This window comes from Diabrotica virgifera, chromosome 9 (genome assembly GCF_917563875.1).
Source record: "Diabrotica virgifera virgifera chromosome 9, PGI_DIABVI_V3a".
NCBI lineage: Eukaryota > Metazoa > Arthropoda > Insecta > Coleoptera > Chrysomelidae > Diabrotica > Diabrotica virgifera.
The window spans coordinates 207,636,472-207,708,560 of NC_065451.1; the positions used below are offsets into that span (position 1 = coordinate 207,636,472).

A 72,089-nucleotide genomic window follows, 5' to 3' on the forward strand; every position below is an offset into this window, starting at 1 on the left:
TATTTTTTTTTATTACTTTTTTTTTATTACTTTTTTTTTACTACTTTTTTTTATTACTTTTTTTTTATTACTTTTTTTTATTACTTTTTTTTTATTACTTTTTTTTTATTACTTTTTTTTATTACTTTTTTTTTATTATTTTTTTTTTATTACTTTTTTTTATTACTTTTTTTTATTACTTTTTTTTTAGTACTTTTTTTTTTATTACTTTTTTTTTATTACTTTTTTTTTATTACTTTTTTTTATTACTTTTTTTTTATCACTTTTTTTTTATTACTTTTTTTTTATCACTTTTTTTTAGTACTTTTTTTTTATTACTTTTTTTTATTACTTTTTTTTTTATTACTTTTTTTTTATTACTTTTTTTTATTACTTTTTTTTTTATTACTTTTTTTTATTACTTTTTTTTATTACTTTTTTTTATTACTTTTTTTTATTACTTTTTTTTTTGTTACTTTTTTTTTATTACTTTTTTTATTACCTTTTTTTATTACTTTTTTTTTATTACTTTTTTTTTATTACTTTTTTTATTACTTTTTTTTATTACTTTTTTTTTATTACTTTTTTTTTATTACTTTTTTTTATTACTTTTTTTTATTACTTTTTTTTATTATTTTTTTGTTGTTAAATCACTCTAAATTTGATCCGAAAATTTTGAAATTTGGCAGGTAGATTACTTGCTAATACTTTATCAATATATTTAATAAAATGTAACTATATCTCAACAAACACTGCACAGAATAAATTAAATAATGTAAAAAATAGTACAAAAAATGGGTTTTTTGTTGTTAAATCACTCTAAATTTGATCCGAAAATTTTGAACTTTGGCAGGTAGATTCCTTGCTAATACTTTATCAATATATTTCCTAAAATGTAACTATATCTCAATAAACACTGCACGGAATAAATTAAATAATGTAAAAAATAGTACAAAAAATGGGTTTTTTGTTGTTAAGTCACTCTAAATTTGATCCGAAAATTTTGAAATTTGGCAGGTAGATTCCTTGCTAATACTTTATCAATATATTTCCTAAAATGTAACTATATCTCAATAAACACTGCACAGAATAAATTAAATAATGTAAAAAATAGTACAAAAAATGGGTTTTTTGTTGTTAAATCACTCTAAATTTGATCCGAAAATTTTGAAATTTGGCAGGTAGATTCCTTGATAATACTTGCTTTTTTTATTACTTTTTTTCTATTACTTTTTTTTTATTCCTTTTTTTTTATTACTTTTCTTTTATTACTTTTTTTTTATTAATTTTTTTTTATTACTTTTTTTTATTACTCTTTTTTTATTACTTTTTTTTTACTTTTTTTTATTACTTTTTTTTTATTACTTTTTTTTATTACTTTTTTTTTATTACTTTTTTTTTATTACTTTTTTTATTACTTTTTTTTATTACTTTTTTTTTATTACTTTTTTTTTATTACTTTTTTTTATTACTTTTTTTTTATTATTTTTTTTTATTACTTTTTTTTTATTACTTTTTTTTATTACTTTTTTTTTATTACTTTTTTTTATTACTTTTTTTTTATTACTTTTTTTTTGGTACTTTTTTTTTTATTACTTTTTTTTTATTACTTTTTTTTTATTACTTTTTTTTATTACTCTTTTTTTATTACTTTTTTTTTACTTTTTCTTATTACTTTTTTTTTATTACTTTTTTTTATTACTTTTTTTTTATTACTTTTTTTTATTATTTTTTTTTTATTACTTTTTTTTATTACTTTTTTTTATTACTTTTTTTTTAGCACTTTTTTTTTTATTACTTTTTTTTTATTACTTTTTTTTTATTACTTTTTTTTATTACTTTTTTTTTATCACTTTTTTTTTATTACTTTTTTTTTATCACTTTTTTTAGTACTTTTTTTTTTATTACTTTTTTTTTATTACTTTTTTTTTTTTACTTTTTTTTTATTACTTTTTTTTATTACTTTTTTTTTTATTACTTTTTTTTATTACTTTTTTTTATTACTTTTTTTTATTACTTTTTTTTATTACTTTTTTTTTGTTACTTTTTTTTTATTACTTTTTTTATTACCTTTTTTTATTACTTTTTTTTTATTACTTTTTTTTTATTACTTTTTATATTACTTTTTTTTATTACTTTTTTTTTTATTACTTTTTTTTATTACTTTTTTTTATTACTTTTTTTTATTACTTTTTTTTATTATTTTTTTGTTGTTAAATCACTCTAAATTTGATCCGAAAATTCTGAAATTTGGCAGGTAGATTACTTGGTAATACTTTATCAATATATTTAATAAAATGTAACTATATCTCAACAAACACTGCACAGAATAAATTAAATAATGTAAAAAATAGTACAAACCATGGGTTTTTTGTTGTTAAATCACTCTAAATTTGATCCGAAAATTTTGAAATTTGTCAGGTAGATTCCTTGCTAATACTTTATCAATATATTTCCTAAAATGTAACTATATCTCAATAAACACTGCACAAAATAAATTAAAAAATGTAAAAAATAGTACAAAAAATGGGTTTTTTGTTGTTAAATCACTCTAAATTTGATCCGAAAATTTTGAAATTTGGCTGGTAGATTCCTTGCTAATACTGTATCAATATATTTCCTAAAATGTAACTATATCTCAATAAACACTGCACAGAATAAATTAAATAATGTAAAAAATAGTACAAAAAATGGGTTTTTTGTTGTTAAATCAATCTAAATTTGATCCGAAAATTTTGAAATTTGGCAGGTAGATTCCTTGCTAATACTTTATCAATATATTTCCTAAAATGTAACTATATCTCAATAAACACTGCACAGAATAAATTAAATATTGTAAAAAATAGTACAAAAAATGGGTTTTTTGTTGTTAAATCATTCTAAATTTGATCCGAAAATTTTGAAATTTGGCAGGTAGATTCCTTGATAATACTTGCTTTTTTTTATTACTTTTTTTCTATTACTTTTTTTTATTCCTTTTTTTTTATTACTTTTCTTTTATTACTTTTTTTTTATTAATTTTTTTTTATTACTTTTTTTTATTACTCTTTTTTTATTACTTTTTTTTATTACTTTTTTTTATTACTTTTTTTTTATTACTTTTTTTTATTACTTTTTTTTATTACTTTTTTTTTTATTATTTTTTTTTTATTACTTTTTTTATTACTTTTTTTTATTACTTTTTTTTGTTACTTTTTTTTATTACTTTTTTTTATTACTTTTTTTTTATTATTTTTTTTTATTACTTTTTTTTTATTACTTTTTTTTTATTACTTTTTTTTATTACTTTTTTTTTATTACTTTTTTTTATTACTTTTTTTTTATTACTTTTTTTTTATTACTTTTTTTTATTACTTTTTTTTTATTATTTTTTTTTTTATTACTTTTTTTTATTACTTTTTTTTATTACTTTTTTTTTAGTACTTTTTTTTTTATTACTTTTTTTTTATTACTTTTTTTTTATTACTTTTTTTTATTACTTTTTTTTTATCACTTTTTTTTTATTACTTTTTTTTTATCACTTTTTTTTAGTACTTTTTTTTTATTACTTTTTTTTATTACTTTTTTTTTTATTACTTTTTTTTTATTACTTTTTTTTATTACTTTTTTTTTTATTACTTTTTCTTATTACTTTTTTTTATTACTTTTTTTTATTACTTTTTTTTTGTTACTTTTTTTTATTACTTTTTTTATTACCTTTTTTTATTACTTTTTTTTATTACTTTTTTTTTATTACTTTTTTTATTACTTTTTTTTATTACTTTTTTTTTATTACTTTTTTTTTATTACTTTTTTTTATTACTTTTTTTTATTACTTTTTTTTATTATTTTTTTGTTGTTAAATCACTCTAAATTTGATCCGAAAATTTTGAAATTTGGCAGGTAGATTACTTGCTAATACTTTATCAATATATTTAATAAAATGTAACTATATCTCAACAAACACTGCACAGAATAAATTAAATAATGTAAAAAATAGTACAAAAAATGGGTTTTTTGTTGTTAAATCACTCTAAATTTGATCCGAAAATTTTGAACTTTGGCAGGTAGATTCCTTGCTAATACTTTATCAATATATTTCCTAAAACGTAACTATATCTCAATAAACACTGCACGGAATAAATTAAATAATGTAAAAAATAGTACAAAAAATGGGTTTTTTGTTGTTAAGTCACTCTAAATTTGATCCGAAAATTTTGAAATTTGGCAGGTAGATTCCTTGCTAATACTTTATCAATATATTTCCTAAAATGTAACTATATCTCAATAAACACTGCACAGAATAAATTAAATAATGTAAAAAATAGTACAAAAAATGGGTTTTTTGTTGTTAAATCACTCTAAATTTGATCCGAAAATTTTGAAATTTGGCAGGTAGATTCCTTGATAATACTTGCTTTTTTTTATTACTTTTTTTCTATTACTTTTTTTTTATTCCTTTTTTTTTATTACTTTTCTTTTATTACTTTTTTTTTATTAATTTTTTTTTATTACTTTTTTTTATTACTCTTTTTTTATTACTTTTTTTTTACTTTTTTTTATTACTTTTTTTTTATTACTTTTTTTTATTACTTTTTTTTTATTACTTTTTTTTTATTACTTTTTTTATTACTTTTTTTTATTACTTTTTTTTTATTACTTTTTTTTTATTACTTTTTTTTATTACTTTTTTTTTATTATTTTTTTTTATTACTTTTTTTTTATTACTTTTTTTTTATTACTTTTTTTTATTACTTTTTTTTTATTACTTTTTTTTATTACTTTTTTTTTATTACTTTTTTTTTGGTACTTTTTTTTTATTACTTTTTTTTTATTACTTTTTTTTTATTACTTTTTTTTATTACTTTTTTTTTATCACTTTTTTTTTATTACTTTTTTTTATCACTTTTTTTTAGTACTTTTTTTTTATTACTTTTTTTTTATTACTTTTTTTTTTATTACTTTTTTTTTATTACTTTTTTTTATTACTTTTTTTTTATTACTTTTTTTTATTACTTTTTTTTATTACTTTTTTTTATTACTTTTTTTTATTACTTTTTTTTTGTTACTTTTTTTTATTACTTTTTTTATTACCTTTTTTTATTACTTTTTTTTTATTACTTTTTTTTTATTACTTTTTTTTTATTACTTTTTTTATTACTTGTTTTTATTACTTTTTTTTTATTACTTTTTTTTTATTACTTTTTTTTATTACTTTTTGTATTACTTTTTTTTATTATTTTTTTGTTGTTAAATCACTCTAAATTTGATCCGAAAATTTTGAAATTTGGCAGGTAGATTACTTGCTAATACTTTATCAATATATTTAATAAAATGTAACTATATCTCAACAAACACTGCACAGAATAAATTAAATAATGTAAAAAATAGTACAAAAAATGGGTTTTTTGTTGTTAAATCACTCTAAATTTGATCCGAAAATTTTGAAATTTGGCAGGTAGATTCCTTGCTAATACTTTATCAATATATTTCCTAAAATGTAACTATATCTCAATAAACACTGCACAGAATAAATTAAATAATGTAAAAAATAGTACAAAAAATGGGTTTTTTGTTGTTAAATCACTCTAAATTTGATCCGAAAATTTTGAAATTTGGCAGGTAGATTCCTTGCTAATACTTTATCAATATATTTCCTAAAATGTAACTATATCTCAATAAACACTGCACAGAATAAATTAAATAATGTAAAAAATAGTACAAACCATGGGTTTTTTGTTGTTAAATCACTCTAAATTTGATCCGAAAATTTTGAAATTTGTCAGGTAGATTCCTTGCTAATACTTTATCAATATATTTCCTAAAATGTAACTATATCTCAATAAACACTGCACAAAATAAATTAAAAAATGTAAAAAATAGTACAAAAAATGGGTTTTTTGTTGTTAAATCACTCTAAATTTGATCCGAAAATTTTGAAATTTGGCTGGTAGATTCCTTGCTAATACTGTATCAATATATTTCCTAAAATGTAACTATATCTCAATAAACACTGCACAGAATAAATTAAATAATGTAAAAAATAGTACAAAAAATGGGTTTTTTGTTGTTAAATCACTCTAAATTTGATCCGAAAAGTTTGAAATTTGGCAGGTAGATTCCTTGCTAATACTTTATCAATATATTTCCTAAAGTGTAACTATATCTCAATAAACACTGCACAGAATAAATTAAATAATGTAAAAAATAGTACAAAAAATGGGTTTTTTGTTGTTAAATCACTCTAAATTTGATCCGAAAATTTTGAAATTTGGCAGGTAGATTACTTGCTAATACTTTATCAATATATTTAATAAAATGTAACTATATCTCAACAAACACTGCACAGAATAAATTAAATAATGTAAAAAATAGTACAAACCATGGGTTTTTTGTTGTTAAATCACTCTAAATTTGATCCGAAAATTTTGAAATTTGTCAGGTAGATTCCTTGCTTATACTTTATCAATATATTTCCTAAAATGTAACTATATCTCAATAAACACTGCACAAAATAAATTAAAAAATGTAAAAAATAGTACAAAAAATGGGTTTTTTGTTGTTAAATCACTCTAAATTTGATCCGAAAATTTTGAAATTTGGCTGGTAGATTCCTTGCTAATACTGTATCAATATATTTCCTAAAATGTAACTATATCTCAATAAACACTGCACAGAATAAATTAAATAATGTAAAAAATAGTACAAAAAATGGGTTTTTTGTTGTTAAATCAATTTAAATTTGATCCGAAAATTTTGAAATTTGGCAGGTAGATTCCTTGCTAATACTTTATCAATATATTTCCTAAAATGTAACTATATCTCAATAAACACTGCACAGAATAAATTAAATAATGTAAAAAATAGTACAAAAAATGGGTTTTTTGTTGTTAAATCACTCTAAATTTGATCCGAAAATTTTGAAATTTGGCAGGTAGATTCCTTGATAATACTTGCTTTTTTTTATTACTTTTTTTCTATTACTTTTTTGTTATTCCTTTTTTTTTATTACTTTTCTTTTATTACTTTTTTTTTATTAATTTTTTTTTATTACTTTTTTTTATTACTCTTTTTTTATTACTTTTTTTTATTACTTTTTTTTATTACTTTTTTTTTATTACTTTTTTTTATTACTTTTTTTTATTACTTTTTTTTTATTATTTTTTTTTTATTACTTTTTTTATTACTTTTTTTTATTACTTTTTTTTGTTACTTTTTTTTTATTACTTTTTTTTATTACTTTTTTTTTATTATTATTTTTTATTACTTTTTTTTTATTACTTTTTTTTTATTACTTTTTTTTATTACTTTTTTTTTATTACTTTTTTTTATTACTTTTTTTTTATTACTTTTTTTTTATTACTTTTTTTATTACTTTTTTTTTATTATTTTTTTTTATTACTTTTTTTTATTACTTTTTTTTATTACTTTTTTTTTAGTACTTTTTTTTTTATTACTTTTTTTTTATTACTTTTTTTTTATTACTTTTTTTTATTACTTTTTTTTTATCACTTTTTTTTTATTACTTTTTTTTATCACTTTTTTTTAGTACTTTTTTTTTATTACTTTTTTTTATTACTTTTTTTTATTACTTTTTTTTATTACTTTTTTTTATTACTTTTTTTTTGTTACTTTTTTTTTATTACTTTTTTTATTACCTTTTTTTATTACTTTTTTTTTATTACTTTTTTTTTATTACTTTTTTTATTACTTTTTTTTATTACTTTTTTTTTTATTACTTTTTTTTTATTACTTTTTTTTATTACTTTTTTTTATTACTTTTTTTTATTATTTTTTTGTTGTTAAATCACTCTAAATTTGATCCGAAAATTTTGAAATTTGGCAGGTAGATTACTTGCTAATACTTTATCAATATATTTAATAAAATGTAACTATATCTCAACAAACACTGCACAGAATAAATTAAATAATGTAAAAAATAGTACAAAAAATGGGTTTTTTGTTGTTAAATCACTCTAAATTTGATCCGAAAATTTTGAACTTTGGCAGGTAGATTCCTTGCTAATACTTTATCAATATATTTCCTAAAATGTAACTATATCTCAATAAACACTGCACGGAATAAATTAAATAATGTAAAAAATAGTACAAAAAATGGGTTTTTTGTTGTTAAGTCACTCTAAATTTGATCCGAAAATTTTGAAATTTGGCAGGTAGATTCCTTGCTAATACTTTATCAATATATTTCCTAAAATGTAACTATATCTCAATAAACACTGCACAGAATAAATTAAATAATGTAAAAAATAGTACAAAAAATGGGTTTTTTGTTGTTAAATCACTCTAAATTTGATCCGAAAATTTTGAAATTTGGCAGGTAGATTCCTTGCTAATACTTTATCAATATATTTCCTAAAATGTAACTATATCTCAATAAACACTGCACAGAATAAATTAAATAATGTAAAAAATAGTACAAACCATGGGTTTTTTGTTGTTAAATCACTCTAAATTTGATCCGAAAATTTTGAAATTTGTCAGGTAGATTCCTTGCTAATACTTTATCAATATATTTCCTAAAATGTAACTATATCTCAATAAACACTGCACAAAATAAATTAAAAAATGTAAAAAATAGTACAAAAAATGGGTTTTTTGTTGTTAAATCACTCTAAATTTGATCCGAAAATTTTGAAATTTGGCTGGTAGATTCCTTGCTAATACTGTATCAATATATTTCCTAAAATGTAACTATATCTCAATAAACACTGCACAGAATAAATTAAATAATGTAAAAAATAGTACAAAAAATGGGTTTTTTGTTGTTAAATCACTCTAAATTTGATCCGAAAAGTTTGAAATTTGGCAGGTAGATTCCTTGCTAATACTTTATCAATATATTTCCTAAAGTGTAACTATATCTCAATAAACACTGCACAGAATAAATTAAATAATGTAAAAAATAGTACAAAAAATGGGTTTTTTGTTGTTAAATCACTCTAAATTTGATCCGAAAATTTTGAAATTTGGCAGGTAGATTACTTGCTAATACTTTATCAATATATTTAATAAAATGTAACTATATCTCAACAAACACTGCACAGAATAAATTAAATAATGTAAAAAATAGTACAAACCATGGGTTTTTTGTTGTTAAATCACTCTAAATTTGATCCGAAAATTTTGAAATTTGTCAGGTAGATTCCTTGCTTATACTTTATCAATATATTTCCTAAAATGTAACTATATCTCAATAAACACTGCACAAAATAAATTAAAAAATGTAAAAAATAGTACAAAAAATGGGTTTTTTGTTGTTAAATCACTCTAAATTTGATCCGAAAATTTTGAAATTTGGCTGGTAGATTCCTTGCTAATACTGTATCAATATATTTCCTAAAATGTAACTATATCTCAATAAACACTGCACAGAATAAATTAAATAATGTAAAAAATAGTACAAAAAATGGGTTTTTTGTTGTTAAATCAATTTAAATTTGATTAGAAAATTTTGAAATTTGGCAGGTAGACTCCTTGGTAATACCTTATTAATATATTTCCTAAAATGTAACTATATCTCAATAAACACTGCACAGAATAAATTAAATAATGTAAAAAATAGTACAAAAAATGGGTTTTTTGTTGTTAAATCACTCTAAATTTGATCCGAAAATTTTGAAATTTGGCAGGTAGATTCCTTGATAATACTTGCTTTTTTTTATTACTTTTTTTCTATTACTTTTTTTTTATTCCTTTTTTTTTATTACTTTTCTTTTATTACTTTTTTTTTATTAATTTTTTTTTATTACTTTTTTTTATTACTCTTTTTTTATTACTTTTTTTTATTACTTTTTTTTATTACTTTTTTTTATTACTTTTTTTTATTACTTTTTTTTATTACTTTTTTTTTATTATTTTTTTTTATTACTTTTTTTATTACTTTTTTTTATTACTTTTTTTTGTTACTTTTTTTTTATTACTTTTTTTTATTACTTTTTTTTATTATTTTTTTTAATTACTTTTTTTTTATTACTTTTTTTTTATTACTTTTTTTTATTACTTTTTTTTTATTACTTTTTTTTATTACTTTTTTTTTATTACTTTTTTTTTATTACTTTTTTTATTACTTTTTTTTTATTATTTTTTTTTATTACTTTTTTTTATTACTTTTTTTTATTACTTTTTTTTAGTACTTTTTTTTTTATTACTTTTTTTTTATTACTTTTTTTTTATTACTTTTTTTTATTACTTTTTTTTTATCACTTTTTTTTTATTACTTTTTTTTATCACTTTTTTTTAGTACTTTTTTTTTATTACTTTTTTTTATTACTTTTTTTTATTACTTTTTTTTATTACTTTTTTTTATTACTTTTTTTTTGTTACTTTTTTTTTATTACTTTTTTTATTACCTTTTTTTATTACTTTTTTTTTATTACTTTTTTTTTATTACTTTTTTTATTACTTTTTTTTATTACTTTTTTTTTTATTACTTTTTTTTTATTACTTTTTTTTATTACTTTTTTTTATTACTTTTTTTTATTATTTTTTTGTTGTTAAATCACTCTAAATTTGATCCGAAAATTTTGAAATTTGGCAGGTAGATTACTTGCTAATACTTTATCAATATATTTAATAAAATGTAACTATATCTCAACAAACACTGCACAGAATAAATTAAATAATGTAAAAAATAGTACAAAAAATGGGTTTTTTGTTGTTAAATCACTCTAAATTTGATCCGAAAATTTTGAACTTTGGCAGGTAGATTCCTTGCTAATACTTTATCAATATATTTCCTAAAATGTAACTATATCTCAATAAACACTGCACGGAATAAATTAAATAATGTAAAAAATAGTACAAAAAATGGGTTTTTTGTTGTTAAGTCACTCTAAATTTGATCCGAAAATTTTGAAATTTGGCAGGTAGATTCCTTGCTAATACTTTATCAATATATTTCCTAAAATGTAACTATATCTCAATAAACACTGCACAGAATAAATTAAATAATGTAAAAAATAGTACAAAAAATGGGTTTTTTGTTGTTAAATCACTCTAAATTTGATCCGAAAATTTTGAAATTTGGCAGGTAGATTCCTTGATAATACTTGCTTTTTTTTATTACTTTTTTTCTATTACTTTTTTTTTATTCCTTTTTTTTTATTACTTTTCTTTTATTACTTTTTTTTTATTAATTTTTTTTTATTACTTTTTTTTATTACTCTTTTTTTATTACTTTTTTTTTACTTTTTTTTATTACTTTTTTTTTATTACTTTTTTTTATTACTTTTTTTTTATTACTTTTTTTTTATTACTTTTTTTATTACTTTTTTTTATTACTTTTTTTTTATTACTTTTTTTTTATTACTTTTTTTTATTACTTTTTTTTTATTATTTTTTTTTATTACTTTTTTTTTATTACTTTTTTTTTATTACTTTTTTTTATTACTTTTTTTTTATTACTTTTTTTTATTACTTTTTTTTTATTACTTTTTTTTTGGTACTTTTTTTTTTATTACTTTTTTTTTATTACTTTTTTTTTATTACTTTTTTTTATTACTTTTTTTTAGTACTTTTTTTTTATTACTTTTTTTTTAATACTTTTTTTTTTATTACTTTTTTTTTATTACTTTTTTTTATTACTTTTTTTTTATTACTTTTTTTTATTACTTTTTTTTATTACTTTTTTTTATTACTTTTTTTTATTACTTTTTTTTTGTTACTTTTTTTTATTACTTTTTTTATTACCTTTTTTTATTACCTTTTTTTATTACTTTTTTTTATTACTTTTTTTTTATTACTTTTTTTTTATTAATTTTTTTTATTACTTTTTTTATTACTTGTTTTTATTACTTTTTTTTTATTACTTTTTTTTTATTACTTTTTTTTATTACTTTTTGTATTACTTTTTTTTATTATTTTTTTGTTGTTAAATCACTCTAAATTTGATCCGAAAATTTTGAAATTTGGCAGGTAGATTACTTGCTAATACTTTATCAATATATTTAATAAAATGTAACTATATCTCAACAAACACTGCACAGAATAAATTAAATAATGTAAAAAATAGTACAAAAAATGGGTTTTTTGTTGTTAAATCACTCTAAATTTGATCCGAAAATTTTGAAATTTGGCAGGTAGATTCCTTGCTAATACTTTATCAATATATTTCCTAAAATGTAACTATATCTCAATAAACACTGCACAGAATAAATTAAATAATGTAAAAAATAGTACAAAAAATGGGTTTTTTGTTGTTAAATCACTCTAAATTTGATCCGAAAATTTTGAAATTTGGCAGGTAGATTCCTTGCTAATACTTTATCAATATATTTCCTAAAATGTAACTATATCTCAATAAACACTGCACAGAATAAATTAAATAATGTAAAAAATAGTACAAACCATGGGTTTTTTGTTGTTAAATCACTCTAAATTTGATCCGAAAATTTTGAAATTTGTCAGGTAGATTCCTTGCTAATACTTTATCAATATATTTCCTAAAATGTAACTATATCTCAATAAACACTGCACAGAATAAATTAAATAATGTAAAAAATAGTACAAAAAATGGGTTTTTTGTTGTTAAATCACTCTAAATTTGATCCGAAAATTTTGAAATTTGGCTGGTAGATTCCTTGCTAATACTTTATCAATATATTACCTAAAATTTAACTATATCTCAATAAATACTGCACATAATAAATTAAATAATGTAAAAAATAGTACAAAAAATGGGTTTTTTGTTGTTAAATCACTCTAAATTTGATCCGAAAATTTTGAAATTTGGCAGGTAGATTCCTTGCTAACACTTTATCAATATATTTCCTAAAATGTAACCATATCTCAATAAACACTGCACAGAATAAATTAAATAATGTAAAAAATAGTACAAAAAATGGGTTTTTTGTTGTTAAATCACTCTAAATTTGATCCGAAAATTTTGAAATTTGGCTGGTAGATTCCTTGCTAATACTTTATCAATATATTACCTAAAATTTAACTATATCTGAATAAATACTGCACATAATAAATTAAATAATGTAAAAAATAGTACAAAAAATGGGTTTTTTGTTGTTAAATCAATCTAAATTTGATCCGAAAATTTTGAAATTTGGCAGGTAGATTCCTTGCTAATACTTTATCAATATATTTCCTAAAATGTAACTATATCTCAATAAACACTGCACAGAATAAATTAAATAATGTAAAAAATAGTACAAAAAATGGGTTTTTTGTTGTTAAATCACTCTAAATTTGATCCGAAAAGTTTGAAATTTGGCAGGTAGATTCCTTGCTAATACTTTATCAATATATTTCCTAAAGTGTAACTATATATCAATAAACACTGCACAGAATGAATTAAATAATGTAAAAAATAGTACAAAAAATGGGTTTTTTGTTGTTAAATCACTCTAAATTTGATCCGAAAATTTTGAAATTTGGCTGGTAGATTCCTTGCTAATACTTTATCAATATATTACCTAAAATTTAACTATATCTCAATAAATACTGCACATAATAAATTAAATAATGTAAAAAATAGTACAAAAAATGGGTTTTTTGTTGTTAAATCACTCTAAATTTGATCCGAAAATTTTGAAATTTGGCAGGTAGATTCCTTGCTAACACTTTATCAATATATTTCCTAAAATTTAACTATATCTCAATAAACACTGCACAGAATAAATTAAATAATGTAAAAAATAGTACAAAAAATGGGTTTTTTGTTGTTAAATCACTCTAAATTTGATCCGAAAATTTTGAAATTTGGCAGGTAGATTCCTTGATAATACTTGCTTTTTTTATTACTTTTTTTCTATTACTTTTTTTTATTCCTTTTTTTTTATTACTTTTCTTTTATTACTTTTTTTTATTACTTTTTTTTTATTACTTTTTTTATTACTTTATTTATTACTTTTTTTTTATTACTTTTTTTTTATTACTTTTTTTATTACTTTTTTTTATTACTTTTTTTTATTACTTTTTTTTTATTACTTTTTTTTATTACTTTTTTTTATTACTTTTTTTTTATTACTTTTTTTTTATTACTTTTTTTTTATTACTTTTTTTTATTACTTTTTTTTATTACTTTTTTTTATTACTTTTTTTTTAGTACTTTTTTTTTATTACTTTTTTTTTATTACTTTTTTTTATTACTTTTTTTTATTACTTTTTTTTATCACTTTTTTTTTATTACTTTTTTTTTATCACTTTTTTTTAGTACTTTTTTTTTTATTACTTTTTTTTTATTACTTTTTTTTTTATTACTTTTTTTTTATTACTTTTTTTTATTACTTTTTTTTTTTATTACTTTTTTTTATTACTTTTTTTTATTACTTTTTTTTATTACTTTTTTTTTGTTACTTTTTTTTTATCACTTTTTTTTAGTACTTTTTTTTTTATTACTTTTTTTTTATTACTTTTTTTTTATTACTTTTTTTTTATTACTTTTTTTTATTACTTTTTTTTTATTACTTTTTTTTATTACTTTTTTTTATTACTTTTTTTTATTACTTTTTTTTATTACTTTTTTTTTGTTACTTTTTTTTTATTACTTTTTTTATTACTTTTTTTTATTACTTTTTTTTTATTACTTTTTTTTTATTACTTTTTTTTATTACTTTTTTTATTACTTTTTTTTATTATTTTTTTGTTGTTAAATCACTCTAAATTTGATCCGAAAATTTTGAAATTTGGCAGGTAGATTACTTGCTAATACATTATCAATATATTTAATAAAATGTAACTATATCTCAACAAACACTGCACAGAATAAATTAAATAATGTAAAAAATAGTACAAAAAATGGGTTTTTTGTTGTTAAATCACTCTAAATTTGATCCGAAAATTTTGAAATTTGGCAGGTATATTCCTTGCTAATACTTTATCAATATATTTCCTAAAATGTAACTATATCTCAATAAACAGTGCACAGAATAAATTAAATAATGTAAAAAATAGTACAAAAAATGGGTTTTTTGTTGTTAAATCACTCTAAATTTGATCCGAAAATTTTGAACTTTGGCAGGTAGATTCCTTGCTAATACTTTATCAATATATTTCCTAAAATGTAACTATATCTCAATAAACACTGCACGGAATAAATTAAATAATGTAAAAAATAGTACAAAAAATGGGTTTTTTGTTGTTAAGTCACTCTAAATTTGATCCGAAAATTTTGAAATTTGGCAGGTAGATTCCTTGCTAATACTTTATCAATATATTTCCTAAAATGTAACTATATCTCAATAAACACTGCACAGAATAAATTAAATAATGTAAAAAGTAGTACAAAAAATGGGTTTTTTGTTGTTAAATCACTCTAAATTTGATCCGAAAATTTTGAAATTTGGCAGGTAGATTCCTTGATAATACTTGCTTTTTTTTATTACTTTTTTTCTATTACTTTTTTTTTATTCCTTTTTTTTTATTACTTTTCTTTTATTACTTTTTTTTTATTAATTTTTTTTTATTACTTTTTTTTATTACTCTTTTTTTATTACTTTTTTTTTACTTTTTTTTATTACTTTTTTTTTATTACTTTTTTTTATTACTTTTTTTTTATTACTTTTTTTTTATTACTTTTTTTATTACTTTTTTTTATTACTTTTTTTTTATTACTTTTTTTTATTACTTTTTTTTTATCACTTTTTTTTTATTACTTTTTTTTATTACTTTTTTTTTGTTACTTTTTTTTATTACTTTTTTTATTACCTTTTTTTATTACTTTTTTTTTATTACTTTTTTTTATTACTTTTTTTTTATTACTTTTTTTTTATTACTTTTTTTATTACTTGTTTTTATTACTTTTTTTTTATTACTTTTTTTTTATTACTTTTTTTTATTACTTTTTGTATTACTTTTTTTTATTATTTTTTTGTTGTTAAATCACTCTAAATTTGATCCGAAAATTTTGAAATTTGGCAGGTAGATTACTTGCTAATACTTTATCAATATATTTAATAAAATGTAACTATATCTCAACAAACACTGCACAGAATAAATTAAATAATGTAAAAAATAGTACAAAAAATGGGTTTTTTGTTGTTAAATCACTCTAAATTTGATCCGAAAATTTTGAAATTTGGCAGGTAGATTCCTTGCTAATACTTTATCAATATATTTCCTAAAATGTAACTATATCTCAATAAACACTGCACAGAATAAATTAAATAATGTAAAAAATAGTACAAAAAATGGGTTTTTTGTTGTTAAATCACTCTAAATTTGATCCGAAAATTTTGAAATTTGGCAGGTAGATTCCTTGCTAATACTTTATCAATATATTTCCTAAAATGTAACTATATCTCAATAAACACTGCACAGAATAAATTAAATAATGTAAAAAATAGTACAAACCATGGGTTTTTTGTTGTTAAATCACTCTAAATTTGATCCGAAAATTTTGAAATTTGTCAAGTGGATTCCTTGCTAATACTTTATCAATATATTTCCTAAAATGTAACTATATCTCAATAAACACTGCACAAAATAAATTAAAAAATGTAAAAAATAGTACAAAAAATGGGTTTTTTGTTGTTAAATCACTCTAAATTTGATCCGAAAATTTTGAAATTTGGCTGGTAGATTCCTTGCTAATACTGTATCAATATATTTCCTAAAATGTAACTATATCTCAATAAACACTGCACAGAATAAATTAAATAATGTAAAAAATAGTACAAAAAATGGGTTTTTTGTTGTTAAATCAATCTAAATTTGATCCGAAAATTTTGAAATTTGGCAGGTAGATTCCTTGCTAATACTTTATCAATATATTTCCTAAAATGTAACTATATCTCAATAAACACTGCACAGAATAAATTAAATAATGTAAAAAATAGTACAAAAAATGGGTTTTTTGTTGTTAAATCACTCTAAATTTGATCCGAAAATTTTGAAATTTGGCAGGTAGATTCCTTGATAATACTTGCTTTTTTTTATTACTTTTTTTCTATTACTTTTTTTTTATTCCTTTTTTTTTATTACTTTTCTTTTATTACTTTTTTTTTATTAATTTTTTTTTATTACTTTTTTTTATTACTCTTTTTTTATTACTTTTTTTTATTACTTTTTTTTTATTACTTTTTTTTATTACTTTTTTTTATTACTTTTTTTTTATTATTTTTTTTTTATTACTTTTTTTATTACTTTTTTTTATTACTTTTTTTTGTTACTTTTTTTTTATTACTTTTTTTTATTACTTTTTTTTTATTATTTTTTTTTATTACTTTTTTTTTATTACTTTTTTTTTATTACTTTTTTTTATTACTTTTTTTTTATTACTTTTTTTTATTACTTTTTTTTTATTACTTTTTTTTTATTACTTTTTTTTATTACTTTTTTTTTATTATTTTTTTTTTATTACTTTTTTTTATTACTTTTTTTTTAGTACTTTTTTTTTATTACTTTTTTTTTATTACTTTTTTTTTATTACTTTTTTTTATTACTTTTTTTTTATCACTTTTTTTTTATTACTTTTTTTTTATCACTTTTTTTTAGTACTTTTTTTTTATTACTTTTTTTTATTACTTTTTTTTTATTACTTTTTTTTTATTACTTTTTTTTATTACTTTTTTTTTTATTACTTTTTTTTATTACTTTTTTTTATTACTTTTTTTTATTACTTTTTTTTATTACTTTTTTTTTGTTACTTTTTTTTTTTTACTTTTTTTATTACCTTTTTTTATTACTTTTTTTTTATTACTTTTTTTTTATTACTTTTTTTATTACTTTTTTTTATTACTTTTTTTTTATTACTTTTTTTTTATTACTTTTTTTTATTACTTTTTTTTATTACTTTTTTTTATTATTTTTTTGTTGTTAAATCACTCTAAATTTGATCCGAAAATTTTGAAATTTGGCAGGTAGATTACTTGCTAATACTTTATCAATATATTTAATAAAATGTAACTATATCTCAACAAACACCGCACAGAATAAATTAAATAATGTAAAAAATAGTACAAAAAATGGGTTTTTTGTTGTTAAATCACTCTAAATTTGATCCGAAAATTTTGAACTTTGGCAGGTAGATTCCTTGCTAATACTTTATCAATATATTTCCTAAAATGTAACTATATCTCAATAAACACTGCACGGAATAAATTAAATAATGTAAAAAATAGTACAAAAAATGGGTTTTTTGTTGTTAAGACACTCTAAATTTGATCCGAAAATTTTGAAATTTGGCAGGTAGATTCCTTGCTAATACTTTATCAATATATTTCCTAAAATGTAACTATATCTCAATAAACACTGCACAGAATAAATTAAATAATGTAAAAAATAGTACAAAAAATGGGTTTTTTGTTGTTAAATCACTCTAAATTTGATCCGAAAATTTTGAAATTTGGCAGGTAGATTCCTTGATAATACTTGCTTTTTTTTATTACTTTTTTTCTATTACTTTTTTTTTATTCCTTTTTTTTTATTACTTTTCTTTTATTACTTTTTTTTTATTAATTTTTTTTTATTACTTTTTTTTATTACTCTTTTTTTATTACTTTTTTTTTACTTTTTTTTATTACTTTTTTTTTATTACTTTTTTTTATTACTTTTTTTTTATTACTTTTTTTATTACTTTTTTTTATTACTTTTTTTTTATTACTTTTTTTTTATTACTTTTTTTTATTACTTTTTTTTTTATTATTTTTTTTTATTACTTTTTTTTTATTACTTTTTTTTTATTACTTTTTTTATTACTTTTTTTTTATTACTTTTTTTTATTACTTTTTTTTTATTACTTTTTTTTTGGTACTTTTTTTTTTATTACTTTTTTTTTATTACTTTTTTTTTATTACTTTTTTTTATTACTTTTTTTATTACTTTTTTTTATTACTTTTTTTTTATTACTTTTTTTTTATTACTTTTTTTTATTACTTTTTTTTTATTATTTTTTTTTATTACTTTTTTTTTATTACTTTTTTTTATTACTTTTTTTTTTATTACTTTTTTTTATTACTTTTTTTTATTACTTTTTTTTATTACTTTTTTTTTTGTTACTTTTTTTTTATTACTTTTTTTATTACTTTTTTTTATTACTTTTTTTTTTATTACTTTTTTTTTATTACTTTTTTTTTTACTTTTTTTATTACTTTTTTTTATTATTTTTTTGTTGTTAAATCACTCTAAATTTGATCCGAAAATTTTGAAATTTGGCAGGTAGATTACTTGCTAATACATTATCAATATATTTAATAAAATGTAACTATATCTCAACAAACACTGCACAGAATAAATTAAATAATGTAAAAAATAGTACAAAAAATGGGTTTTTTGTTGTTAAATCACTCTAAATTTGATCCGAAAATTTTGAAATTTGGCAGGTATATTCCTTGCTAATACTTTATCAATATATTTCCTAAAATGTAACTATATCTCAATAAACAGTGCACAGAATAAATTAAATAATGTAAAAAATAGTACAAAAAATGGGTTTTTTGTTGTTAAATCACTCTAAATTTGATCCGAAAATTTTGAACTTTGGCAGGTAGATTCCTTGCTAATACTTTATCAATATATTTCCTAAAATGTAACTATATCTCAATAAACACTGCACGGAATAAATTAAATAATGTAAAAAATAGTACAAAAAATGGGTTTTTTGTTGTTAAGTCACTCTAAATTTGATCCGAAAATTTTGAAATTTGGCAGGTAGATTCCTTGCTAATACTTTATCAATATATTTCCTAAAATGTAACTATATCTCAATAAACACTGCACAGAATAAATTAAATAATGTAAAAAATAGTACAAAAAATGGGTTTTTTGTTGTTAAATCACTCTAAATTTGATCCGAAAATTTTGAAATTTGGCAGGTAGATTCCTTGATAATACTTGCTTTTTTTTATTACTTTTTTTCTATTACTTTTTTTTTATTCCTTTTTTTTTATTACTTTTCTTTTATTACTTTTTTTTTATTAATTTTTTTTTATTACTTTTTTTTATTACTCTTTTTTTATTACTTTTTTTTTACTTTTTTTTATTACTTTTTTTTTATTACTTTTTTTTATTAATTTTTTTTTATTACTTTTTTTTTATTACTTTTTTTATTACTTTTTTTTTATTACTTTTTTTTTATTACTTTTTTTTATTACTTTTTTTTTTATTACTTTTTTTTATTACTTTTTTTTATTACTTTTTTTTATTACTTTTTTTTATTACTTTTTTTTTGTTACTTTTTTTTTATTACTTTTTTTATTACCTTTTTTTATTACTTTTTTTTTATTACTTTTTTTTTATTACTTTTTTTATTACTTGTTTTTATTACTTTTTTTTTATTACTTTTTTTTTATTACTTTTTTTTATTACTTTTTGTATTACTTTTTTTTATTATTTTTTTGTTGTTAAATCACTCTAAATTTGATCCGAAAATTTTGAAATTTGGCAGGTAGATTACTTGCTAATACTTTATCAATATATTTAATAAAATATAACTATATCTCAACAAACACTGCACAGAATAAATTAAATAATGTAAAAAATAGTACAAAAAATGGGTTTTTTGTTGTTAAATCACTCTAAATTTGATCCGAAAATTTTGAAATTTGGCAGGTAGATTCCTTGCTAATACTTTATCAATATATTTCCTAAAATGTAACTATATCTCAATAAACACTGCACAGAATAAATTAAATAATGTAAAAAATAGTACAAAAAATGGGTTTTTTGTTGTTAAATCACTCTAAATTTGATCCGAAAATTTTGAAATTTGGCAGGTAGATTCCTTGCTAATACTTTATCAATATATTTCCTAAAATGTAACTATATCTCAATAAACACTGCACAGAATAAATTAAATAATGTAAAAAATAGTACAAACCATGGGTTTTTTGTTGTTAAATCACTCTAAATTTGATCCGAAAATTTTGAAATTTGTCAGGTAGATTCCTTGCTAATACTTTATCAATATATTTCCTAAAATGTAACTATATCTCAATAAACACTGCACAAAATAAATTAAAAAATGTAAAAAATAGTACAAAAAATGGGTTTTTTGTTGTTAAATCACTCTAAATTTGATCCGAAAATTTTGAAATTTGGCTGGTAGATTCCTTGCTAATACTGTATCAATATATTTCCTAAAATGTAACTATATCTCAATAAACACTGCACAGAATAAATTAAATAATGTAAAAAATAGTACAAAAAATGGGTTTTTTGTTGTTAAATCAATCTAAATTTGATCCGAAAATTTTGAAATTTGGCAGGTAGATTCCTTGCTAATACTTTATCAATATATTTCCTAAAATGTAACTATATCTCAATAAACACTGCACAGAATAAATTAAATAATGAAAAAAATAGTACAAAAAATGGGTTTTTTGTTGTTAAATCACTCTAAATTTGATCCGAAAAGTTTGAAATTTGGCAGGTAGATTCCTTGCTAATACTTTATCAATATATTTCCTAAAGTGTAACTATATCTCAATAAACACTGCACAGAATAAATTAAATAATGTAAAAAATAGTACAAAAAATGGGTTTTTTGTTGTTAAATCACTCTAAATTTGATCCGAAAATTTTGAAATTTGGCTGGTAGATTCCTTGCTAATACTTTATCAATATATTACCTAAAATTTAACTATATCTCAATAAATACTGCACATAATAAATTAAATAATGTAAAAAATAGTACAAAAAATGGGTTTTTTGTTGTTAAATCACTCTAAATTTGATCCGAAAATTTTGAAATTTGGCAGGTAGATTACTTGCTAATACATTATCAATATATTTAATAAAATGTAACTATATCTCAACAAACACTGCACAGAATAAATTAAATAATGTAAAAAATAGTACAAAAAATGGGTTTTTTGTTGTTAAATCACTCTAAATTTGATCCGAAAATTTTGAAATTTGGCAGGTATATTCCTTGCTAATACTTTATCAATATATTTCCTAAAATGTAACTATATCTCAATAAACAGTGCACAGAATAAATTAAATAATGTAAAAAATAGTACAAAAAATGGGTTTTTTGTTGTTAAATCACTCTAAATTTGATCCGAAAATTTTGAACTTTGGCAGGTAGATTCCTTGCTAATACTTTATCAATATATTTCCTAAAATGTAACTATATCTCAATAAACACTGCACGGAATAAATTAAATAATGTAAAAAATAGTACAAAAAATGGGTTTTTTGTTGTTAAGTCACTCTAAATTTGATCCGAAAATTTTGAAATTTGGCAGGTAGATTCCTTGCTAATACTTTATCAATATATTTCCTAAAATGTAACTATATCTCAATAAACACTGCACAGAATAAATTAAATAATGTAAAAAATAGTACAAAAAATGGGTTTTTTGTTGTTAAATCACTCTAAATTTGATCCGAAAATTTTGAAATTTGGCAGGTAGATTCCTTGATAATACTTGCTTTTTTTTATTACTTTTTTTCTATTACTTTTTTTTTATTCCTTTTTTTTTATTACTTTTCTTTTATTACTTTTTTTTTATTAATTTTTTTTTATTACTTTTTTTTATTACTCTTTTTTTATTACTTTTTTTTTACTTTTTTTTATTACTTTTTTTTTATTACTTTTTTTTATTACTTTTTTTTTATTACTTTTTTTTTATTACTTTTTTTATTACTTTTTTTTATTACTTTTTTTTTATTACTTTTTTTTATTACTTTTTTTTTATCACTTTTTTTTTATTACTTTTTTTTATTACTTTTTTTTTGTTACTTTTTTTTATTACTTTTTTTATTACCTTTTTTTATTACTTTTTTTTTATTACTTTTTTTTATTACTTTTTTTTTATTACTTTTTTTTTATTACTTTTTTTATTACTTGTTTTTATTACTTTTTTTTTATTACTTTTTTTTTATTACTTTTTTTTATTACTTTTTGTATTACTTTTTTTTATTATTTTTTTGTTGTTAAATCACTCTAAATTTGATCCGAAAATTTTGAAATTTGGCAGGTAGATTACTTGCTAATACTTTATCAATATATTTAATAAAATGTAACTATATCTCAACAAACACTGCACAGAATAAATTAAATAATGTAAAAAATAGTACAAAAAATGGGTTTTTTGTTGTTAAATCACTCTAAATTTGATCCGAAAATTTTGAAATTTGGCAGGTAGATTCCTTGCTAATACTTTATCAATATATTTCCTAAAATGTAACTATATCTCAATAAACACTGCACAGAATAAATTAAATAATGTAAAAAATAGTACAAAAAATGGGTTTTTTGTTGTTAAATCACTCTAAATTTGATCCGAAAATTTTGAAATTTGGCAGGTAGATTCCTTGCTAATACTTTATCAATATATTTCCTAAAATGTAACTATATCTCAATAAACACTGCACAGAATAAATTAAATAATGTAAAAAATAGTACAAACCATGGGTTTTTTGTTGTTAAATCACTCTAAATTTGATCCGAAAATTTTGAAATTTGTCAGGTAGATTCCTTGCTAATACTTTATCAATATATTTCCTAAAATGTAACTATATCTCAATAAACACTGCACAAAATAAATTAAAAAATGTAAAAAATAGTACAAAAAATGGGTTTTTTGTTGTTAAATCACTCTAAATTTGATCCGAAAATTTTGAAATTTGGCTGGTAGATTCCTTGCTAATACTGTATCAATATATTTCCTAAAATGTAACTATATCTCAATAAACACTGCACAGAATAAATTAAATAATGTAAAAAATAGTACAAAAAATGGGTTTTTTGTTGTTAAATCAATCTAAATTTGATCCGAAAATTTTGAAATTTGGCAGGTAGATTCCTTGCTAATACTTTATCAATATATTTCCTAAAATGTAACTATATCTCAATAAACACTGCACAGAATAAATTAAATAATGTAAAAAATAGTACAAAAAATGGGTTTTTTGTTGTTAAATCACTCTAAATTTGATCCGAAAATTTTGAAATTTGGCAGGTAGATTCCTTGATAATACTTGCTTTTTTTTATTACTTTTTTTCTATTACTTTTTTTTTATTCCTTTTTTTTTATTACTTTTCTTTTATTACTTTTTTTTTATTAATTTTTTTTTATTACTTTTTTTTATTACTCTTTTTTTATTACTTTTTTTTATTACTTTTTTTTATTACTTTTTTTTTATTACTTTTTTTTATTACTTTTTTTTATTACTTTTTTTTTATTATTTTTTTTTTATTACTTTTTTTATTACTTTTTTTTATTACTTTTTTTTGTTACTTTTTTTTTATTACCTTTTTTTTATTACTTTTTTTTTATTATTTTTTTTTATTACTTTTTTTTTATTACTTTTTTTTTATTACTTTTTTTTATTACTTTTTTTTTATTACTTTTTTTTATTACTTTTTTTTTATTACTTTTTTTTTATTACTTTTTTTTATTACTTTTTTTTTATTATTTTTTTTTTATTACTTTTTTTTATTACTTTTTTTTTAGTACTTTTTTTTTATTACTTTTTTTTTATTACTTTTTTTTTATTACTTTTTTTTATTACTTTTTTTTTATCACTTTTTTTTTATTACTTTTTTTTTATCACTTTTTTTTAGTACTTTTTTTTTATTACTTTTTTTTATTACTTTTTTTTTATTACTTTTTTTTTATTACTTTTTTTTATTACTTTTTTTTTTATTACTTTTTTTTATTACTTTTTTTTATTACTTTTTTTTATTACTTTTTTTTATTACTTTTTTTTTGTTACTTTTTTTTTATTACTTTTTTTATTACCTTTTTTTATTACTTTTTTTTTATTACTTTTTTTTTATTACTTTTTTTATTACTTTTTTTTATTACTTTTTTTTTATTACTTTTTTTTTATTACTTTTTTTTATTACTTTTTTTTATTACTTTTTTTTATTATTTTTTTGTTGTTAAATCACTCTAAATTTGATCCGAAAATTTTGAAATTTGGCAGGTAGATTACTTGCTAATACTTTATCAATATATTTAATAAAATGTAACTATATCTCAACAAACACCGCACAGAATAAATTAAATAATGTAAAAAATAGTACAAAAAATGGGTTTTTTGTTGTTAAATCACTCTAAATTTGATCCGAAAATTTTGAACTTTGGCAGGTAGATTCCTTGCTAATACTTTATCAATATATTTCCTAAAATGTAACTATATCTCAATAAACACTGCACGGAATAAATTAAATAATGTAAAAAATAGTACAAAAAATGGGTTTTTTGTTGTTAAGACACTCTAAATTTGATCCGAAAATTTTGAAATTTGGCAGGTAGATTCCTTGCTAATACTTTATCAATATATTTCCTAAAATGTAACTATATCTCAATAAACACTGCACAGAATAAATTAAATAATGTAAAAAATAGTACAAAAAATGGGTTTTTTGTTGTTAAATCACTCTAAATTTGATCCGAAAATTTTGAAATTTGGCAGGTAGATTCCTTGATAATACTTGCTTTGTTTTATTACTTTTTTTCTATTACTTTTTTTTTATTCCTTTTTTTTTATTACTTTTCTTTTATTACTTTTTTTTTATTAATTTTTTTTTATTACTTTTTTTTATTACTCTTTTTTTATTACTTTTTTTTTACTTTTTTTTATTACTTTTTTTTTATTACTTTTTTTTATTACTTTTTTTTTATTACTTTTTTTTTATTACTTTTTTTATTACTTTTTTTTATTACTTTTTTTTTATTACTTTTTTTTTATTACTTTTTTTTATTACTTTTTTTTATTATTTTTTTTTATTACTTTTTTTTTATTACTTTTTTTTTATTACTTTTTTTATTACTTTTTTTTTATTACTTTTTTTTATTACTTTTTTTTTATTACTTTTTTTTTGGTACTTTTTTTTTTATTACTTTTTTTTTATTACTTTTTTTTTATTACTTTTTTTTATTACTTTTTTTTTATCACTTTTTTTTTATTACTTTTTTTTATCACTTTTTTTTAGTACTTTTTTTTTATTACTTTTTTTTTATTACTTTTTTTTTTATTACTTTTTTTTTATTACTTTTTTTTATTACTTTTTTTTTATTACTTTTTTTTATTACTTTTTTTTATTACTTTTTTTTATTACTTTTTTTTATTACTTTTTTTTTGTTATTTTTTTTTATTACTTTTTTTATTACCTTTTTTTATTACTCTTTTTTTATTACTTTTTTTTTATTACTTTTTTTTTATTACTTTTTTTTTATTACTTTTTTTATTACTTGTTTTTATTACTTTTTTTTTATTACTTTTTTTTTATTACTTTTTTTTATTACTTTTTGTATTACTTTTTTTTATTATTTTTTTGTTGTTAAATCACTCTAAATTTGATCCGAAAATTTTGAAATTTGGCAGGTAGATTACTTGCTAATACTTTATCAATATATTTAATAAAATGTAACTATATCTCAACAAACACTGCACAGAATAAATTAAATAATGTAAAAAATAGTACAAAAAATGGGTTTTTTGTTGTTAAATCACTCTAAATTTGATCCGAAAATTTTGAAATTTGGCAGGTAGATTCCTTGCTAATACTTTATCAATATATTTCCTAAAATGTAACTATATCTCAATAAACACTGCACAGAATAAATTAAATAATGTAAAAAATAGTACAAAAAATGGGTTTTTTGTTGTTAAATCACTCTAAATTTGATCCGAAAATTTTGAAATTTGGCAGGTAGATTCCTTGCTAATACTTTATCAATATATTTCCTAAAATGTAACTATATCTCAATAAACACTGCACAGAATAAATTAAATAATGTAAAAAATAGTACAAACCATGGGTTTTTTGTTGTTAAATCACTCTAAATTTGATCCGAAAATTTTGAAATTTGTCAGGTAGATTCCTTGCTAATACTTTATCAATATATTTCCTAAAATGTAACTATATCTCAATAAACACTGCACAAAATAAATTAAAAAATGTAAAAAATAGTACAAAAAATGGGTTTTTTGTTGTTAAATCACTCTAAATTTGATCCGAAAATTTTGAAATTTGGCTGGTAGATTCCTTGCTAATACTGTATCAATATATTTCCTAAAATGTAACTATATCTCAATAAACACTGCACAGAATAAATTAAATAATGTAAAAAATAGTACAAAAAATGGGTTTTTTGTTGTTAAATCAATCTAAATTTGATCCGAAAATTTTGAAATTTGGCAGGTAGATTCCTTGCTAATACTTTATCAATCTATTTCCTAAAATGTAACTATATCTCAATAAACACTGCACAGAATAAATTAAATAATGTAAAAAATAGTACAAAAAATGGGTTTTTTGTTGTTAAATCACTCTAAATTTGATCCGAAAAGTTTGAAATTTGGCAGGTAGATTCCTTGCTAATACTTTATCAATATATTTCCTAAAGTGTAACTATATCTCAATAAACACTGCACAGAATAAATTAAATAATGTAAAAAATAGTACAAAAAATGGGTTTTTTGTTGTTAAATCACTCTAAATTTGATCCGAAAATTTTGAAATTTGGCTGGTAGATTCCTTGCTAATACTTTATCAATATATTACCTAAAATTTAACTATATCTCAATAAATACTGCACATAATAAATTAAATAATGTAAAAAATAGTACAAAAAATGGGTTTTTTGTTGTTAAATCACTCTAAATTTGATCCGAAAATTTTGAAATTTGGCAGGTAGATTCCTTGATAATACTTGCTTTTTTTATTACTTTTTTTCTATTACTTTTTTTTATTCCTTTTTTTTTATTACTTTTCTTTTATTACTTTTTTTTTATTAATTTTTTTTTATTACTTTTTTTTATTACACTTTTTTTATTACTTTTTTTTATTACTTTTTTTTATTACTTTTTTTTTATTACTTTTTTTTATTACTTTTTTTTATTACTTTTTTTTTATTACTTTTTTTTTATTACTTTTTTTATTACTTTTTTTTATTACTTTTTTTTATTACTTTTTTTTTATTACTTTTTTTTATTACTTTTTTTTTATTATTTTTTTTTATTACTTTTTTTTTATTACTTTTTTTTTATTACTTTTTTTTATTACTTTTTTTTTATTACTTTTTTTTTATTACTTTTTTTTTATTACTTTTTTTTATTACTTTTTTTTATTACTTTTTTTTATTACTTTTTTTTTAGTACTTTTTTTTTATTACTTTTTTTTTATTACTTTTTTTTTATTACTTTTTTTTATTACTTTTTTTTTATCACTTTTTATTTATTACTTTTTTTTTATCACTTTTTTTTAGTACTTTTTTTTTATTACTTTTTTTTTATTACTTTTTTTTTTATTACTTTTTTTTATTACTTTTTTTTATTACTTTTTTTTTTATTACTTTTTTTTATTACTTTTTTTTATTACTTTTTTTTTGTTACTTTTTTTTTATCACTTTTTTTTAGTACTTTTTTTTTATTACTTTTTTTTTATTACTTTTTTTTTATTACTTTTTTTTTATTACTTTTTTTTATTACTTTTTTTTTTATTACTTTTTTTATTACTTTTTTTTATTACTTTTTTTTATTACTTTTTTTTATTACTTTTTTTTTGTTACTTTTTTTTTATTACTTTTTTTATTACTTTTTTTTATTACTTTTTTTTTTATTACTTTTTTTTTATTACTTTTTTTTATTACTTTTTTTATTACTTTTTTTTATTATTTTTTTGTTGTTAAATCACTCTAAATTTGATCCGAAAATTTTGAAATTTGGCAGGTAGATTACTTGCTAATACATTATCAATATATTTAATAAAATGTAACTATATCTCAACAAACACTGCACAGAATAAATTAAATAATGTAAAAAATAGTACAAAAAATGGGTTTTTTGTTGTTAAATCACTCTAAATTTGATCCGAAAATTTTGAAATTTGGCAGGTAGATTCCTTGCTAATACTTTATCAATATATTTCCTAAAATGTAACTATATCTCAATAAACACTGCACAGAATAAATTAAATAATGTAAAAAATAGTACAAAAAATGGGTTTTTTGTTGTTAAATCACTCTAAATTTGATCCGAAAATTTTGAAATTTGGCAGGTAGATTCCTTGCTAATACTTTATCAATATATTTCCTAAAATGTAACTATATCTCAATAAACACTGCACAAAATAAATTAAAAAATGTAAAAAATAGTACAAAAAATGGGTTTTTTGTTGTTAAATCACTCTAAATTTGATCCGAAAATTTTGAAATTTGGCTGGTAGATTCCTTGCTAATACTGTATCAATATATTTCCTAAAATGTAACTATATCTCAATAAACACTGCACAGAATAAATTAAATAATGTAAAAAATAGTACAAAAAATGGGTTTTTTGTTGTTAAATCAATCTAAATTTGATCCGAAAATTTTGAAATTTGGCAGGTAGATTCCTTGCTAATACTTTATCAATATATTTCCTAAAATGTAACTATATCTCAATAAACACTGCACAGAATAAATTAAATAATGTAAAAAATAGTACAAAAAATGGGTTTTTTGTTGTTAAATCACTCTAAATTTGATCCGAAAAGTTTGAAATTTGGCAGGTAGATTCCTTGCTAATACTTTATCAATATATTTCCTAAAGTGTAACTATATCTCAATAAACACTGCACAGAATAAATTAAATAATGTAAAAAATAGTACAAAAAATGGGTTTTTTGTTGTTAAATCACTCTAAATTTGATCCGAAAATTTTGAAATTTGGCTGGTAGATTCCTTGCTAATACTTTATTAATATATTACCTAAAATTTAACTATATCTCAATAAATACTGCACATAATAAATTAAATAATGTAAAAAATAGTACAAAAAATGGGTTTTTTGTTGTTAAATCACTCTAAATTTCATCCGAAAATTTTGAAATTTGGCAGGTAGATTCCTTGCTAACACTTTATCAATATATTTCCTAAAATGTAACTATATCTCAATAAACACTGCACAGAATAAATTAAATAATGTAAAAAATAGTACAAAAAATGGGTTTTTTGTTGTTAAATCACTCTAAATTTGATCCGAAAATTTTGAAATTTGGCAGGTAGATTCCTTGATAATACTTGCTTTTTTTTATTACTTTTTTTCTATTACTTTTTTTTTATTCCTTTTTTTTATTACTTTTCTTTTATTACTTTTTTTTTATTAATTTTTTTTTATTACTTTTTTTTATTACTCTTTTTTTATTACTTTTTTTTATTACTTTTTTTTATTACTTTTTTTTTATTACTTTTTTTTATTACTTTTTTTTATTACTTTTTTTTTATTACTTTTTTTTATTACTTTTTTTATTACTTTTTTTTATTACTTTTTTTTTATTACTTTTTTTTTATTACTTTTTTTTATTACTTTTTTTTTATTATTTTTTTTATTACTTTTTTTTTATTACTTTTTTTTATTACTTTTTTTTTATTCCTTTTTTTTTATTACTTTTTTTATTACTTTTTTTTATTACTCTTTTTTTATTACTTTTTTTTATTACTTTTTTTTATTACTTTTTTTTATTATTTTTTTTTTATTACTTTTTTTTATTTTTTTTTTATTACTTTTTTTTTTATTACTTTTTTTTATTACTTTCTTTTTATTACTTTTTTTTATTACTTTTTTTTTGTTACTTTTTTTTATTACCTTTTTTTATTACTTTTTTTTATTACTTTTTTTTATTACTTTTTTTTTATTACTTTTTTTTATTACTTTTTTTTATTACTTTTTTTTATTACTTTTTTTTTATTACTTTTTTTTATTACTTTTTTTTATTACTTTTTTTTATTACTTTTTTTCATTACTTTTTTTTATTACTTTTTTTTTATTACTTTTTTTTATTACTTTTTTTTTATTACTTTTTTTTTATTACTTTTTTTTATTACTTTTTTTTATTACTTTCTTTTATTACTTTTTTTTATTACTTTTTTTTATTACTTTTTTATTACTTTTTTTTTATTACTTTTTTTTATTACTTTTTTTTATTACTTTTTTTTATTACTTTTTTTTAGTACTTTTTTTAGTACTTTTTTTTATTACTTTTTTTTTTATTACTTTTTTTTATTATTTTTTTTTACTTTTTTTTTATTACTTTTTTTTATTACTTTTTTTATTACTTTTTTTTATTACTTTTTTTTATTACTTTTTTTTTTTACTTTTTTTATTACTTTCTTTTTATTACTTTTTTTTATTACTTTTTTATTACTTTTTTTTATTACTCTTTTTTATTACTTTTTTTTATTACTTTTTTTTATTACTTTTTTTTATTACTTTTTTTTATTACTTTTTTTTATTACTTTTTTTAGTACTTTTTTTTTATTACTTTTTTTTTATTACTTTTTTTTATTATTTTTTTTTTACTTTTTTTTTATTACTTTTTTTTATTACTTTTTTTATTACTTTTTTTTATTACTTTTTTTTATTACTTTTTTTATTACTTTTTTTATTACTTTTTTTTACTACTTTTTTTTATTACTTTTTTTTTTATTATTTTTTTTTATTACTTTTTTTTATTACTTTTTTTTTATTACTTTTTTTTATTATTTTTTTTTATTACTTTTTTTTTATTTTTTTTTTATTACTTTTTTTTATTACTTTTTTTTATTACTTTTTTTTTATTACTTTTTTTTATTACTTTTTTTTATTACTTTTTTATATTACTTTTTTTTATTACTTTTTTTTTATTACTTTTTTTTTATTACTTTTTTTTATTACTTTTTTTTTATTACTTTTTTTTATTACTTTTTTTTATTACTTTTTTTACTACTTTTTTTATTACTTTTTTTTATTACTTTTTTTTTATTACTTTTTTTTTATTACTTTTTTTTATTACTTTTTTTTATTACTTTTTTTATTACTTTTTTTTATTACTTTTTTTATTACTTTTTTTTTATTATTTTTTTTTATTACTTTTTTTTATTACTTTTTTTTTATTACTTTTTTTTATTACTTTTTTTTTTATTACTTTTTTTTTATTACTTTTTTTTATTACTTTTTTTTTATTACTTTTTTTTATTACTTTTTTTATTACTTTTTTTTATTACTTTTTTTTTATTACTTTCTTTTATTACTTTTTTTTTATTACTTTTTTTTATTACTTTTTTATTACTTTTTTTTATTACTTTTTTTTATTACTGTTTTTTTATTACTTTTTTTATTCCTTTTTTTTATTACTTTTTTTTATTACTTTTTTTTATTACTTTTTTTTATTACTTTTTTTAGTACTTTTTTTATTACTTTTTTTTATTACTTTTTTTGTTACTTCTTTTTATTACTTTCTTTTATTACTTTTTTTTTATTACTTTTTTTTATTACTTTTTTATTACTTTTTTTTATTACTTTTTTTTATTACTTTTTTTTTATTACTTTTTTTATTACTTTTTTTTATTACTTTTTTTTATTACTTTTTTTTATTACTTTTTTTTTATTACTTTTTTTATTACTTTTTTTTTTATTACTTTTTTTTATTACTTTTTTTTATTACTTTTTTTTACTACTTTTTTTTATTACTTTTTTTTATTACTTTTTTTTATTACTTTTTTTTATTACTTTTTTTTATTACTTTTTTTATTACTTTTTTTTATTACTTTTTTTTATTACTTTTTTTTATTGCTTTTTTTTTATTACTTTTTTTTATTACTTTTTTTTATTACTTTTTTTTATTACTTTTTTTTATTACTTTTTTTTATTACTTTTTTCATTACTTTTTTTTATTACTTTTTTTTTTATTACTTTTTTTTATTACTTTTTTTTTATTACTTTTTTTTTATTACTTTTTTTTATTACTTTTTTTTATTACTTTTTTTTATTACTTTTTTTTATTACTTTTTTATTACTTTTTTTTATTACTTTTTTTATTACTTTTTTTTTATTACTTTTTTTTATTACTTTTTTTTATTACTTTTTTTTATTACTTTTTTTTAGTACTTTTTTTAGTACTTTTTTTTTATTACTTTTTTTTTATTACTTTTTTTTATTATTTTTTTTTACTTTTTTTTTTATTACTTTTTTTTATTACTTTTTTTATTACTTTTTTTTATTACTTTTTTTATTACTTTTTTTATTACTTTTTTTATTACTTTTTTTTTATTACTTTTTTTTATTACTTTTTTATTACTTTTTTTTATTACTCTTTTTTATTACTTTTTTTTTATTACTTTTTTTTATTACTTTTTTTTATTACTTTTTTTTATTACTTTTTTTTATTACTTTTTTTAGTACTTTTTTTTATTACTTTTTTTTTTATTACTTTTTTTTATTATTTTTTTTTACTTTTTTTTTATTACTTTTTTTTATTACTTTTTTTATTACTTTTTTTTATTACTTTTTTTTATTACTTTTTTTATTACTTTTTTTATTACTTTTTTTTACTACTTTTTTTTACTACTTTTTTTTATTACTTTTTTTTATTACTTTTTTTTTATTATTTTTTTTTTAGTACTTTTTTTTTATTACTTTTTTTTATTACTTTTTTTTTATTACTTTTTTGTATTCCTTTTTTTTTTGCTACTTTTTTTTATTACTTTTTTTTTTATTATTTTTTTTATTACTTCTTTTTTATTACTTTTTTTTTATTACTTTTTTTTATTCTTTTTTTTTATTACTTTTTTTTATTACTTTTTTTTTATTACTTTTTTTTATTACTTTTTTTTTATTACTTTTTTTTATTATTTTTTTATTACTTTTTTTATTACTTTTTTTTATTACTTTTTTTTACTACTTTTTTTTATTACTTTTTTTTATTACTTTTTTTTATTACTTTTTTTTATTACTTTTTTTTATTACTTTTTTTTATTACTTTTTTTTTAATTACTTTTTTATTACTTTTTTTTTTTATTACTTTTTTTATTACTTTTTTTTTGTTACTTTTTTTTTATTACTTTTTTTTATTCCTTTTTTTTTATTACTTTTTTTTATTACTTTTTTTATTACTTTTTTTTATTACTTTTTTTTATTACTTTTTTTTTTATTACTTTTTTTTTATTACTTTTTTTTATTACTTTTTTTTATTACTTTTTTTTTATTACTTTTTTTTTTATTATTTTTTTTTATTACTTTTTTTTTATTACTTTTTTTTATTATTTTTTTTTTATTACTTTTTTTTATTTTTTTTTTATTACTTTTTTTTTATTACTTTTTTTTATTACTTTTTTTTATTACTTTTTTTTATTATTTTTTTTTGTTACTTTTTTTTTATTACTTTTTTTATTACCTTTTTTTATTACTTTTTTTTATTACTTTTTTTTATTACTTTTTTTTTATTACTTTTTTTTTATTACTTTTTTTTATTACTTTTTTTTATTACTTTTTTTTATTATTTTTTTGTTGTTAAATCACTCTAAATTTGATCCGAAACTTTTGAAATTTGGCAGGTAGATTACTTGCTAATACTTTATCAATATATTTAATAAAATGTAACTATATCTCAACAAACACTGCACAGAATAAATTAAATAATGTAAAAAATAGTACAAAAAATGGGTTTTTTGTTGTTAAATCACTCTAAATTTGATCCGAAAATTTTGAAATTTGGCAGGTAGATTCCTTGCTAATACTTTATCAATATATTTCCTAAAATGTAACTATATCTCAATAAACACTGCACAGAATAAATTAAATAATGTAAAAAATAGTACAAAAAATGGGTTTTTTGTTGTTAAATCACTCTAAATTTGATCCGAAAATTTTGAAATTTGGCAGGTAGATTCCTTGCTAATACTTTATCAATATATTTCCTAAAATGTAACTATATCTCAATAAACACTGCACAGAATAAATTAAATAATGTAAAAAATAGTACAAACCATGGGTTTTTTGTTGTTAAATCACTCTAAATTGGATCCGAAAATTTTGAAATTTGGCAGGTAGATTCCTTGCTAATACTTTATCAATATATTTCCTAAAATGTAACTATATCTCAATGAACACTGCACAGAATAAATTAAATAATGTAAAAAATAGTACAAAAAATGGGTTTTTTGTTGTTAAATCAATCTAAATTTGATCCGAAAATTTTGAAATTTGGCAGGTAGATTCCTTGCTAATACTTTATCAATATATTTCCTAAAATGTAACTATATCTCAATAAACACTGCACAGAATAAATTAAATAATGTAAAAAATAGTACAAAAAATGGGTTTTTTGTTGTTAAATCACTCTAAATTTGATCCGAAAAGTTTGAAATTTGGCAGGTAGATTCCTTGCTAATACTTTATCAATATATTTCCTAAAGTGTAACTATATCTCAATAAACACTGCACAGAATAAATTAAATAATGTAAAAAATAGTACAAAAAATGGGTTTTTTGTTGTTAAATCACTCTAAATTTGATCCGAAAATTTTGAAATTTGGCTGGTAGATTCCTTGCTAATACTTTATCAATATATTACCTAAAATTTAACTATATCTCAATAAATACTGCACATAATAAATTAAATAATGTAAAAAATAGTACAAAAAATGGGTTTTTTGTTGTTAAATCACTCTAAATTTGATCCGAAAATTTTGAAATTTGGCAGGTAGATTCCTTGATAATACTTGCTTTTTTTATTACTTTTTTTCTATTACTTTTTTTTATTCCTTTTTTTTTATTACTTTTCTTTTATTACTTTTTTTTTATTAATTTTTTTTTATTACTTTTTTTTATTACACTTTTTTTATTACTTTTTTTTATTACTTTTTTTTATTACTTTTTTTTTATTACTTTTTTTTATTACTTTTTTTTATTACTTTTTTTTTATTACTTTTTTTTTATTACTTTTTTTATTACTTTTTTTTATTACTTTTTTTTATTACTTTTTTTTTATTACTTTTTTTTATTACTTTTTTTTTATTATTTTTTTTTATTACTTTTTTTTTATTACTTTTTTTTTATTACTTTTTTTTATTACTTTTTTTTTATTACTTTTTTTTTATTACTTTTTTTTTATTACTTTTTTTTATTACTTTTTTTTATTACTTTTTTTTATTACTTTTTTTTTAGTACTTTTTTTTTATTACTTTTTTTTTATTACTTTTTTTTTATTACTTTTTTTTATTACTTTTTTTTTATCACTTTTTTTTTATTACTTTTTTTTTATCACTTTTTTTTAGTACTTTTTTTTTATTACTTTTTTTTTATTACTTTTTTTTTTATTACTTTTTTTTTATTACTTTTTTTTATTACTTTTTTTTTATTACTTTTTTTTATTACTTTTTTTTATTACTTTTTTTTATTACTTTTTTTTTGTTACTTTTTTTTTATCACTTTTTTTTAGTACTTTTTTTTTATTACTTTTTTTTTATTACTTTTTTTTTATTACTTTTTTTTATTACTTTTTTTTATTACTTTTTTTTTTATTACTTTTTTTTATTACTTTTTTTTATTACTTTTTTTTATTACTTTTTTTTATTACTTTTTTTTTGTTACTTTTTTTTTATTACTTTTTTTATTACTTTTTTTTATTACTTTTTTTTTATTACTTTTTTTTTATTACTTTTTTTTATTACTTTTTTTATTACTTTTTTTTATTATTTTTTTGTTGTTAAATCACTCTAAATTTGATCCGAAAATTTTGAAATTTGGCAGGTAGATTACTTGCTAATACATTATCAATATATTTAATAAAATGTAACTATATCTCAACAAACACTGCACAGAATAAATTAAATAATGTAAAAAATAGTACAAAAAATGGGTTTTTTGTTGTTAAATCACTCTAAATTTGATCCGAAAATTTTGAAATTTGGCAGGTAGATTCCTTGCTAATACTTTATCAATATATTTCCTAAAATGTAACTATATCTCAATAAACACTGCACAGAATAAATTAAATAATGTAAAAAATAGTACAAAAAATGGGTTTTTTGTTGTTAAATCACTCTAAATTTGATCCGAAAATTTTGAAATTTGGCAGGTAGATTCCTTGCTAATACTTTATCAATATATTTCCTAAAATGTAACTATATCTCAATAAACACTGCACAAAATAAATTAAAAAATGTAAAAAATAGTACAAAAAATGGGTTTTTTGTTGTTAAATCACTCTAAATTTGATCCGAAAATTTTGAAATTTGGCTGGTAGATTCCTTGCTAATACTGTATCAATATATTTCCTAAAATGTAACTATATCTCAATAAACACTGCACAGAATAAATTAAATAATGTAAAAAATAGTACAAAAAATGGGTTTTTTGTTGTTAAATCAATCTAAATTTGATCCGAAAATTTTGAAATTTGGCAGGTAGATTCCTTGCTAATACTTTATCAATATATTTCCTAAAATGTAACTATATCTCAATAAACACTGCACAGAATAAATTAAATAATGTAAAAAATAGTACAAAAAATGGGTTTTTTGTTGTTAAATCACTCTAAATTTGATCCGAAAAGTTTGAAATTTGGCAGGTAGATTCCTTGCTAATACTTTATCAATATATTTCCTAAAGTGTAACTATATCTCAATAAACACTGCACAGAATAAATTAAATAATGTAAAAAATAGTACAAAAAATGGGTTTTTTGTTGTTAAATCACTCTAAATTTGATCCGAAAATTTTGAAATTTGGCTGGTAGATTCCTTGCTAATACTTTATTAATATATTACCTAAAATTTAACTATATCTCAATAAATACTGCACATAATAAATTAAATAATGTAAAAAATAGTACAAAAAATGGGTTTTTTGTTGTTAAATCACTCTAAATTTGATCCGAAAATTTTGAAATTTGGCAGGTAGATTCCTTGCTAACACTTTATCAATATATTTCCTAAAATGTAACTATATCTCAATAAACACTGCACAGAATAAATTAAATAATGTAAAAAATAGTACAAAAAATGGGTTTTTTGTTGTTAAATCACTCTAAATTTGATCCGAAAATTTTGAAATTTGGCAGGTAGATTCCTTGATAATACTTGCTTTTTTTTATTACTTTTTTTCTATTACTTTTTTTTTATTCCTTTTTTTTATTACTTTTCTTTTATTACTTTTTTTTTATTAATTTTTTTTTATTACTTTTTTTTATTACTCTTTTTTTATTACTTTTTTTTATTACTTTTTTTTATTACTTTTTTTTTATTACTTTTTTTTATTACTTTTTTTTATTACTTTTTTTTTATTACTTTTTTTTATTACTTTTTTTATTACTTTTTTTTATTACTTTTTTTTTATTACTTTTTTTTATTACTTTTTTTTATTACTTTTTTTTTATTATTTTTTTTATTACTTTTTTTTTATTACTTTTTTTTATTACTTTTTTTTTATTCCTTTTTTTTTATTACTTTTTTTATTACTTTTTTTTATTACTCTTTTTTTATTACTTTTTTTTATTACTTTTTTTTATTACTTTTTTTTATTATTTTTTTTTTATTACTTTTTTTTATTTTTTTTTTATTACTTTTTTTTTTATTACTTTTTTTTATTACTTTCTTTTTATTACTTTTTTTTATTACTTTTTTTTTGTTACTTTTTTTTATTACCTTTTTTTATTACTTTTTTTTATTACTTTTTTTTATTACTTTTTTTTTATTACTTTTTTTTATTACTTTTTTTTATTACTTTTTTTTATTACTTTTTTTTTATTACTTTTTTTTATTACTTTTTTTTATTACTTTTTTTTATTACTTTTTTTCATTACTTTTTTTTATTACTTTTTTTTTATTACTTTTTTTTATTACTTTTTTTTTATTACTTTTTTTTTATTACTTTTTTTTATTACTTTTTTTTATTACTTTCTTTTATTACTTTTTTTTATTACTTTTTTTTATTACTTTTTTATTACTTTTTTTTATTACTTTTTTTTATTACTTTTTTTTTATTACTTTTTTTTATTACTTTTTTTTATTACTTTTTTTTATTACTTTTTTTTAGTACTTTTTTTAGTACTTTTTTTTATTACTTTTTTTTTTATTACTTTTTTTTATTATTTTTTTTTACTTTTTTTTTTATTACTTTTTTTTATTACTTTTTTTATTACTTTTTTTTATTACTTTTTTTTATTACTTTTTTTATTACTTTTTTTATTACTTTCTTTTTATTACTTTTTTTTATTACTTTTTTATTACTTTTTTTTATTACTCTTTTTTATTACTTTTTTTTATTACTTTTTTTTATTACTTTTTTTTATTACTTTTTTTTATTACTTTTTTTTATTACTTTTTTTAGTACTTTTTTTTTATTACTTTTTCTTTTATTACTTTTTTTTATTATTTTTTTTTACTTTTTTTTTATTACTTTTTTTTATTACTTTTTTTATTACTTTTTTTTATTACTTTTTTTTATTACTTTTTTTATTACTTTTTTTATTACTTTTTTTTACTACTTTTTTTTATTACTTTTTTTTTTATTATTTTTTTTTATTACTTTTTTTTATTACTTTTTTTTTATTACTTTTTTTTATTATTTTTTTTTATTACTTTTTTTTTTATTTTTTTTTTATTACTTTTTTTTATTACTTTTTTTTATTACTTTTTTTTTAATACTTTTTTTTATTACTTTTTTTTATTACTTTTTTATATTACTTTTTTTTATTACTTTTTTTTTATTACTTTTTTTTTATTACTTTTTTTTATTACTTTTTTTTTATTACTTTTTTTTATTACTTTTTTTTATTACTTTTTTTACTACTTTTTTTATTACTTTTTTTTATTACTTTTTTTTTATTACTTTTTTTTTATTACTTTTTTTTATTACTTTTTTTTATTACTTTTTTTATTACTTTTTTTTATTACTTTTTTTATTACTTTTTTTTTATTATTTTTTTTTATTACTTTTTTTTATTACTTTTTTTTTATTACTTTTTTTTATTACTTTTTTTTTATTACTTTTTTTTTATTACTTTTTTTTATTACTTTTTTTTTATTACTTTTTTTTATTACTTTTTTTATTACTTTTTTTTATTACTTTCTTTTATTACTTTTTTTTTATTACTTTTTTTTATTACTTTTTTATTACTTTTTTTTATTACTTTTTTTTATTACTGTTTTTTTATTACTTTTTTTATTCCTTTTTTTTATTACTTTTTTTTATTACTTTTTTTTATTACTTTTTTTTATTACTTTTTTTAGTACTTTTTTTTATTACTTTTTTTTATTTCTTTTTTTGTTACTTCTTTTTATTACTTTCTTTTATTACTTTTTTTTTATTACTTTTTTTTATTACTTTTTTATTACTTTTTTTTATTACTTTTTTTTATTACTTTTTTTTTATTACTTTTTTTATTACTTTTTTTTATTACTTTTTTTTATTACTTTTTTTTATTACTTTTTTTTTATTACTTTTTTTATTACTTTTTTTTTTATTACTTTTTTTTATTACTTTTTTTTATTACTTTTTTTTACTACTTTTTTTTATTACTTTTTTTTATTACTTTTTTTTATTACTTTTTTTTATTACTTTTTTTTATTACTTTTTTTATTACTTTTTTTTATTACTTTTTTTTATTACTTTTTTTTATTACTTTTTTTTTATTACTTTTTTTTATTACTTTTTTTTATTACTTTTTTTTATTACTTTTTTCATTACTTTTTTTTATTACTTTTTTTTTTATTACTTTTTTTTATTACTTTTTTTTTATTACTTTTTTTTTATTACTTTTTTTTATTACTTTTTTTTATTACTTTCTTTTATTACTTTTTTTTATTACTTTTTTTTATTACTTTTTTTTATTACTTTTTTATTACTTTTTTTTATTACTTTTTTTATTACTTTTTTTTTATTACTTTTTTTTATTACTTTTTTTTATTACTTTTTTTTATTACTTTTTTTTAGTACTTTTTTTAGTACTTTTTTTTTATTACTTTTTTTTTATTACTTTTTTTTATTATTTTTTTTTACTTTTTTTTTTATTACTTTTTTTTATTACTTTTTTTATTACTTTTTTTTATTACTTTTTTTATTACTTTTTTTATTACTTTTTTTATTACTTTTTTTTTATTACTTTTTTTTATTACTTTTTTATTACTTTTTTTTATTACTCTTTTTTATTACTTTTTTTTTATTACTTTTTTTTATTACTTTTTTTTATTACTTTTTTTTATTACTTTTTTTAGTACTTTTTTTTTATTACTTTTTTTTTTATTACTTTTTTTTATTATTTTTTTTTACTTTTTTTTTATTACTTTTTTTTATTACTTTTTTTATTACTTTTTTTTATTACTTTTTTTTATTACTTTTTTTATTACTTTTTTTATTACTTTTTTTTACTACTTTTTTTTATTACTTTTTTTTATTACTTTTTTTTTATTATTTTTTTTTTAGTACTTTTTTTTTATTACTTTTTTTTATTACTTTTTTTTTATTACTTTTTTGTATTCCTTTTTTTTTGCTACTTTTTTTTATTACTTTTTTTTTTATTATTTTTTTTTATTACTTCTTTTTTATTACTTTTTTTTTATTACTTTTTTTTATTCTTTTTTTTTATTACTTTTTTTTTATTACTTTTTTTTTATTACTTTTTTTTATTACTTTTTTTTATTACTTTTTTTTATTATTTTTTTATTACTTTTTTTATTACTTTTTTTTATTACTTTTTTTTACTACTTTTTTTTATTACTTTTTTTTATTACTTTTTTTTATTACTTTTTTTTATTACTTTTTTTTATTACTTTTTTTTTAATTACTTTTTTATTACTTTTTTTTTTATTACTTTTTTTATTACTTTTTTTTTGTTACTTTTTTTTTATTACTTTTTTTTATTCCTTTTTTTTTATTACTTTTTTTTATTACTTTTTTTATTACTTTTTTTTATTACTTTTTTTTATTACTTTTTTTTTTATTACTTTTTTTTTATTACTTTTTTTTATTACTTTTTTTTATTACTTTTTTTTTATTACTTTTTTTTTTATTATTTTTTTTTATTACTTTTTTTTTATTACTTTTTTTTATTATTTTTTTTTTATTACTTTTTTTTATTTTTTTTTTATTACTTTTTTTTTATTACTTTTTTTTATTACTTTTTTTTATTACTTTTTTTTATTATTTTTTTTTGTTACTTTTTTTTTATTACTTTTTTTATTACCTTTTTTTATTACTTTTTTTTATTACTTTTTTTTATTACTTTTTTTTATTACTTTTTTTTTATTACTTTTTTTTTATTACTTTTTTTATTACTTTTTTTTATTACTTTTTTTTTATTACTTTTTTTTTATTACTTTTTTTTATTACTTTTTTTTATTATTTTTTTGTTGTTAAATCACTCTAAATTTGACCCGAAACTTTTGAAATTTGGCAGGTAGATTACTTGCTAATACTTTATCAATATATTTAATAAAATGTAACTATATCTCAACAAACACTGCACAGAATAAATTAAATAATGTAAAAAATAGTACAAAAAATGGGTTTTTTGTTGTTAAATCACTCTAAATTTGATCCGAAAATTTTGAAATTTGGCAGGTAGATTCCTTGCTAATACTTTATCAATATATTTCCTAAAATGTAACTATATCTCAATAAACACTGCACAGAATAAATTAAATAATGTAAAAAATAGTACAAAAAATGGGTTTTTTGTTGTTAAATCACTCTAAATTTGATCCGAAAATTTTGAAATTTGGCAGGTAGATTCCTTGCTAATACTTTATCAATATATTTCCTAAAATGTAACTATATCTCAATAAACACTGCACAGAATAAATTAAATAATGTAAAAAATAGTACAAACCATGGGTTTTTTGTTGTTAAATCACTCTAAATTTGATCCGAAAATTTTGAAATTTGGCAGGTAGATTCCTTGCTAATACTTTATCAATATATTTCCTAAAATGTAACTATATCTCAATGAACACTGCACAGAATAAATTAAATAATGTAAAAAATAGTACAAAAAATGGGTTTTTTGTTGTTAAATCAATCTAAATTTGATCCGAAAATTTTGAAATTTGGCAGGTAGATTCCTTGCTAATACTTTATCAATATATTTCCTAAAATGTAACTATATCTCAATGAACACTGCACAGAATAAATTAAATAATGTAAAAAATAGTACAAAAAATGGGTTTTTTGTTGTTAAATCACTCTAAATTTGATCCGAAAAGTTTGAAATTTGGCAGGTAGATTCCTTGCTAATACTTTATCAATATATTTCCTAAAGTGTAACTATATCTCAATAAACACTGCACAGAATAAATTAAATAATGTAAAAAATAGTACAAAAAATGGGTTTTTTGTTGTTAAATCACTCTAAATTTGATCCGAAAATTTTGAAATTTGGCTGGTAGATTCCTTGCTAATACTTTATTAATATATTACCTAAAATTTAACTATATCTCAATAAATACTGCACATAATAAATTAAATAATGTAAAAAATAGTACAAAAAATGGGTTTTTTGTTGTTAAATCACTCTAAATTTGATCCGAAAATTTTGAAATTTGGCAGGTAGATTCCTTGCTAACACTTTATCAATATATTTCCTAAAATGTAACTATATCTCAATAAACACTGCACAGAATAAATTAAATAATGTAAAAAATAGTACAAAAAATGGGTTTTTTGTTGTTAAATCACTCTAAATTTGATCCGAAAATTTTGAAATTTGGCAGGTAGATTCCTTGATAATACTTGCTTTTTTTTATTACTTTTTTTCTATTACTTTTTTTTTATTCCTTTTTTTTATTACTTTTCTTTTATTACTTTTTTTTTATTAATTTTTTTTTATTACTTTTTTTTATTACTCTTTTTTTATTACTTTTTTTTATTACTTTTTTTTATTACTTTTTTTTTATTACTTTTTTTTATTACTTTTTTTTATTACTTTTTTTTTATTACTTTTTTTTATTACTTTTTTTATTACTTTTTTTTATTACTTTTTTTTTATTACTTTTTTTTTATTACTTTTTTTTATTACTTTTTTTTTATTATTTTTTTTATTACTTTTTTTTTATTACTTTTTTTTATTACTTTTTTTTATTCCTTTTTTTTTATTACTTTTTTTATTACTTTTTTTTATTACTCTTTTTTTATTACTTTTTTTTATTACTTTTTTTTATTACTTTTTTTTATTATTTTTTTTTTATTACTTTTTTTTATTTTTTTTTTATTACTTTTTTTTTTATTACTTTTTTTTATTACTTTCTTTTTATTACTTTTTTTTATTACTTTTTTTTTGTTACTTTTTTTTATTACCTTTTTTTATTACTTTTTTTTATTACTTTTTTTTATTACTTTTTTTTTATTACTTTTTTTTATTACTTTTTTTTATTACTTTTTTTTATTACTTTTTTTCATTACTTTTTTTTATTACTTTTTTTTTATTACTTTTTTTTATTACTTTTTTTTTATTACTTTTTTTTTATTACTTTTTTTTATTACTTTTTTTTATTACTTTCTTTTATTACTTTTTTTTATTACTTTTTTTTATTACTTTTTTATTACTTTTTTTTATTACTTTTTTTTATTACTTTTTTTTTATTACTTTTTTTTATTACTTTTTTTTATTACTTTTTTTTATTACTTTTTTTTAGTACTTTTTTTAGTACTTTTTTTTATTACTTTTTTTTTTATTACTTTTTTTTATTATTTTTTTTTACTTTTTTTTTTATTACTTTTTTTTATTACTTTTTTTATTACTTTTTTTTATTACTTTTTTTTATTACTTTTTTTATTACTTTTTTTATTACTTTCTTTTTATTACTTTTTTTTATTACTTTTTTATTACTTTTTTTTATTACTCTTTTTTATTACTTTTTTTTATTACTTTTTTTTATTACTTTTTTTTATTACTTTTTTTTATTACTTTTTTTAGTACTTTTTTTTTATTACTTTTTCTTTTATTACTTTTTTTTATTATTTTTTTTTTTACTTTTTTTTTATTACTTTTTTTTATTACTTTTTTTATTACTTTTTTTTATTACTTTTTTTTATTACTTTTTTTATTACTTTTTTTATTACTTTTTTTTACTACTTTTTTTTATTACTTTTTTTTTTATTATTTTTTTTTATTACTTTTTTTTATTACTTTTTTTTTATTACTTTTTTTTATTATTTTTTTTTATTACTTTTTTTTTTATTTTTTTTTTATTACTTTTTTTTATTACTTTTTTTTATTACTTTTTTTTTATTACTTTTTTTTATTACTTTTTTTTATTACTTTTTTATATTACTTTTTTTTATTACTTTTTTTTTATTACTTTTTTTTTATTACTTTTTTTTATTACTTTTTTTTTATTACTTTTTTTTATTACTTTTTTTTATTACTTTTTTTACTACTTTTTTTATTACTTTTTTTTATTACTTTTTTTTTATTACTTTTTTTTTATTACTTTTTTTTATTACTTTTTTTTATTACTTTTTTTATTACTTTTTTTTATTACTTTTTTTATTACTTTTTTTTTATTATTTTTTTTTATTACTTTTTTTTATTACTTTTTTTTTATTACTTTTTTTTATTACTTTTTTTTTATTACTTTTTTTTTATTACTTTTTTTTATTACTTTTTTTTTATTACTTTTTTTTATTACTTTTTTTATTACTTTTTTTTATTACTTTTTTTTTATTACTTTCTTTTATTACTTTTTTTTTATTACTTTTTTTTATTACTTTTTTATTACTTTTTTTTATTACTTTTTTTTATTACTGTTTTTTTATTACTTTTTTTATTCCTTTTTTTTATTACTTTTTTTTATTACTTTTTTTTATTACTTTTTTTTATTACTTTTTTTAGTACTTTTTTTTATTACTTTTTTTTATTACTTTTTTTGTTACTTCTTTTTATTACTTTCTTTTATTACTTTTTTTTTATTACTTTTTTTTATTACTTTTTTATTACTTTTTTTTATTACTTTTTTTTATTACTTTTTTTTTATTACTTTTTTTATTACTTTTTTTTATTACTTTTTTTTATTACTTTTTTTTATTACTTTTTTTTTATTACTTTTTTTATTACTTTTTTTTTTATTACTTTTTTTTATTACTTTTTTTTATTACTTTTTTTTACTACTTTTTTTTATTACTTTTTTTTATTACTTTTTTTTATTACTTTTTTTTATTACTTTTTTTTATTACTTTTTTTATTACTTTTTTTTATTACTTTTTTTTATTACTTTTTTTTATTACTTTTTTTTTATTACTTTTTTTTATTACTTTTTTTTATTACTTTTTTTTATTACTTTTTTCATTACTTTTTTTTATTACTTTTTTTTTTATTACTTTTTTTTATTACTTTTTTTTTATTACTTTTTTTTTATTACTTTTTTTTATTACTTTTTTTTATTACTTTCTTTTATTACTTTTTTTTATTACTTTTTTTTATTACTTTTTTTTATTACTTTTTTATTACTTTTTTTTATTACTTTTTTTATTACTTTTTTTTTATTACTTTTTTTTATTACTTTTTTTTATTACTTTTTTTTATTACTTTTTTTTAGTACTTTTTTTAGTACTTTTTTTTTATTACTTTTTTTTTATTACTTTTTTTTATTATTTTTTTTTACTTTTTTTTTTATTACTTTTTTTTATTACTTTTTTTTATTACTTTTTTTTATTACTTTTTTTTATTATTTTTTTTTGTTACTTTTTTTTTATTACTTTTTTTATTACCTTTTTTTATTACTTTTTTTTATTACTTTTTTTTATTACTTTTTTTTATTACTTTTTTTTTATTACTTTTTTTTTATTACTTTTTTTATTACTTTTTTTTATTACTTTTTTTTTATTACTTTTTTTTTATTACTTTTTTTTATTACTTTTTTTTATTATTTTTTTGTTGTTAAATCACTCTAAATTTGACCCGAAACTTTTGAAATTTGGCAGGTAGATTACTTGCTAATACTTTATCAATATATTTAATAAAATGTAACTATATCTCAACAAACACTGCACAGAATAAATTAAATAATGTAAAAAATAGTACAAAAAATGGGTTTTTTGTTGTTAAATCACTCTAAATTTGATCCGAAAATTTTGAAATTTGGCAGGTAGATTCCTTGCTAATACTTTATCAATATATTTCCTAAAATGTAACTATATCTCAATAAACACTGCACAGAATAAATTAAATAATGTAAAAAATAGTACAAAAAATGGGTTTTTTGTTGTTAAATCACTCTAAATTTGATCCGAAAATTTTGAAATTTGGCAGGTAGATTCCTTGCTAATACTTTATCAATATATTTCCTAAAATGTAACTATATCTCAATAAACACTGCACAGAATAAATTAAATAATGTAAAAAATAGTACAAACCATGGGTTTTTTGTTGTTAAATCACTCTAAATTTGATCCGAAAATTTTGAAATTTGGCAGGTAGATTCCTTGCTAATACTTTATCAATATATTTCCTAAAATGTAACTATATCTCAATGAACACTGCACAGAATAAATTAAATAATGTAAAAAATAGTACAAAAAATGGGTTTTTTGTTGTTAAATCAATCTAAATTTGATCCGAAAATTTTGAAATTTGGCAGGTAGATTCCTTGCTAATACTTTATCAATATATTTCCTAAAATGTAACTATATCTCAATGAACACTGCACAGAATAAATTAAATAATGTAAAAAATAGTACAAAAAATGGGTTTTTTGTTGTTAAATCACTCTAAATTTGATCCGAAAAGTTTGAAATTTGGCAGGTAGATTCCTTGCTAATACTTTATCAATATATTTCCTAAAGTGTAACTATATCTCAATAAACACTGCACAGAATAAATTAAATAATGTAAAAAATAGTACAAAAAATGGGTTTTTTGTTGTTAAATCACTCTAAATTTGATCCGAAAATTTTGAAATTTGGCTGGTAGATTCCTTGCTAATACTTTATTAATATATTACCTAAAATTTAACTATATCTCAATAAATACTGCACATAATAAATTAAATAATGTAAAAAATAGTACAAAAAATGGGTTTTTTGTTGTTAAATCACTCTAAATTTGATCCGAAAATTTTGAAATTTGGCAGGTAGATTCCTTGCTAACACTTTATCAATATATTTCCTAAAATGTAACTATATCTCAATAAACACTGCACAGAATAAATTAAATAATGTAAAAAATAGTACAAAAAATGGGTTTTTTGTTGTTAAATCACTCTAAATTTGATCCGAAAATTTTGAAATTTGGCAGGTAGATTCCTTGATAATACTTGCTTTTTTTTATTACTTTTTTTCTATTACTTTTTTTTTATTCCTTTTTTTTATTACTTTTCTTTTATTACTTTTTTTTTATTAATTTTTTTTTATTACTTTTTTTTATTACTCTTTTTTTATTACTTTTTTTTATTACTTTTTTTTATTACTTTTTTTTTATTACTTTTTTTTATTACTTTTTTTTATTACTTTTTTTTTATTACTTTTTTTTATTACTTTTTTTATTACTTTTTTTTATTACTTTTTTTTTATTACTTTTTTTTTATTACTTTTTTTTATTACTTTTTTTTTATTATTTTTTTTATTACTTTTTTTTTATTACTTTTTTTTATTACTTTTTTTTATTCCTTTTTTTTTATTACTTTTTTTATTACTTTTTTTTATTACTCTTTTTTTATTACTTTTTTTTATTACTTTTTTTTATTACTTTTTTTTATTATTTTTTTTTTATTACTTTTTTTTATTTTTTTTTTATTACTTTTTTTTTTATTACTTTTTTTTATTACTTTCTTTTTATTACTTTTTTTTATTACTTTTTTTTTGTTACTTTTTTTTATTACCTTTTTTTATTACTTTTTTTTATTACTTTTTTTTATTACTTTTTTTTTATTACTTTTTTTTATTACTTTTTTTTATTACTTTTTTTTATTACTTTTTTTCATTACTTTTTTTTATTACTTTTTTTTTATTACTTTTTTTTATTACTTTTTTTTTATTACTTTTTTTTTATTACTTTTTTTTATTACTTTTTTTTATTACTTTCTTTTATTACTTTTTTTTATTACTTTTTTTTATTACTTTTTTATTACTTTTTTTTATTACTTTTTTTTATTACTTTTTTTTTATTACTTTTTTTTATTACTTTTTTTTATTACTTTTTTTTATTACTTTTTTTTAGTACTTTTTTTAGTACTTTTTTTTATTACTTTTTTTTTTATTACTTTTTTTTATTATTTTTTTTTACTTTTTTTTTTATTACTTTTTTTTATTACTTTTTTTATTACTTTTTTTTATTACTTTTTTTTATTACTTTTTTTATTACTTTTTTTATTACTTTCTTTTTATTACTTTTTTTTATTACTTTTTTATTACTTTTTTTTATTACTCTTTTTTATTACTTTTTTTTATTACTTTTTTTTATTACTTTTTTTTATTACTTTTTTTTATTACTTTTTTTAGTACTTTTTTTTTATTACTTTTTCTTTTATTACTTTTTTTTATTATTTTTTTTTTTACTTTTTTTTTATTACTTTTTTTTATTACTTTTTTTATTACTTTTTTTTATTACTTTTTTTTATTACTTTTTTTATTACTTTTTTTATTACTTTTTTTTACTACTTTTTTTTATTACTTTTTTTTTTATTATTTTTTTTTATTACTTTTTTTTATTACTTTTTTTTTATTACTTTTTTTTATTATTTTTTTTTATTACTTTTTTTTTTATTTTTTTTTTATTACTTTTTTTTATTACTTTTTTTTATTACTTTTTTTTTATTACTTTTTTTTATTACTTTTTTTTATTACTTTTTTATATTACTTTTTTTTATTACTTTTTTTTTATTACTTTTTTTTTATTACTTTTTTTTATTACTTTTTTTTTATTACTTTTTTTTATTACTTTTTTTTATTACTTTTTTTACTACTTTTTTTATTACTTTTTTTTATTACTTTTTTTTTATTACTTTTTTTTTATTACTTTTTTTTATTACTTTTTTTTATTACTTTTTTTATTACTTTTTTTTATTACTTTTTTTATTACTTTTTTTTTATTATTTTTTTTTATTACTTTTTTTTATTACTTTTTTTTTATTACTTTTTTTTATTACTTTTTTTTTATTACTTTTTTTTTATTACTTTTTTTTATTACTTTTTTTTTATTACTTTTTTTTATTACTTTTTTTATTACTTTTTTTTATTACTTTTTTTTTATTACTTTCTTTTATTACTTTTTTTTTATTACTTTTTTTTATTACTTTTTTATTACTTTTTTTTATTACTTTTTTTTATTACTGTTTTTTTATTACTTTTTTTATTCCTTTTTTTTATTACTTTTTTTTATTACTTTTTTTTATTACTTTTTTTTATTACTTTTTTTAGTACTTTTTTTTATTACTTTTTTTTATTACTTTTTTTGTTACTTCTTTTTATTACTTTCTTTTATTACTTTTTTTTTATTACTTTTTTTTATTACTTTTTTATTACTTTTTTTTATTACTTTTTTTTATTACTTTTTTTTTATTACTTTTTTTATTACTTTTTTTTATTACTTTTTTTTATTACTTTTTTTTATTACTTTTTTTTTATTACTTTTTTTATTACTTTTTTTTTTATTACTTTTTTTTATTACTTTTTTTTATTACTTTTTTTTACTACTTTTTTTTATTACTTTTTTTTATTACTTTTTTTTATTACTTTTTTTTATTACTTTTTTTTATTACTTTTTTTATTACTTTTTTTTATTACTTTTTTTTATTACTTTTTTTTATTACTTTTTTTTTATTACTTTTTTTTATTACTTTTTTTTATTACTTTTTTTTATTACTTTTTTCATTACTTTTTTTTATTACTTTTTTTTTTATTACTTTTTTTTATTACTTTTTTTTTATTACTTTTTTTTTATTACTTTTTTTTATTACTTTTTTTTATTACTTTCTTTTATTACTTTTTTTTATTACTTTTTTTTATTACTTTTTTTTATTACTTTTTTATTACTTTTTTTTATTACTTTTTTTATTACTTTTTTTTTATTACTTTTTTTTATTACTTTTTTTTATTACTTTTTTTTATTACTTTTTTTTAGTACTTTTTTTAGTACTTTTTTTTTATTACTTTTTTTTTATTACTTTTTTTTATTATTTTTTTTTACTTTTTTTTTTATTACTTTTTTTTATTACTTTTTTTATTACTTTTTTTTATTACTTTTTTTATTACTTTTTTTATTACTTTTTTTATTACTTTTTTTTTATTACTTTTTTTTATTACTTTTTTATTACTTTTTTTTATTACTCTTTTTTATTACTTTTTTTTTATTACTTTTTTTTATTACTTTTTTTTATTACTTTTTTTTATTACTTTTTTTTATTACTTTTTTTAGTACTTTTTTTTTATTACTTTTTTTTTTATTACTTTTTTTTATTATTTTTTTTTACTTTTTTTTTATTACTTTTTTTTATTACTTTTTTTATTACTTTTTTTTATTACTTTTTTTTATTACTTTTTTTATTACTTTTTTTATTACTTTTTTTTACTACTTTTTTTTATTACTTTTTTTTATTACTTTTTTTTTATTATTTTTTTTTTAGTACTTTTTTTTTATTACTTTTTTTTATTACTTTTTTTTTATTACTTTTTTGTATTCCTTTTTTTTTGCTACTTTTTTTTATTACTTTTTTTTTTATTATTTTTTTTATTACTTCTTTTTTATTACTTTTTTTTTATTACTTTTTTTTATTCTTTTTTTTTATTACTTTTTTTTTATTACTTTTTTTTTATTACTTTTTTTTATTACTTTTTTTTATTACTTTTTTTTATTATTTTTTTATTACTTTTTTTATTACTTTTTTTTATTACTTTTTTTTACTACTTTTTTTTATTACTTTTTTTTATTACTTTTTTTTATTACTTTTTTTTATTACTTTTTTTTATTACTTTTTTTTATTACTTTTTTTTTAATTACTTTTTTATTACTTTTTTTTTTATTACTTTTTTTATTACTTTTTTTTTGTTACTTTTTTTTTATTACTTTTTTTTATTCCTTTTTTTTTATTACTTTTTTTTATTACTTTTTTTATTACTTTTTTTTATTACTTTTTTTTATTACTTTTTTTTTTATTACTTTTTTTTTATTACTTTTTTTTATTACTTTTTTTTATTACTTTTTTTTTATTACTTTTTTTTTTATTATTTTTTTTTATTACTTTTTTTTTATTACTTTTTTTTATTATTTTTTTTTTATTACTTTTTTTTATTTTTTTTTTATTACTTTTTTTTTATTACTTTTTTTTATTACTTTTTTTTATTACTTTTTTTTATTATTTTTTTTTGTTACTTTTTTTTTATTACTTTTTTTATTACCTTTTTTTATTACTTTTTTTTATTACTTTTTTTTATTACTTTTTTTTATTACTTTTTTTTTATTACTTTTTTTTTATTACTTTTTTTATTACTTTTTTTTATTACTTTTTTTTTATTATTTTTTTGTTGTTAAATCACTCTAAATTTGATCCGAAACTTTTGAAATTTGGCAGGTAGATTACTTGCTAATACTTTATCAATATATTTAATAAAATGTAACTATATCTCAACAAACACTGCACAGAATAAATTAAATAATGTAAAAAATAGTACAAAAAATGGGTTTTTTGTTGTTAAATCACTCTAAATTTGATCCGAAAATTTTGAAATTTGGCAGGTAGATTCCTTGCTAATACTTTATCAATATATTTCCTAAAATGTAACTATATCTCAATAAACACTGCACAGAATAAATTAAATAATGTAAAAAATAGTACAAAAAATGGGTTTTTTGTTGTTAAATCACTCTAAATTTGATCCGAAAATTTTGAAATTTGGCAGGTAGATTCCTTGCTAATACTTTATCAATATATTTCCTAAAATGTAACTATATCTCAATAAACACTGCACAGAATAAATTAAATAATGTAAAAAATAGTACAAACCATGGGTTTTTTGTTGTTAAATCACTCTAAATTTGATCCGAAAATTTTGAAATTTGGCAGGTAGATTCCTTGCTAATACTTTATCAATATATTTCCTAAAATGTAACTATATCTCAATGAACACTGCACAGAATAAATTAAATAATGTAAAAAATAGTACAAAAAATGGGTTTTTTGTTGTTAAATCAATCTAAATTTGATCCGAAAATTTTGAAATTTGGCAGGTAGATTCCTTGCTAATACTTTATCAATATATTTCCTAAAATGTAACTATATCTCAATAAACACTGCACAGAATAAATTAAATAATGTAAAAAATAGTACAAAAAATGGGTTTTTTGTTGTTAAATCACTCTAAATTTGATCCGAAAAGTTTGAAATTTGGCAGGTAGATTCCTTGCTAATACTTTATCAATATATTTCCTAAAGTGTAACTATATCTCAATAAACACTGCACAGAATAAATTAAATAATGTAAAAAATAGTACAAAAAATGGGTTTTTTGTTGTTAAATCACTCTAAATTTGATCCGAAAATTTTGAAATTTGGCTGGTAGATTCCTTGCTAATACTTTATCAATATATTACCTAAAATTTAACTATATCTCAATAAATACTGCACATAATAAATTAAATAATGTAAAAAATAGTACAAAAAATGGGTTTTTTGTTGTTAAATCACTCTAAATTTGATCCGAAAATTTTGAAATTTGGCAGGTAGATTCCTTGCTAACACTTTATCAATATATTTCCTAAAATGTAACTATATCTCAATAAACACTGCACAGAATAAATTAAATAATGTAAAAAATAGTACAAAAAATGGGTTTTTTGTTGTTAAATCACTCTAAATTTGATCCGAAAATTTTGAAATTTGGCAGGTAGATTCCTTGATAATACTTGCTTTTTTTTATTACTTTTTTTCTATTACTTTTTTTTTATTCCTTTTTTTTTATTACTTTTCTTTTATTACTTTTTTTTTATTAATTTTTTTTTATTAATTTTTTTTATTACTCTTTTTTTATTACTTTTTTTTATTACTTTTTTATTACTTTTTTTTATTACTTTTTTTTATTACTTTTTTTTATTACTTTTTTTTATTACTTTTTTTTATTACTTTTTTTAGTACTTTTTTTTTATTACTTTTTTTTATTACTTTTTTTTTTATTACTTTTTTTTATTATTTTTTTTTACTTTTTTTTTATTACTTTTTTTTATTACTTTTTTTATTACTTTTTTTTATTACTTTTTTTTATTACTTTTTTATTACTTTTTTTATTACTTTTTTTACTACTTTTTTTTATTACTTTTTTTTATTATTTTTTTTTTACTTTCTTTTATTACTTTTTTTTATTACTTTTTTTTTATTATTTTTTTTTTAGTACTTTTTTTTTATTACTTTTTTTTATAACTTTTTTTTTATTACTTTTTTGTATTCCTTTTTTTTTGCTACTTTTTTTTTATTACTTTTTTTTTTTATTTTTTTTTATTACTTCTTTTTTATTACTTTTTTTTAGTACTTTTTTTATTACTTTTTTTTTATTACTTTTTTTTTATTACTTTTTTTTATTACTTTTTTTTTATTACTTTTTTTTATTATTTTTTTTATTACTTTTTTTATTACTTTTTTTATTACTTTTTTTTACTACTTTTTTTTATTACTTTTTTTTATTACTTTTTTTTATTACTTTTTTTATTACTTTTTTTAATTACTTTTTTTTATTACTTTTTTTTTATTACTTTTTTTATTACTTTTTTTTTATTACTTTTTTTATTACTTTTTTTTGTTACTTTTTTTTTATTACTTTTTTTTATTACTTTTTTTTATTACTTTTTTTTATTACTTTTTTTATTACTTTTTTTTATTACTTTCTTTTATTACTTTTTTTTATTACTTTTTTTTATTACTTTTTTATTACTTTTTTTTATTACTTTTTTTTATTACTTTTTTTTTATTACTTTTTTTTATTACTTTTTTTTATTACTTTTTTTTATTACTTTTTTTTAGTACTTTTTTTAGTACTTTTTTTTTATTACTTTTTTTTTATTACTTTTTTTTATTATTTTTTTTTACTTTTTTTTTTATTACTTTTTTTTATTACTTTTTTTATTACTTTTTTTTATTACTTTTTTTTATTACTTTTTTTATTACTTTTTTTATTACTTTTTTTTTATTACTTTTTTTTATTACTTTTTTATTACTTTTTTTTATTACTCTTTTTTATTACTTTTTTTTTATTACTTTTTTTTATTACTTTTTTTTATTACTTTTTTTTATTACTTTTTTTAGTACTTTTTTTTTATTACTTTTTTTTTATTACTTTTTTTTATTATTTTTTTTACTTTTTTTTATTACTTTTTTTTATTATTTTTTTTATTACTTTTTTTTATTACTTTTTTTTATTACTTTTTTTATTACTTTTTTTATTACTTTTTTTTACTACTTTTTTTTATTACTTTTTTTTATTACTTTTTTTTTATTATTTTTTTTTTAGTACTTTTTTTTTTATTAATTTTTTTTATTACTTTTTTTTTATTACTTTTTTGTATTCCTTTTTTTTGCTACTTTTTTTTTATTACTTTTTTTTTATTATTTTTTTTATTACTTCTTTTTTATTACTTTTTTTTTATTACTTTTTTTTATTCCTTTTTTTTATTACTTTTTTTTTATTACTTTTTTTTTATTACTTTTTTTTATTACTTTTTTTTTATTACTTTTTTTTATTATTTTTTTATTACTTTTTTTATTACTTTTTTTTATTACTTTTTTTTACTACTTTTTTTTATTACTTTTTTTTTTTATTACTTTTTTTATTACTTTTTTTTTGTTACTTTTTTTTTATTACTTTTTTTTATTCCTTTTTTTTTATTACTTTTTTTTATTACTTTTTTTATTACTTTTTTTTATTACTTTTTTTTAATACTTTTTTTTTATTACTTTTTTTTATTACTTTTTTTATTACTTTTTTTTATTACTTTTTTTTTATTACTTTTTTTTTTATTATTTTTTTTTATTACTTTTTTTTATTACTTTTTTTTATTATTTTTTTTTATTACTTTTTTTTATTTTTTTTTATTACTTTTTTTTTATTACTTTTTTTTATTACTTTTTTTTATTACTTTTTTTTATTATTTTTTTTTGTTACTTTTTTTTTATTACTTTTTTTATTACCTTTTTTATTACTTTTTTTTATTACTTTTTTTTATTACTTTTTTTTTATTACTTTTTTTTTATTACTTTTTTTTTATTACTTTTTTTATTACTTTTTTTTATTACTTTTTTTTTATTACTTTTTTTTTATTACTTTTTTTTATTACTTTTTTTTATTACTTTTTTTTATTATTTTTTTGTTGTTAAATCACTCTAAATTTGATCCGAAACTTTTGAAATTTGGCAGGTAGATTACTTGCTAATACTTTATCAATATATTTAATAAAATGTAACTATATCTCAACAAACACTGCACAGAATAAATTAAATAATGTAAAAAATAGTACAAAAAATGGGTTTTTTGTTGTTAAATCACTCTAAATTTGATCCGAAAATTTTGAAATTTGGCAGGTAGATTCCTTGCTAATACTTTATCAATATATTTCCTAAAATGTAACTATATCTCAATAAACACTGCACAGAATAAATTAAATAATGTAAAAAATAGTACAAAAAATGGGTTTTTTGTTGTTAAATCACTCTAAATTTGATCCGAAAATTTTGAAATTTGGCAGGTAGATTCCTTGCTAATACTTTATCAATATATTTCCTAAAATGTAACTATATCTCAATAAACACTGCACAGAATAAATTAAATAATGTAAAAAATAGTACAAACCATGGGTTTTTTGTTGTTAAATCACTCTAAATTTGATCCGAAAATTTTGAAATTTGGCAGGTAGATTCCTTGCTAATACTTTATCAATATATTTCCTAAAATGTAACTATATCTCAATGAACACTGCACAGAATAAATTAAATAATGTAAAAAATAGTACAAAAAATGGGTTTTTTGTTGTTAAATCAATCTAAATTTGATCCGAAAATTTTGAAATTTGGCAGGTAGATTCCTTGCTAATACTTTATCAATATATTTCCTAAAATGTAACTATATCTCAATAAACACTGCACAGAATAAATTAAATAATGTAAAAAATAGTACAAAAAATGGGTTTTTTGTTGTTAAATCACTCTAAATTTGATCCGAAAAGTTTGAAATTTGGCAGGTAGATTCCTTGCTAATACTTTATCAATATATTTCCTAAAGTGTAACTATATCTCAATAAACACTGCACAGAATAAATTAAATAATGTAAAAAATAGTACAAAAAATGGGTTTTTTGTTGTTAAATCACTCTAAATTTGATCCGAAAATTTTGAAATTTGGCAGGTAGATTCCTTGCTAACACTTTATCAATATATTTCCTAAAATGTAACTATATCTCAATAAACACTGCACAGAATAAATTAAATAATGTAAAAAATAGTACAAAAAATGGGTTTTTTGTTGTTAAATCACTCTAAATTTGATCCGAAAATTTTGAAATTTGGCAGGTAGATTCCTTGATAATACTTGCTTTTTTTTATTACTTTTTTTCTATTACTTTTTTTTTATTCCTTTTTTTTTATTACTTTTCTTTTATTACTTTTTTTTTATTAATTTTTTTTTATTAATTTTTTTTATTACTCTTTTTTTATTACTTTTTTTTATTACTTTTTTATTACTTTTTTTTATTACTTTTTTTTATTACTTTTTTTTATTACTTTTTTTTATTACTTTTTTTAGTACTTTTTTTTTATTACTTTTTTTATTACTTTTTTTTTTATTACTTTTTTTTATTATTTTTTTTTTACTTTTTTTTTATTACTTTTTTTTATTACTTTTTTTATTACTTTTTTTTATTACTTTTTTTTATTACTTTTTTATTACTTTTTTTATTACTTTTTTTACTACTTTTTTTTATTACTTTTTTTTATTACTTTTTTTTTTATTACTTTCTTTTATTACTTTTTTTTATTACTTTTTTTTTATTATTTTTTTTTTAGTACTTTTTTTTTATTACTTTTTTTTATTACTTTTTTTTTATTACTTTTTTGTATTCCTTTTTTTTTGCTACTTTTTTTTTATTACTTTTTTTTTTTATTATTTTTTTTTATTACTTCTTTTTTATTACTTTTTTTTAGTACTTTTTTTTATTACTTTTTTTTTATTACTTTTTTTTAGTACTTTTTTTTTATTACTTTTTTTTTATTACTTTTTTTTATTACTTTTTTTATTACTTTTTTTTTATTACTTTTTTTTATTCCTTTTTTTTATTACTTTTTTTTTATTACTTTTTTTTATTACTTTTTTTTATTACTTTTTTTTTATTACTTTTTTTTATTATTTTTTTTATTACTTTTTTTATTACTTTTTTTATTACTTTTTTTTACTACTTTTTTTTATTACTTTTTTTTATTACTTTTTTTTATTACTTTTTTTATTACTTTTTTTAATTACTTTTTTTTATTACTTTTTTTTTATTACTTTTTTTATTACTTTTTTTTTTATTACTTTTTTTATTACTTTTTTTTGTTACTTTTTTTTTATTACTTTTTTTTATTACTTTTTTTTATTACTTTTTTTTATTACTTTTTTTATTACTTTTTTTTATTACTTTTTTTTGATTACTTTTTTTATTACTTTTTTTTATTACTTTTTTTATTACTTTTTTTTTATTATTTTTTTTTATTACTTTTTTTTATTACTTTTTTTTTATTACTTTTTTTTATTATTTTTTTTTATTACTTTTTTTTATTTTTTTTTTATTACTTTTTTTTATTACTTTTTTTTATTACTTTTTTTTATTACTTTTTTTTATTACTTTTTTTTTGTTACTTTTTTTTTATTACTTTTTTTTTATTACTTTTTTTAATTACTTTTTTTTTATTACTTTTTTTTTATTACTTTTTTTATTACTTTTTTTTATTACTTTTTTTTTATTACTTTTTTTTATTACTTTTTTTTATTACTTTTTTTTATTACTTTTTTTTATTATTTTTTTGTTGTTAAATCACTCTAAATTTGATCCGAAAATTTTGAAATTTGGCAGGTAGATTACTTGCTAATACATTATCAATATATTTAATAAAATGTAACTATATCTCAACAAACACTGCACAGAATAAATTAAATAATGTAAAAAATAGTACAAAAAATGGGTTTTTTGTTGTTAAATCACTCTAAATTTGATCCGAAAATTTTGAAATTTGGCAGGTAGATTCCTTGCTAATACTTTATCAATATATTTCCTAAAATGTAACTATATCTCAATAAACACTGCACAGAATAAATTAAATAATGTAAAAAATAGTACAAAAAATGGGTTTTTTGTTGTTAAATCACTCTAAATTTGATCCGAAAATTTTGAAATTTGGCAGGTAGATTCCTTGCTAATACTTTATCAGTATATTTCCTAAAATGTAACTATATCTCAATAAACACTGCACAAAATAAATTAAAAAATGTAAAAAATAGTACAAAAAATGGGTTTTTTGTTGTTAAATCACTCTAAATTTGATCCGAAAATTTTGAAATTTGGCTGGTAGATTCCTTGCTAATACTGTATCAATATATTTCCTAAAATGTAACTATATCTCAATAAACACTGTACAGAATAAATTAAATAATGTAAAAAATAGTACAAAAAATGGGTTTTTTGTTGTTAAATCAATCTAAATTTGATCCGAAAATTTTGAAATTTGGCAGGTAGATTCCTTGCTAATACTTTATCAATATATTTCCTAAAATGTAACTATATCTCAATAAACACTGCACAGAATAAATTAAATAATGTAAAAAATAGTACAAAAAATGGGTTTTTTGTTGTTAAATCACTCTAAATTTGATCCGAAAAGTTTGAAATGTGGCAGGTAGATTCCTTGCTAATACTTTATCAATATATTTCCTAAAGTGTAACTATATCTCAATAAACACTGCACAGAATAAATTAAATAATGTAAAAAATAGTACAAAAAATGGGTTTTTTGTTGTTAAATCACTCTAAATTTTATCCGAAAATTTTGAAATTTGGCTGGTAGATTCCTTGCTAATACTTTATCAATATATTACCTAAAATTTAACTATATCTCAATAAATACTGCACATAATAAATTAAATAATGTAAAAAATAGTACAAAAAATGGGTTTTTTGTTGTTAAATCACTCTAAATTTGATCCGAAAATTTTGAAATTTGGCAGGTAGATTCCTTGCTAACACTTTATCAATATATTTCCTAAAATGTAACTATATCTCAATAAACACTGCACAGAATAAATTAAATATTGTAAAAAATAGTACAAAAAATGGGTTTTTTGTTGTTAAAACACTCTAAATTTGATCCGAAAATTTTGAAATTTGGCAGGTAGATTCCTTGATAATACTTGCTTTTTTTTATTACTTTTTTTCTATTACTTTTTTTTTTATTCCTTTTTTTTATTACTTTTCTTTTATTACTTTTTTTTTATTAATTTTTTTTTATTACTTTTTTTTATTACTCTTTTTTTATTACTTTTTTTTATTACTTTTTTTTATTACTTTTTTTTTATTACTTTTTTTTATTACTTTTTTTTATTACTTTTTTTTTATTACTTTTTTTTATTACTTTTTTTATTACTTTTTTTTATTACTTTTTTTTTATTACTTTTTTTTTATTACTTTTTTTTATTACTTTTTTTTTATTATTTTTTTTATTACTTTTTTTTTATTACTTTTTTTTTATTACTTTTTTTTATTACTTTTTTTTTATTCCTTTTTTTTTATTACTTTTTTTATTACTTTTTTTTATTACTCTTTTTTTATTACTTTTTTTTATTACTTTTTTTTATTACTTTTTTTTATTATTTTTTTTTATTACTTTTTTTTATTTTTTTTTTTATTACTTTTTTTTTATTACTTTTTTTTATTACTTTCTTTTTATTACTTTTTTTTATTACTTTTTTTTTGTTACTTTTTTTATTACTTTTTTTTATTACCTTTTTTTATTACTTTTTTTTTATTACTTTTTTTTATTACTTTTTTTTATTACTTTTTTTATTACTTTTTTTTATTACTTTTTTTTTTATTACTTTTTTTTTATTACTTTTTTTTATTACTTTTTTTTATTACTTTTTTTTATTATTTTTTTGTTGTTAAATCACTCTAAATTTGATCCGAAAATTTTGAAATTTGGCAGGTAGATTACTTGCTAATACTTTATCAATATTGATGTGATCTTGATTATTGATATGAGATAATATTCTTATATGTCACTTAATTTAATCAATGTATTAATACTAATCCAATTAATTAACCAGATCACATATCAATATGTTTTCAATCTCAGGGCGAATTATAAATTAATTACTTACTTTCGTGGCTTCTAGTATTTCTTAATGGTTCCTAATCGGGATAGAAAAGAAAAGAGTAAAAAAAATACACATATGGGTTACAATTATAATCAAAAAATATTTTTTATTTTATTTAAAAGGCAATCAATGCTTAATATTTGCTATTTCTTATTATTCTTAAACATAACATTTGAAAATGGGAACCTTATTTCCTTTTGTAAATCAATTGAAAGTTTTTATTAACATTTAACTATTAGGAGTTATTATTAACAACTCTATTTAAGTTTGATGAAGCTTTTCTGATATTATTGATTATGTTATTCAATTTTTTATGTGGAATTTAATACGAAAAACCCATACATTCATGTCCAAACAAATGAGACTGACCTTTTCCTGGTGAAACTGAAAATGTCCTCACACAAAACCCGTTCCTGCTATCCTTGGCTGCGATCAAACCTCGTCCTGGCTTCCATTAATGTACTCCTTTGAAAAACTAGCTCGAATAGCTCTCGTTCATGCTTCGGTCGTGATGCTGTGTTCTACCTTTTTAGAAACTGCTATCAGCTACCGGAACACTCTTGGCTCAAGGAGGTTCTTTTACTCTCGACCTGGCCTACTTCTCGTTCCACGATAGATACTCCACACTCACGGAACTACCGGCTTTCTCACTCTCCGTACACTACCGTCTACTACTCGACTTCACTTCTCGACAGCTCAAAACATTCTGATCTCACTTTGTCATTTATTCCCCTACTTTCTAAATATCCCTTCCAAATTCACAAATCAATCTTCCACCACCAACTCTCATTCGTAATATTCCTCAAAACCAATTTTTAATCTTTCTAAATATGCTTAATGGATTTCAAAAGAAAATATTTAATTCCCATTCTAACTTACTTTCTATTATTTACAAATTTTGATGACCTATTCTCTCTTTCAAATGAATCTTATTCAGCATAGGCTAATGATCGAAACCTTCCGCGAAAACGATAATGAACTATCATCTATTTCACTGAGTTTTATTTAGCATAGGCTAATGATCGACCTTCCGCGAAAAACGATAATGGTAGCCATTCACTTTGTTTATTTTAAGCGTACTGTCCCGAGTTCCGTCTAATCACTTCTTAAAATTAAATATAACAATTTGTTGTATACAGGGTGTTCTAAATTTATATGCCCGTGGTTGAGAAAATTGAAAATATTTTATATTAAATTGAATTTTGTTTATAATTATCAAATTTTAATTTTTATATCAAATAGAAATATAACAATATATTTGCTAAAATGTAACTATATCTCAACAAACACTGCACAGAATAAATTAAATAATGTAAAAAATAGTACAAAAAATGGGTTTTTTGTTGTTAAATCACTCTAAATTTGATCCGAAAATTTTGAAATTTGGCAGGTAGATTCCTTGCTAATACTTTATCAATATATTTCCTAAAATGTAACTATATCTCAATAAACACTGCACAGAATAAATTAAATAATGTAAAAAATAGTACAAAAAATGGGTTTTTTGTTGTTAAATCACTCTAAATTTGATCCGAAAATTTTGAAATTTGGCAGGTAGATTCCTTGCTAATACTTTATCAATATATTTCCTAAAATGTAACTATATCTCAATAAACACTGCACAGAATAAATTAAATAATGTAAAAAATAGTACAAACAATGGGTTTTTTGTTGTTAAATCACTCTAAATTTGATCCGAAAATTTTGAAATTTGGCAGGTAGATTCCTTGCTAATACTTTATCAATATATTTCCTAAAATGTAACTATATCTCAATAAACACTGCACAAAATAAATTAAAAAATGTAAAAAATAGTACAAAAAATGGGTTTTTTGTTGTTAAATCACTCTTAATTTGATCCGAAAATTTTGAAATTTGGCTGGTAGATTCCTTGCTAATACTGTATCAATATATTTCCTAAAATGTAACTATATCTTAATAAACACTGCACAGAATAAATTAAATAATGTAAAAAATAGTACAAAAAATGGGTTTTTTGTTGTTAAATCAATCTAAATTTGATCCGAAAATTTTGAAATTTGGCAGGTAGATTCCTTGCTAATACTTTATCAATATATTTCCTAAAATGTAACTATATCTCAATAAACACTGCACAGAATAAATTAAATAATGTAAAAAATAGTACAAAAAATGGGTTTTTTGTTGTTAAATCACTCTAAATTTGATCCGAAAAGTTTGAAATTTGGCAGGTAGATTCCTTGCTAATACTTTATCAATATATTTCCTAAAGTGTAACTATATATCAATAAACACTGCACAGAATAAATTAAATAATGTAAAAAATAGTACAAAAAATGGGTTTTTTGTTGTTAAATCACTCTAAATTTGATCCGAAAATTTTGAAATTTGGCTGGTAGATTCCTTGCTAATACTTTATCAATATATTACCTAAAATTTAACTATATCTCAATAAATACTGCACATAATAAATTAAATAATGTAAAAAATAGTACAAAAAATGGGTTTTTTGTTGTTAAATCACTCTAAATTTGATCCGAAAATTTTGAAATTTGGCAGGTAGATTCCTTGCTAACACTTTATCAATATATTTCCTAAAATGTAACTATATCTCAATAAACACTGCACAGAATAAATTAAATAATGTAAAAAATAGTACAAAAAATGGGTTTTTTGTTGTTAAATCACTCTAAATTTGATCCGAAAATTTTGAAATTTGGCAGGTAGATTCCTTGATAATACTTTCTTTTTTTATTACTTTTTTTCTATTACTTTTTTTTATTCCTTTTTTTTTATTACTTTTCTTTTATTACTTTTTTTTTATTAATTTTTTTTTATTACTTTTTTTTATTACTCTTTTTTTATTACTTTTTTTTATTACTTTTTTTTATTACTTTTTTTTTATTACTTTTTTTTATTACTTTTTTTTATTACTTTTTTTTATTACTTTTTTTTTATTACTTTTTTTATTACTTTTTTTTATTACTTTTTTTTATTACTTTTTTTTTATTACTTTTTTTTATTACTTTTTTTTTATTATTTTTTTTTATTACTTTTTTTTTATTACTTTTTTTTTATTACTTTTTTTTATTACTTTTTTTTTATTACTTTTTTTTTATTACTTTTTTTTTATTACTTTTTTTTATTACTTTTTTTTATTACTTTTTTTTATTACTTTTTTTTTAGTACTTTTTTTTTATTACTTTTTTTTTATTACTTTTTTTTATTACTTTTTTTTTATCACTTTTTTTTTATTACTTTTTTTTTATCACTTTTTTTTAGTACTTTTTTTTTATTACTTTTTTTTTATTACTTTTTTTTTTATTACTTTTTTTTTATTACTTTTTTTTATTACTTTTTTTTTTATTACTTTTTTTTATTACTTTTTTTTATTACTTTTTTTTATTACTTTTTTTTATTACTTTTTTTTTGTTACTTTTTTTTTATCACTTTTTTTTAGTACTTTTTTTTTTATTACTTTTTTTTTATTACTTTTTTTTTATTACTTTTTTTTTATTACTTTTTTTTATTACTTTTTTTTTTATTACTTTTTTTTATTACTTTTTTTTATTACTTTTTTTTATTATTTTTTTTATTACTTTTTTTTTGTTACTTTTTTTTTATTACTTTTTTTATTACTTTTTTTTATTACTTTTTTTTTATTACTTTTTTTTTATTACTTTTTTTTATTACTTTTTTTATTACTTTTTTTTATTATTTTTTTGTTGTTAAATCACTCTAAATTTGATCCGAAAATTTTGAAATTTGGCAGGTAGATTACTTGCTAATACATTATCAATATATTTAATAAAATGTAACTATATCTCAACAAACACTGCACAGAATAAATTAAATAATGTAAAAAATAGTACAAAAAATGGGTTTTTTGTTGTTAAATCACTCTAAATTTGATCCGAAAATTTTGAAATTTGGCAGGTAGATTCCTTGCTAATACTTTATCAATATATTTCCTAAAATGTAACTATATCTCAATAAACACTGCACAAAATAAATTAAAAAATGTAAAAAATAGTACAAAAAATGGGTTTTTTGTTGTTAAATCACTCTAAATTTGATCCGAAAATTTTGAAATTTGGCTGGTAGATTCCTTGCTAATACTGTATCAATATATTTCCTAAAATGTAACTATATCTCAATAAACACTGCACAGAATAAATTAAATAATGTAAAAAATAGTACAAAAAATGGGTTTTTTGTTGTTAAATCAATCTAAATTTGATCCGAAAATTTTGAAATTTGGCAGGTAGATTCCTTGCTAATACTTTATCAATATATTTCCTAAAATGTAACTATATCTCAATAAACACTGCACAGAATAAATTAAATAATGTAAAAAATAGTACAAAAAATGGGTTTTTTGTTGTTAAATCACTCTAAATTTGATCCGAAAAGTTTGAAATTTGGCAGGTAGATTCCTTGCTAATACTTTATCAATATATTTCCTAAAGTGTAACTATATCTCAATAAACACTGCACAGAATAAATTAAATAATGTAAAAAATAGTACAAAAAATGGGTTTTTTGTTGTTAAATCACTCTAAATTTGATCCGAAAATTTTGAAATTTGGCTGGTAGATTCCTTGCTAATACTTTATTAATATATTACCTAAAATTTAACTATATCTCAATAAATACTGCACATAATAAATTAAATAATGTAAAAAATAGTACAAAAAATGGGTTTTTTGTTGTTAAATCACTCTAAATTTGATCCGAAAATTTTGAAATTTGGCAGGTAGATTCCTTGCTAACACTTTATCAATATATTTCCTAAAATGTAACTATATCTCAATAAACACTGCACAGAATAAATTAAATAATGTAAAAAATAGTACAAAAAATGGGTTTTTTGTTGTTAAATCACTCTAAATTTGATCCGAAAATTTTGAAATTTGGCAGGTAGATTCCTTGATAATACTTGCTTTTTTTTATTACTTTTTTTCTATTACTTTTTTTTTATTCCTTTTTTTTTATTACTTTTCTTTTATTACTTTTTTTTTATTAATTTTTTTTTATTACTTTTTTTTATTACTCTTTTTTTATTACTTTTTTTTATTACTTTTTTTTATTACTTTTTTTTTATTACTTTTTTTTATTACTTTCTTTTATTACTTTTTTTTTATTACTTTTTTTTATTACTTTTTTTATTACTTTTTTTTATTACTTTTTTTTTATTACTTTTTTTTTATTACTTTTTTTTATTACTTTTTTTTTATTATTTTTTTTATTACTTTTTTTTTATTACTTTTTTTTATTACTTTTTTTTTATTCCTTTTTTTTTATTACTTTTTTTATTACTTTTTTTTATTACTCTTTTTTTATTACTTTTTTTTATCACTTTTTTTTATTACTTTTTTTTATTATTTTTTTTTTATTACTTTTTTTTATTTTTTTTTTTTTATTACTTTTTTTTTTATTACTTTTTTTTATTACTTTCTTTTTATTACTTTTTTTTATTACTTTTTTTTTGTTACTTTTTTTTATTACTTTTTTTTATTACCTTTTTTTATTACTTTTTTTTATTACTTTTTTTTATTACTTTTTTTTTATTACTTTTTTTTTATTACTTTTTTTTATTACTTTTTTTTATTACTTTTTTTTATTATTTTTTTGTTGTTAAATCACTCTAAATTTGATCCGAAAATTTTGAAATTTGGCAGGTAGATTCCTTGCTAACACTTTATCAATATATTTCCTAAAATGTAACTATATCTCAATAAACACTGCACAGAATAAATTAAATATTGTAAAAAATAGTACAAAAAATGGGTTTTTTGTTGTTAAAACACTCTAAATTTGATCCGAAAATTTTGAAATTTGGCAGGTAGATTCCTTGATAATACTTGCTTTTTTTTATTACTTTTTTTCTATTACTTTTTTTTTTATTCCTTTTTTTTATTACTTTTCTTTTATTACTTTTTTTTTATTAATTTTTTTTTATTACTTTTTTTTATTACTCTTTTTTTATTACTTTTTTTTATTACTTTTTTTTATTACTTTTTTTTTATTACTTTTTTTTATTACTTTTTTTTATTACTTTTTTTTTATTACTTTTTTTTATTACTTTTTTTATTACTTTTTTTTATTACTTTTTTTTTATTACTTTTTTTTTATTACTTTTTTTTATTACTTTTTTTTTATTATTTTTTTTATTACTTTTTTTTTATTACTTTTTTTTTATTACTTTTTTTTATTACTTTTTTTTTATTCCTTTTTTTTTATTACTTTTTTTATTACTTTTTTTTATTACTCTTTTTTTATTACTTTTTTTTATTACTTTTTTTTATTACTTTTTTTTATTATTTTTTTTTATTACTTTTTTTTATTTTTTTTTTTATTACTTTTTTTTTATTACTTTTTTTTATTACTTTCTTTTTATTACTTTTTTTTATTACTTTTTTTTTGTTACTTTTTTTATTACTTTTTTTTATTACCTTTTTTTATTACTTTTTTTTTATTACTTTTTTTTATTACTTTTTTTTATTACTTTTTTTATTACTTTTTTTTATTACTTTTTTTTTTATTACTTTTTTTTTATTACTTTTTTTTATTACTTTTTTTTATTACTTTTTTTTATTATTTTTTTGTTGTTAAATCACTCTAAATTTGATCCGAAAATTTTGAAATTTGGCAGGTAGATTACTTGCTAATACTTTATCAATATTGATGTGATCTTGATTATTGATATGAGATAATATTCTTATATGTCACTTAATTTAATCAATGTATTAATACTAATCCAATTAATTAACCAGATCACATATCAATATGTTTTCAATCTCAGGGCGAATTATAAATTAATTACTTACTTTCGTGGCTTCTAGTATTTCTTAATGGTTCCTAATCGGGATAGAAAAGAAAAGAGTAAAAAAAATACACATATGGGTTACAATTATAATCAAAAAATATTTTTTATTTTATTTAAAAGGCAATCAATGCTTAATATTTGCTATTTCTTATTATTCTTAAACATAACATTTGAAAATGGGAACCTTATTTCCTTTTGTAAATCAATTGAAAGTTTTTATTAACATTTAACTATTAGGAGTTATTATTAACAACTCTATTTAAGTTTGATGAAGCTTTTCTGATATTATTGATTATGTTATTCAATTTTTTATGTGGAATTTAATACGAAAAACCCATACATTCATGTCCAAACAAATGAGACTGACCTTTTCCTGGTGAAACTGAAAATGTCCTCACACAAAACCCGTTCCTGCTATCCTTGGCTGCGATCAAACCTCGTCCTGGCTTCCATTAATGTACTCCTTTGAAAAACTAGCTCGAATAGCTCTCGTTCATGCTTCGGTCGTGATGCTGTGTTCTACCTTTTTAGAAACTGCTATCAGCTACCGGAACACTCTTGGCTCAAGGAGGTTCTTTTACTCTCGACCTGGCCTACTTCTCGTTCCACGATAGATACTCCACACTCACGGAACTACCGGCTTTCTCACTCTCCGTACACTACCGTCTACTACTCGACTTCACTTCTCGACAGCTCAAAACATTCTGATCTCACTTTGTCATTTATTCCCCTACTTTCTAAATATCCCTTCCAAATTCACAAATCAATCTTCCACCACCAACTCTCATTCGTAATATTCCTCAAAACCAATTTTTAATCTTTCTAAATATGCTTAATGGATTTCAAAAGAAAATATTTAATTCCCATTCTAACTTACTTTCTATTATTTACAAATTTTGATGACCTATTCTCTCTTTCAAATGAATCTTATTCAGCATAGGCTAATGATCGAAACCTTCCGCGAAAACGATAATGAACTATCATCTATTTCACTGAGTTTTATTTAGCATAGGCTAATGATCGACCTTCCGCGAAAAACGATAATGGTAGCCATTCACTTTGTTTATTTTAAGCGTACTGTCCCGAGTTCCGTCTAATCACTTCTTAAAATTAAATATAACAATTTGTTGTATACAGGGTGTTCTAAATTTATATGCCCGTGGTTGAGAAAATTGAAAATATTTTATATTAAATTGAATTTTGTTTATAATTATCAAATTTTAATTTTTATATCAAATAGAAATATAACAATATATTTGCTAAAATGTAACTATATCTCAACAAACACTGCACAGAATAAATTAAATAATGTAAAAAATAGTACAAAAAATGGGTTTTTTGTTGTTAAATCACTCTAAATTTGATCCGAAAATTTTGAAATTTGGCAGGTAGATTCCTTGCTAATACTTTATCAATATATTTCCTAAAATGTAACTATATCTCAATAAACACTGCACAGAATAAATTAAATAATGTAAAAAATAGTACAAAAAATGGGTTTTTTGTTGTTAAATCACTCTAAATTTGATCCGAAAATTTTGAAATTTGGCAGGTAGATTCCTTGCTAATACTTTATCAATATATTTCCTAAAATGTAACTATATCTCAATAAACACTGCACAGAATAAATTAAATAATGTAAAAAATAGTACAAACAATGGGTTTTTTGTTGTTAAATCACTCTAAATTTGATCCGAAAATTTTGAAATTTGGCAGGTAGATTCCTTGCTAATACTTTATCAATATATTTCCTAAAATGTAACTATATCTCAATAAACACTGCACAAAATAAATTAAAAAATGTAAAAAATAGTACAAAAAATGGGTTTTTTGTTGTTAAATCACTCTTAATTTGATCCGAAAATTTTGAAATTTGGCTGGTAGATTCCTTGCTAATACTGTATCAATATATTTCCTAAAATGTAACTATATCTTAATAAACACTGCACAGAATAAATTAAATAATGTAAAAAATAGTACAAAAAATGGGTTTTTTGTTGTTAAATCAATCTAAATTTGATCCGAAAATTTTGAAATTTGGCAGGTAGATTCCTTGCTAATACTTTATCAATATATTTCCTAAAATGTAACTATATCTCAATAAACACTGCACAGAATAAATTAAATAATGTAAAAAATAGTACAAAAAATGGGTTTTTTGTTGTTAAATCACTCTAAATTTGATCCGAAAAGTTTGAAATTTGGCAGGTAGATTCCTTGCTAATACTTTATCAATATATTTCCTAAAGTGTAACTATATATCAATAAACACTGCACAGAATAAATTAAATAATGTAAAAAATAGTACAAAAAATGGGTTTTTTGTTGTTAAATCACTCTAAATTTGATCCGAAAATTTTGAAATTTGGCTGGTAGATTCCTTGCTAATACTTTATCAATATATTACCTAAAATTTAACTATATCTCAATAAATACTGCACATAATAAATTAAATAATGTAAAAAATAGTACAAAAAATGGGTTTTTTGTTGTTAAATCACTCTAAATTTGATCCGAAAATTTTGAAATTTGGCAGGTAGATTCCTTGCTAACACTTTATCAATATATTTCCTAAAATGTAACTATATCTCAATAAACACTGCACAGAATAAATTAAATAATGTAAAAAATAGTACAAAAAATGGGTTTTTTGTTGTTAAATCACTCTAAATTTGATCCGAAAATTTTGAAATTTGGCAGGTAGATTCCTTGATAATACTTTCTTTTTTTATTACTTTTTTTCTATTACTTTTTTTTATTCCTTTTTTTTTATTACTTTTCTTTTATTACTTTTTTTTTATTAATTTTTTTTTATTACTTTTTTTTATTACTCTTTTTTTATTACTTTTTTTTATTACTTTTTTTTATTACTTTTTTTTTATTACTTTTTTTTATTACTTTTTTTTATTACTTTTTTTTTATTACTTTTTTTTTATTACTTTTTTTATTACTTTTTTTTATTACTTTTTTTTATTACTTTTTTTTTATTACTTTTTTTTATTACTTTTTTTTTATTATTTTTTTTTATTACTTTTTTTTTATTACTTTTTTTTTATTACTTTTTTTTATTACTTTTTTTTTATTACTTTTTTTTTATTACTTTTTTTTTATTACTTTTTTTTATTACTTTTTTTTATTACTTTTTTTTATTACTTTTTTTTTAGTACTTTTTTTTTATTACTTTTTTTTTATTACTTTTTTTTATTACTTTTTTTTTATCACTTTTTTTTTATTACTTTTTTTTTATCACTTTTTTTTAGTACTTTTTTTTTATTACTTTTTTTTTATTACTTTTTTTTTTATTACTTTTTTTTTATTACTTTTTTTTATTACTTTTTTTTTTATTACTTTTTTTTATTACTTTTTTTTATTACTTTTTTTTATTACTTTTTTTTATTACTTTTTTTTTGTTACTTTTTTTTTATCACTTTTTTTTAGTACTTTTTTTTTTATTACTTTTTTTTTATTACTTTTTTTTTATTACTTTTTTTTTATTACTTTTTTTTATTACTTTTTTTTTTATTACTTTTTTTTATTACTTTTTTTTATTACTTTTTTTTATTATTTTTTTTATTACTTTTTTTTTGTTACTTTTTTTTTATTACTTTTTTTATTACTTTTTTTTATTACTTTTTTTTTATTACTTTTTTTTTATTACTTTTTTTTATTACTTTTTTTATTACTTTTTTTTATTATTTTTTTGTTGTTAAATCACTCTAAATTTGATCCGAAAATTTTGAAATTTGGCAGGTAGATTACTTGCTAATACATTATCAATATATTTAATAAAATGTAACTATATCTCAACAAACACTGCACAGAATAAATTAAATAATGTAAAAAATAGTACAAAAAATGGGTTTTTTGTTGTTAAATCACTCTAAATTTGATCCGAAAATTTTGAAATTTGGCAGGTAGATTCCTTGCTAATACTTTATCAATATATTTCCTAAAATGTAACTATATCTCAATAAACACTGCACAAAATAAATTAAAAAATGTAAAAAATAGTACAAAAAATGGGTTTTTTGTTGTTAAATCACTCTAAATTTGATCCGAAAATTTTGAAATTTGGCTGGTAGATTCCTTGCTAATACTGTATCAATATATTTCCTAAAATGTAACTATATCTCAATAAACACTGCACAGAATAAATTAAATAATGTAAAAAATAGTACAAAAAATGGGTTTTTTGTTGTTAAATCAATCTAAATTTGATCCGAAAATTTTGAAATTTGGCAGGTAGATTCCTTGCTAATACTTTATCAATATATTTCCTAAAATGTAACTATATCTCAATAAACACTGCACAGAATAAATTAAATAATGTAAAAAATAGTACAAA

The 72,089-nt window shown here is 16.4% G+C and overlaps 1 long non-coding RNA gene across 3 annotated transcripts; it reads left to right on the forward strand.

Annotated features, from left to right (window-relative positions):
• The first annotated feature begins 13,382 nt into the window (after positions 1-13,382).
• LOC126892582 (uncharacterized) lies at positions 13,383-35,451 on the forward strand. Of its 3 annotated transcripts, none has more exons than XR_007700915.1 (3): positions 13,383-13,532; positions 29,709-29,872; positions 35,330-35,451. It is a non-coding gene; the product is annotated as an uncharacterized LOC126892582 (long non-coding RNA). The 3 variants fall into 3 exon arrangements; XR_007700913.1 differs by lacking the exon at positions 13,383-13,532 and adding an exon at positions 21,477-21,626; XR_007700914.1 differs by lacking the exon at positions 13,383-13,532 and adding an exon at positions 27,374-27,523.
• Positions 35,452-72,089: the final 36,638 nt, after the last annotated feature.